The 72,089-nt window shown below is 35.9% G+C and overlaps 2 protein-coding genes across 2 annotated transcripts; one reads left to right on the top strand and one right to left on the bottom strand.

Moving 5' to 3' along the window:
- The first annotated feature begins 36,786 nt into the window (after window positions 1-36,786).
- Window positions 36,787-42,683, top strand: LOC104110396 (digalactosyldiacylglycerol synthase 1, chloroplastic-like). Its single transcript, XM_009619883.3, has 7 exons — window positions 36,787-37,529; window positions 38,700-38,732; window positions 39,432-39,519; window positions 39,855-40,339; window positions 40,435-40,701; window positions 40,888-41,237; window positions 41,862-42,683. Exons 1-7 carry the CDS (start codon window positions 36,900-36,902, stop codon window positions 42,385-42,387), a joined length of 2,379 nt encoding a protein of 792 aa, XP_009618178.1. The 5' UTR covers window positions 36,787-36,899; the 3' UTR covers window positions 42,388-42,683.
- A 22,291-nt stretch (window positions 42,684-64,974) lies between these two features.
- LOC104118534 (aluminum-activated malate transporter 8-like) lies at window positions 64,975-68,587 on the bottom strand. The gene is made up of 6 exons (XM_009629798.4): window positions 68,286-68,587; window positions 67,983-68,123; window positions 67,107-67,379; window positions 66,699-66,823; window positions 66,376-66,519; window positions 64,975-65,749 (listed from the first exon to the last, which is right to left on the bottom strand). Exons 1-6 carry the CDS (start codon window positions 68,536-68,538, stop codon window positions 65,207-65,209), a joined length of 1,479 nt encoding a protein of 492 aa, XP_009628093.1. The 5' UTR covers window positions 68,539-68,587; the 3' UTR covers window positions 64,975-65,206.
- Window positions 68,588-72,089: the final 3,502 nt, after the last annotated feature.

Below are 72,089 nucleotides of genomic sequence, written 5' to 3'. Positions count from 1 at the left end.
TAAAGAGAAAAATATGTGGCTTCGATCTGATGACCTCGAAATGAATCAGCCTAAGACAGCTATCTGTCCAATTATCCTCTGTACGGATTTTACACTATCCACGACGGCGATGTCTTCAATGGCCTTGATTTTATCGGGGTTGATCTCGATACCCTGATTTGATACCATGAAGCCAAGGAACTTGCCCGAACCAACCCCGAAAGCATATTTCTCGGGGTTGAGATTCATGTTGTATTTCCTTAAAATCTCGAACGTTTCTTGCAAATGAGCCAAATGGTCCTCTACGCGCAGGGGCTTAACTAGCATGCCATCAATATAAACCTCCATTGATTTACCTATTTATTCTTTGAACATTTTATTCACTAGGCGTTGGTAAGTAGCTCCTACATGTTTTAGCCTGAATGGCATTACATTATAACAATATGTTCCATACTTGGTGATAAATGAATTCTTTTCTTGGTCTTTCGGGTTCATTTGGATTTGATTGTACCCGGAATAGGCATCGAGAAAAGTAAGGATCTCGTGGCCGGCCGTGGCATCGATCATGCGATCGATGTTAGGCAGTGGAAAAGAATCTTTGGGGCACGCCTTGTTTATATCCTTATAATCTACACACATTCTAAGTTTGTCCCTTTTTTAGGGATTACAACTATATTGGCTAACCATTCAAGATATTTTACTTCCCGAATGGATCCTATTTTGAGAAGTTTAGTTACCTCGTCCTTTATGAATGTGTGCTTCACTTTCGGACCGGGGTCTTCTCTTATGCTTCACCAGTTTGAATCTAGGGTCCAGGGTTAGCCGATGTGTCGTTACCTCCGGTGGAATCCTTGTCATGTCTAAATGGGACCAAGAAAAATAATCTATGTTATCAACAAGAAATGAATAAGTTTTTTCCTGAGTTCGGGGGTTAATCCCGTTCCCAGGTGTACCTTTCGCTCGGGCAGGTACTCGATCAATATAACATGTTCCAGCTCTTCGACCATTTATTTGGTGGCGTCAGTATCTTCGGGAACAACAAAAGTTCGAGGGGTCAGAAAATCCTCCTAATTCGGTCGAGGCTGGTAGCTGTGATTGCTATTTGACTTCATGTTTATCTTTGATGCTCGACCTTTCCGAGGTTGATAGTATCGATATCGGGGTCACCTCATCGACCGCAAACATTTCCTTTGCAGCATTCTACTCCCCGTATACTATTTTTACACCGTCCAACGTCGGGAATTTTATCATTTGGTGGAGACTCGAAGGGACTGCCCTCATATTGTGGATCCAAGGCCTTCCGAGCAGGGAATTGTACCTCATGTCGCCCTCGATTACGTGGAACTTGGTATGTTGAATAGTTCTGACCACGTTAACTGGTAGAATAATCTCCCCTTTAGTTGTTTCACTGGCCATATTGAAGCCATTTACGACTCGAGCTGTGGGTACAATTTGACTTTATAGGCCGAGCTGCTCCACGACCCTCGATCGGATGATATTTTCATAGCTACCTGGATCCACTAAAATACACTTAACTTGTACTTTATTTAATAAGATAGCAATTACTAGAGCATCATTATGGGGCTGAGAAATGCCTTATGTTTCTTCGTTGTTGAATGATAAAGTGCCTTTGGGCACATAATCTCGGGTTCATTTTTCCCTAGTGATTGATACCTTAGTGCGTTTGAGTATGGGTCCCTATGGGATGTCGACCCCACCAACGATCATATGAATGACATGTTGGGGTTCCTCCTGTTCATTTTTCCTGTTGGCGTCCCTTTCTCTGAAATAATTCTTGGCTCGATCGTTGGGGAACTCTCGAAGGTGTCCCTCATTGAATTAGATGGGCTACCTCCTCCCTTAATTGCCTACAATCCTCGGTTTTGTGACCATGCGTGCCATGATACTTGCACATCAAATTTGGGTTTCTTTGGGAATGATCGGTTTGTATGGGTTTGGGCCACCTAGTATCTCTAATCCTTCCGATTGCCGAAACAATGCCCGATGCATCGATGCTAAAGTTATATTCTGATAACCGAGGTGCCTCTATGGGATCGGCATACTTGTCGAAACCACTTTTGCTCATAAGTCCCAGAGAATTCTGTCCTCAATCACTTCTTCGATCGTTCCGAGCGAAATTACATCCTAAACCATTGTTCCTACAATCTGCGGTATATGGTTGATATCGATCCCTATTCGACCTTGGCTCCCTGTCGACGTCCCTCTGGTTTTTAATTGTCGACCTGTTTGGATATACTTAACCGGAAGGGGCACCTAATTGGTCGTCCTCGACCCTGATCTTCTACTGATATCGATTGTGTACATCTGCCCAAGTTATAGCTGAATACTCGATCAAATTTTGTTTCAACTGTCGTGATGCTATCGAACTCCATTCGTTCAACCGTGTGGTGAAAGGTTGAACGGCCCAATCATCTGTGACCGGTGGCAACTCTATGTGTTCCATTTGAAATCGGGACACGAACTCCCTTAGCATTTCATTATCCCTTTGGCTTACCTTGAAAAGGTATGATTTTCTCGTTGCGACCTTTATGGCCCCAGCATGTGCCTTTACGAAAGAATCTGCTAACATGGCAAATGAATCGATGGAATTTGGTGGCAGGTCGTGATACCAAATCATTTCTCCCTTCAAAAGGGTCTCTTCGAATTTTTTCAACCGCACGGATTCGATCTCATCATCCTATAAATTATTACCCTTGATGGTGCATGTATATGAAGTAACATGCTCGTTGGGATCAGTAGTCCCATTGTATTTGGGTATGGATGGCATACAAAACTTCTTTAGAATAGGCTTCGTAGCCGTACTTGGAGGAAATGACTTTTGTACAAACTTCTTCGAATCCATCCCTCTCAAGATTGGCGGTGTCTCTGGTATCTGATCAACTCGAGAGTTGTATGTCTCCATTTTTTTATAGCTGCCTTCGATTCTCTTCTCCCCTGATTTAATTCTTTTGGTGAGTTCCTCAAGTATTTTCATTATTGCAGGATTAGTCTCTGATTTGTTACCACTCGACCTTTCCGGTACTGGCTCGATACGGTAAGTAATTTCCGGCTCGACCCTATTCGGAGTTCTATGTTGATTTTGTAACTGAGCAATAGCGGCTTCCTGAGCCAGAAGCATCTCTAATATCAATTGGAGACTGACTCCTTCGTCTCATCTGCCCTGTGTTCCTTGGTCACTAGATCGGCCTTCTCTGCGTACACTCTCATCGAGATCTACGCCTAGGTCCGCGTTTAGACCAACGTGCGAACTGACATTGACTAGGTTGGAAACCGGTACTACCCCGAGATTAACCTGTGGCACCTGGATTCCTAAAGCAGTCATGAGGCCCCCGTCTGGCGAGGAAGAGACTTCGGCCCTGGTTTCGAAACCGTCTAAGGACAATAAGAGAAAAAGGGCCTCGGCTTTCGAGGATCCAGAACTTAAGACAAGGACGGCTCGTAAGCCGAGAAAGAACACCATCCCTCTGACTGAAGAATTTGTTCGGCGTCTAAGGGATGAAGACGAAGAAGAAGGAAACGATGGGTCCATACTAGTGGCCCGAGTGAAGAAAACCATTGATTCCCCAAAGACAACTGGATCGATAGTGGTTGACGAGGTTCCACCTCGAACTGAGGGGATACCGGAGAAGGACTTGGGCAAAGTCCCCGAGTCATTGGAGGCCGAGGATGTCTCCCACCGAAGTGAACAAATGGTGGGTATATCTGAAGGGACAAGCCCTGAAGCTCTTCGAACATAGAAGAATGCCCCAAGTGACTCACTTGGGGAAATAGTAATCGGAGTCTCGCCCACTCTCCCTGCTTTTTCCGAAGGGGCGATTCGAGAAGCCCGAGCTTTGGGGACCCTCAAGGTAGATGGAGCTCATGAGGGAGAGGATCCTTTCAGTGATTTGTTTACAGGTATCGAGGATGTTGTCATCCCGAGTGACGCATCGGGTCTTATCTTCGAGGCTCAACGAGCCCTGAATCGGGTAAGTCTTGATTCCCTTTGTTGATGTCATATTCTTCCATTTTCTGCCTAACTTTTTCTCTTTTCATATAGGCTTTAGCTCTTCATCAGGAGGCATTTTCCAAGTCTCGGGCAGAGCTGAGCCGATGTGAGGCTGACTTCTGAGGGCTTTCGGAGGAAAGAAAGGCCCCCAAACTTCTTAGTGGGCAGAAAGAAGAAGAGATCAAAGATATTCGAGCCGAGTTGGCTAAGGCTCACCAAGAAAGACAGATTTGATCAAGCAGGTAATGAAAATCTTAAAAACTCACGGGCTTGATTCGGGAACGGTGGCTAACATTTCAATCTCACAGCTACAACAGAAGATCGAGAGGATCGAGCAGTTCCGTGAGGAGGTCTACACGATAAAGGCGGAGTCCTTGGGGTGGAAAGAAGGTATGGGACCACTTTGCTGCAGAAAAGGAGACTGCTCGAGCCCAATTATCATCGGTCGAAAGTTAACTTCAAGTCATGAAGGATAATAGCTCGACTCAAGCAAGGAAAATAGAGGAGCTCGAGGCTCGGTTGACTTCTGAACTTGCCAAGGCCAAATCTGAAGCTGAAAAGGCAAAGGCCGAGGCGGATGCAATTGTGGCCGTCTATCGGGTTGATGCTGAAGCCACTCAAGTCCAAGCGAGAGAGGCATCCGAGTCCGCTCAAACTCGAGCATATTGGATTGCTTAACTCATCAAATGGCAATCTCGGAAGGAAACCCTCGACGAGATTCATGCTCGAGGTTTTGATCTTACCAACGAGATAGCAAAGGATAGAGAGCATGAAGCCGAAGATGGAGCGTTGGCCACCTCCGATGACGACGATGATGATGATGATGGCAGCAAGAGCGGGTCCGAGAATGGAGAGGACCTCGGATAGAAGAAGCTGCCCCCGGAGGAGATCAGGAACCTTAGGATTTTTCACTTTTGATCTTTTGTATAGGATCCTGATCGAACCTTGTAAATATTCATATATATAAAGATCTCTTTCCTTTCCGACTCGTCTTTATTTCCTTTATGCCTTATGAAAGTTTTGTTCATAAGTTCGAGGCTTAGGTATTTTGATCGAAACTGAACTAGTGTAGCTTTTATAATCGAGTGAGTACTTGCTCGAACTCGGAATAGGGTGACCCTTTGTCACGACCCAAATTATCCCTCCGTAAGGGGTCGTGATGGCACCTAGTCTTTACGACTAGGTAAGCCTAATATTTCGAAAAATATAAATAAAACACAACATTTTAAAGATAAACAACATATTATAAATAGCCAAGAGTAGCACCACTCGGCATATACAAAATAGCTTCCCAAGACCCGGAATATCACTAAGTCATAAGCTGTTATAATCTATGTAGCTCTATACAAAAGTCTGAAGATAATAAGGAAAGTCTCTAGACGAGGGAGTAGAAGGGGACTCCGAAGATCTACGGACGCAAGCATAAATACCTTGAAGTTTCCTAGAATCAGCAACACGCACTAACACCAAAGCTGATAGCTCGTACCTGGATGTGCACACGAAAACATGTACGGGAAAGGGTACGAGTACACCACAATAGTACCCAGTGAGTGCCAAACCTAACCTCGGTCGAGTAGTGACGAGGTCAGGTCAAGGCCCTACCAGATTAAATATAATAAATTAAACAGTAAAAGATATAAGTAGAATTTACGGTAACACAGTTAAAGAAATTCTCAAAAATTTAACAGTTAAGGGAGCCCTCGGCTCAAAATAAGGTAAAAATAGTGGGAAATCTCTCGGTATACCGTCCCGTAGTTTCAAATGAATATGCAGTACAGTGGGATCTCCCGGAATACGTCTGTAATCCCAAAGTAAATATGCAGTGTTAGGGGATCTCCCGAAATACGTCTGTAGTCCCAAAGTAAATATGCAGTAATGGGGGATCTTCCGGAATACGTCCGTAGTCCCAAAGTAAATATATAGTGTTGGGGGATCTCCCGGAATACGTCCGTAGTCCCAAAGTAAATATGCAGTGCTGGGGGATCTCCCGGAATACGTCCGTAGTCCCAAAGTAAATATGCAACGCAAGATGAAATGACAGGTATGACATCGAGTTATACAGTTTATACTAGACACAGATAAAGCAAATAAGGACTTAACTAAACATGACGTACATAATGTCAATTAGGCAGTTAAAACACGTAAGCATATTTTTCTAGTCTAAACTACACAATTAAACATATTAGTACAACTTAATAAGAGAAGCAATTTATGATTTAAAAAGGTAAAACAGGATTTTGTTTTTTGCAATAATAGCCCGTATACGTACTCGTCACCTCACGTACACGGTGCCCACACACCAAATAATATCAAGATATCCTAAGGGGGGAGTCCCCAATACAAGGTTAGGCAAGCCACTTACCTCGAGCCGCTCAAATCAACCTGATTTCACGTTCTTTCCACGAGTATCCAACTCCAAATGGCCCGAATCTATTCAAAACAGTACAATACCATCAATACGCGCTAATGGAATGAATCCCATAAGAAAAATACAAAATTAGGCCAAAATCCGAAATTGGCTCAAACCCGGCCCCCGGGCCCACGTCTCAAAACCTGATAAAATTCACGAAACTAGAAAGCTCATTCATACACGAGTCTAACCATATCAAATTTACTAAAATCCGACACCAAATGGTCCTCCAATTCACAATTCAAACTTCCAAATCCCTAGCCTCCAACTTCTAATTTCCACCTTAAATGCACATTAACTAGGTGGGAAAATACATGGAAAGGCAAGATTATTGACCAAAAATAATCACAAGGAACTTACCTCAAGAAATGCCTCGAAAATGCTCTCAAAAATCACCCTAACCCGAGTTTGCAAAGCCAAAAAAGTGAGAAAAATCGCGAAGCCCTTCGGTTTTAATCACTGCCCAGGTATTTCCGCACCTGCGGAACCTGGGCTCGCACTTGCGGGTGCGCTTGTGCGGAAAACGTGCGCATCTGTGCCACTTACTTTCCCCTTCTGCCTTCGTACCTGCGCATTTGTGGGCATCGCAGATGCGGAACTTCCTCTCACCTGCGACCCCAGGCCAACTCTCGACTTTCTCGCATCTGCGCCTGCAAGCCTCGCTTTTGCGAGGCCGCACCTGCGGACTCCCCACCGTAGGTGCGAAAACACCAGAACCAGAAAAAAACCGGGAATTCCTCTAAGTCCAAGCTTTCACCCGTTAAGCATCTGAAACACACCCGAGGCCCCCGGGATCTCAACCAAACATGCCAACCAATCCCAAAACACCATACGAACTTAGTCGAGCCTTCAAACCACATCGAACAATACCAAAATCATGAATTAAGCACGGATTCAAGCCTAAGAATTTAAAATTTTCCAAATTCTACAAACGATGCCGAACCACATCAATTCTAGTCCGAATGACCTCAGATTTTACACACATGTCACAAATGATACTACGAACCTACAGCCACTTTTAGAATTCCATTACGAGCTAGATATCAAAATTTCCACTATTGACCGAAATCGCCGAAAAACTAACTTTCGTCAATTCAAGCCTAAATCTACTACAAACCTCCAAAACACATTCTGGACGCACTCCTAACCCCAAAATCACTCAACGGAGCTAACGGGGTTGACGAAATTCCATTCCGGATCTGCCTTCACACAGTTTTGACTACAGTCTAAACTCTAAGGCTTAAACTCACAACTAGGGACTAAGTGTCCCAAAACTCCCCGAATTCCATAACCAAACACTCCGGCAAATCCCAAAAGTAAAAACAAATATGGGGAAAGCAGATATTAGGGGATCAGGGCTCAAATCCTCAAAACGACCGGTCGGGTCGTTACACCCTTTAGTTTTAATTGAATGAGAATGATTTCTTCGAACTCAAAAATAAACTGGCCATTTAGGCTCTTGAATTAGGCTGATATGGCCATGGCAAAAAGAATGGCTTTCTCCCCTTTTCGGCTTGAAAATTTTATCGTTTAATCATATAAATTCTGTTGTTCCTTAACACGAAATAAAGGATTTGCTCGAGAGTTCGAACGGTTCCGTACCCATTAGGATTTTCAAGGGTCGATGTTATCGAGACCCTTTGTTTCGTAATGCCTTAGCATAAAAGAAAGGATTTGTTCGAGAGTTCGAATGCCTTTGTATCCATTAGGGTTTTCGAGGGTCAATATTATTGAGACCCTTAGAATTTTAGTCGAGTGTAGCCTTTTCAACCGGTTTGTGAAAATATTCAAATGTATGTTTAATAACGAAAATCGGACGTCTCCGAACCATGTTGATTTAGCCGTAGCCTTTAACTTGGGATTCGCCTTTTGGGCTTGTTTACCTATTATACTTAGAACTTGTTCCAAGTATTAGTCCCCGAGTGGGGTGGTCGTGGCTTATAAAATCTAGGATTGCCTTTTTAAGGTCTTACGATCTCGAGGTTTAGTGAATTGATCGTGTCGATTTTTTGGACGACAATCCCCGAGTATCGGGTAAATTATTTGAACTTTAGTTGTGATCATCCCTTGAGCCAGTTTTCACCATAGATCATGTATGAAATTGAAAAGTATAAATTTTTCTTAAGCATGAAGCATCTGGTAAGGAGAAAATACTTCTTCCAATAGATTATACATGCGTACATGTTTTACCATTTAGGGTTTGAGTAATCTACACAGACACGACTCATTTGACTGTTTGGTCCTCTACAAAATTTACCTATCGAGACCCTATCGACACGAAGTATTTTCCTTGTAACTATTCGAGGGTGATGCCCCCAGTATTCAAGGTTGATTGTAAAAGAGCCTCATAAACTGTTGAATTGCTCTAAGTTAGCACGAACAATGGTTGCCTCGTTAAAATCCTTGCCAGAAAAACCCATCTGGGACAAAAATCGGTCGAAGGAAAAAAGAGTGCAACGCATGCTTTCAGACCTAAGGGCTTCATGTTGAAGGATGCTCTGATGTCTCCGATAGAACGTCTGTAATTGGTTAGCATAAAATTTTAATGAAAACGGAGAAGGTCATACCTTAGCAATAATATCGTTTGAGGAGTGACACGTTCCAATTATTTGACAACTGTTCGCCGTTCATCGTGCCGAGTTTGTAAGATCCTTTTTCGATGATATCGAGGATCTGATACAGTCCCTCCCAATTTGGGCCGAGTTTTCATTCGTTTGGGTCTCGAGTATTGAGGGTGATTTTTCTCAGTACTAAGTCCCCGGTTCTAAAATGTCAAAAATTGGCTCTTTGGTTGTAGTACCTTTCAATCCGTTGCTTCTGTACGGCCATTCGAACGAGCGCGCTTTCCCGTTTTTCATCTAGTAATTCGAGACTTGTATTCATAGCCTCGTAATTTGACTCTTCCGGTGCATATTGAAACCTAACGCTAATTTCCCCGACTTCGACTGGATCAGAGCTTCGGCACCATATACTAAAGAGAACGGTGTTGACCCTGTGCTGGATTTTGACGTTATTCGATACGCCCAAAAGACCTCGGGCAACATTTCTCTCCATTTTCCCTTACCATCGTTCAACCTTTTCTTTAGATTTTGAATGATGGTTTTGTTCGTTGATTCTGCATGTCCGTTCCCACTGGGGTGATATGGCGTTGACAAGATCCTTTTGATTTTGTGGTCTTCAAGAAACTTTGTTACTTTGCTGCCAATGAATTGATTTCCATTGTCGCATACGATCTCAGCAAGCATTCCGAATTGACATATAATGTGGTCCCAGATGAAGTCGATAACTTATTTTTCCCTGACGTTTTCGAAGGCTTGTGCTTCAACCCATTTAGAGAAATAGTCAGTCATAAATAAAATGAATTTAGCTTTACCTGGGACCGATGGTAGAGGGCCGACGATATCCATTCCCCATTTCATGAACCGCCATGGGGATAGAACCGAATGAAGTTGCTCCCTGGGTTGGTGGATCATCGGCGCATATCTTTGACACTTGTCGCACTTTCGAACGAATTCCTTCGTATATTTTTTCATATTTCCCCAGTAGTATCCTACTATGATGACTTTGTGAACCAATGATTCGGCACCAGAAAGATTTCAGCAAGTTCCCTCGTGAATTTCTCGTAGGACGTAGTCGGTGTCTTCGGAACCCAAACATATTGCCAATGGTCCATCGAACATCCTTCTATATAGCATTCCATCTTCGGCCAATGTGACTCGTGCGGCCTTCGTACGTAGAGTCCTAGATTCCTTAGGATTCGACGGAAGCTTTTCATTCTTTAGGTACTCGATATATTTATTCCTCCAATCCCATGTCAGACTTGTGGAGCTTATTTCGGCGTGGCCTTCTTCGATCACTGGCCTCGAAAGTTACACGACATCCCCCGTGCTAATTTTTTCGTCCTCGACCGATGACCCCAAATTTGCAAGGGCATCGGCTTCGCTGTTTTGCTCTCAAGGTACATGCCGTAGGGTCCATTCTTGAAACCGATGTAATGTCACCTGTAATTTATCCAAGTATCTTTGCATTCGATCATCTCGAACCTCGAAGGTTCCGTTGACTTGGTTTACCACAAGTAAGGAGTTACATTTGGCTTCGATGACCTCTGCTCCCAAATTCTTAGCTAGCTCGAGACCTGCAATCATGGCCTTATACTCGGCCTCGTTGTTAGTTAACTTGGAAGTTTTGATAGACTGTCAAATTGTATTACCTGTGGGCGGCTTTAAAACGATGCATAGCCCGGACCCCTTCACGTTCGAAGCGTCGTCTGTGAATAGGGTCCATACCCCCGATGTTGTACCCGATTTTAATAATAGTTATTTTTCGACCTCAGGTACGAGGGCTAGCGTAAAGTCAGCCACGAAGTCTGCTAAGATTTGAGACTTGATGGCCGTTCGAGGTTGATACTCGAGATCGTACCCGCTGATTTCAACATCCCATTTGGCCAATCAGCTCGAGAGTTCATGCTTATGCAAAATATTGTGAAGAGGATAAGTGGTCACCACACAAATTGGGCGACATTGAAAATATGGTTTTAATTTCCTAGAGGCGCTTATTAGGGCAAGCGCCAATTTTTCTAAGTGTGGGTACCGGGTCTCGGCCTAGCCTAGAGTTCGACTAACATAGTAAACAGGAAATTGCGTATCTTGCTTTTCTCGAACTAGGACTCCACTTACTGCGATTTCTGAGACTGCTAAGTACAAGTAGAATTGTCATCCGCTTTCGGAGTATGAAGCAGTGGCGGGCTCGAGATGTACCGCTTTAACTCTTCTAATGCATGTTGGCATTCCGGGGTTTATGCAAAATTGTTCTTCTTTTTTAGCAGCGAGAAGAACTTGTGACTTCTATCTGAAGACTTTGAGATGAATCGGCCTAAGGCAGCTATGTGCCCTGTTAATCTTTGTACGGCCTTAACATTATCCATAACTGTGATGTCTTCGATCACCTTGATTTTATCGGGGTTAATTTTGATACCCCGATTTGATACCATAAAGCCGAGGTACTTGCCTGAACCGACCCCGAATGCACATTTCTCCGTGTTGAGTTTCATGTTGTATTTCCTTAGTATATCGAAGGTCTCCTGCAAATGTGTCAAATGGTCCTCTGCTCGCAGGGACTTAACTAGCATATCATCAATATAAACTTTCATTGACTTACCTATTTGTTCTTCGAACATTCGATTTACTAAGCGTTGATAAGTGGCACCAGTATTTTTTAGTCCAAACGATATTACATTATAACAATAGGTACCGTACTTAGTGATGAACGAAGTTATTTCCTGATCCTCCGGGTTCATTTGTATTTGATTGTACCCGGAGTAGGCATCGAGAAAACTAAGGATCTCGTGGGCGGCTGTGGCATCGATCATGCGATCGATATTCGGTAGAGGAAAAGAGTCTTTAGGATATGCTTTGTTTAAATCTTTATAATCCACACATATCCTAAGTTTATTTCCCCTTTTAGGGACTACAACTACGTTTGCTAACCATTCGGGATATTTTACCTCCCGAATGGATCCTATTTTGAGAAGTTTGGTTACCTCGTCCTTGATGAATGCATGTTTTACCTCGGACTGAGGTCTTTTCTTTTGTTTTACCGGGCGGAACTTCGGATCCAAGCTCAGTCGATGTGTGGCGATTTTCGGCGGGATCCCTGTCATATCTAAATGGGACCAAGCAAAATAATCCATATTATTGATAATAAGTTTGATGAGTTTTTCCCTGATCTTGGGGGTTAACCCCGTTCCCATGTATACCTTTTGATCGAGTAGATGCCCGATCAGTATGACTTGCTCCAGCTACTCGATCGTCGATTTAGTGGCATCGGAATCCTTAGGGATTATGAAGGATCGAGGGATCCAATAGTCATCGTCCTCATTCGTTCCCTGCTTCTCCGATTGAGTCGAGGCTGGCAGTTGTGGTTGCTATTTAGCTTCCTATTTTCTTTTGGACTATGATCCTTTTGTTGACGAAAGTGCCGATATTGGTATCACTTCGTCGACCGCGAACATCTCTTTGGCAGCATGTTGTTCCCTGTACATTGTTTTTACTCCATCTGGTGTTGGGAACTTCAACATTTGGTGAAGTGTTGAAGGGACTGCCCTCATATTGTGAATCCAGGGTCTTCCGAATAAGGCGTTGTATCTCATATCGCCTTCGATTACATAGAACTTGGTTTCTTGAATAGTCCCAGCTATATTTACTGGTAAAATGATTTCTCCTTTAGTTGTTTCACTTGCCATGTTGAAACCATTGAGAATTCGAGCTGCAAGCACGATCTGATCTTGTAGGCCGAGCTGCTCCATAATCCTCGATCAAATAATATTGGCTGAGCTTCCTGGATCAATTAAAACATGTTTAACTTGAATTTTATTCACAAGGATAGAGATTACCAATGCATCATTGTGGGGTTGTGAGATCCCTTAAACTTCCTCCTCGTTGAATGATAAAGTGCCTTCTGGTACATAGTCTCGAGTTCGTTTTTCCCTGCTGATTGATACCTTAGTGCGTTTGAAAACGGGCCCTTGTGGAATATTGATCCCACCAACGATCATGTGAATCACGTGTTATGGTTCTTCCTGCTCGTTTTTCCTGTTTGCATCCATGTCTCTAAAATGAGTTTTAGCTCGGTCGCTCAAGAACTCTCGAAGGTGACCTTCGTTGAATAGACGGGCCACTTCCTCCCTTAGTTGTCTGCAGTCTTCGGTCCTATGAGCATGCGTACCATGGTATTTACATATTTTATTGGGGTTCCTTTGGGATGGATCGGTCTGTAGAGGCCTGGGTCATCTAGTATCTTTGATTCTCCCAATGGCTGACACAATTCCTAATGTGTCGATGTTGAAGTTGTATTCTAATAATCGTGGTGCCTCTGTGGGATCGGCACGTTTATCGAAATATTTTTTGCTCATTAGCCCTCGAGAGTTGTGTCCTTGATCGTTCCTTCGATCATTTCAGATGGGATTGCGTTCTGGGCCGTTGTTTCTACGATTTGCATTGTATGATTGATATCGGTCTCTGTTCGACCGAGGTTCTCTGTCGATATCTCTCTGAGTTCTTCCAACGGGCCTTATCGGATAAGCGGAACCGGAAGGGGTCCCTAATTGATCATCCTCGACCTTGATCTTTGACTGGTATCAATTATGTACATCGGCCCAGGTTACCATTGGGTATTCAATTACATTCTGCTTTAGCTATCGTGAGCGACCGAACTCCGATCGTTCAAACCTTGAGTAAAAGCTTGAATAGCCCAATCGTCTGTGACTGGTGGTAGTTCCATCTGGAACTGAGATACGAACTCCCTCAATATTTCGTTGTCTTTCTGTTTTACCTTGAATAGGTCTGACTTCCTAGTCGCAGCCTTTATCGCTCTGACGTGTTCCTTTACGAAAGAGTTTGCAAGCATGGCGAAGGAATCGATGGAATTAGGTGGCACATTGTGATGCCATATCATTGCCCCGTTCGATAGAGTTTCTCCAGATTTCTTTAGTAGAACTAATTCAATCTCATCATCTTCTAAATCATTTCCTTTTATCGCACATGTATAGGAGGTGACATGCTCATTTAGATCGGTGGTTCCATTGTACTTGTGGATTTCCGGCATGCGAAATTTCTTCGAAATGGGCTTCGGAGCCGCACTTGGGGAGAATGACTTCTGCATGAACTTCTTCGAGTCCATACCTTTTAAAATTGGTGGTGCCCCCGGTATTTGGTCAACCCGGGAGTTATATGTCTCTACTTTCTTGTCATTTGCCTCGATTCTCTTTTCTCCCATTTCAATTCGTTTAGTGAGCTCCTCGAGCATTTTCATAAAGGCGGGGTCGGCCCTCGATTCATTGGCATTCGACATTTCCAGCACTGGCTTGGTCCTGTGGACAACTTCTGGTTCTACCCCACTCGGTGCTCGATGTTAATTTTATAGTTGCCTTATAGCGGCTTGTTTAGCCTGTAATATTTCAAATATCAATTGGAGGCTGACTCCACCATCTCCTCCACCCTGCGTACTTCGACCACCAGATCGACCTTCCCTGCGTACGCTACCTTCGGGATTAGCGCCCAAATTTATATTTAGGGCGATATGGAGATATGTGAACTGGCGTCGATGGGATTTGCAATTGGCACTCCCTCGAGATCAGCTTGAGGCACCTCGATTCCTGCGGAGGCTATATTGTCGTTCTCCCCGTGAAATCTGAAACCGTTGTCACCATGTGCGGGTGTTGTTTGTGAGTTTGACATGTTTTTTTCTGAAAACAAAAACACTTACAAGAACAAGCGTAAAGTAGTGTGTGTTATCGGAATCAGTATTAAGCAATCACTATTATCCTTAACCCCACAGTGGGCGCTAAACTGTTTACCCTCAAAATTGGATAACAATTAAACTTATAATGTGGATTTAAGGACACGTGATTTCACTTAATACCGATTGATAAATATGAAGATTAAAGATAGAATTATACAATAAAGTAAATCAAACCAGTATTTGAGTAGAACTCAACCCCTGAGTTAGAGTACCCTGGAACTGATTGATGCAATGACAACAAAAACACAACAAGTTGAAGAACAAGAGTGTGAGCGAGAAAGAAAATTATATTGCTTTTGTATCAGTTCTGCGTTCCTATAAATGGTTAGAACTCCCCTTTATATAGTAGAGGAATTCTATATACTGTATAATTCTGATTACATAAGGGAATCCCATGATTAACTAAACAATCGTTCTTGATTCGATCCGTTCCGAGATTTCCGCCATGATCTTCGACCAGTCGCGAATATCTCACTTTTCCGTTATTACGCTATCTTCGGTATTGCTCGATGTCTGTCTCGTTTGGTCTCGATCATTGTCGGCCTCGATCTTGGCAGGTTCCCCGAATCCCGATTTCGGTACCCTGTTTTCGTGCCTCAATCCGATCCATTTCGGAGTCGTCCTTCGATGCAAACTCTCGGTTTCGATCAAATAGTAAAATCGGGTGGGGCCGGTTTTAACCGTATACATAGCCTATAAAGGCTTGAACCTCGGTAATTATTGCTGGGGTTTGAACTTAAAAAAAATATTTTGACCAATAATATCTCTTTTGAACTCAAGGATAATATCCTAGAGTTTTAACTTGTAGAAGTTCGAACTCCATGATCATGTCATAGAATTCAAAATAAGGAACCATTGTTGGATTTTAGACCTATAAATATTTGAACTCCAGTATAGTATGCTGAAATTTTACCTTTAAAAGCTTTAAAGTTCAGTATCGTGTATTTTAAATTTTACCTGAGAGTTTTTCGGACTCCGGTGAAGCTTCACTTGTAGAATATTTGAAATCCTGTAGCTATTGATGTAGTTGTTTAAGTGTTGTTGGGGTACTTCTATCCAAAATATACACGCGTTAAAATGGACCGGCGAAAGTCTAATAGCTTTTAAAATTGTGGCTAAGCGCTAATAGCAGAAGTAAAAAGTGGATAATTACTAATATTACACTAATAATTGTGGTCTCACATTTATATATTGGGCTCGTGCGCAACACAGGCTTTACCTCCTCCGGTTCTTGGTTATATCTGAAACTGAGAGTAGCTATAAATTTTAGAAACATACAAAAATTGTTATAATTCTGCAAAACCCCTCTATCTTCTACTTATCCGAGAAGTACTAACCTTCAAACTTTTTTTTCTTCTCAAGATTTAACTCACAACCTTAAAGTACATGAACCTCAACTTTTTCGACAATTATTCATTTAAAAAATATAAGGGAAAAATATATTGTATACATATATATATATATATATATATATATATATATATATATATATATAATATGTATATTGGCTAGATTATATAATTATTTTTGATCGAACGGCTAAATATGTAACTTTTTCAAAATATAATGCCCTAGCGACCACGTGTCTTGTATCTAAAAGGCAACTAGGAATCAACTCAGTACCAAAAAAAAAAAAAAAGGAAAGGAAAAGAAAACATTGTCAATCATCAATTATGTGCTTCTTTCGTCCTTCCAAGAAAGCATCTGTTGGATGACATTGCGATTCTCTTTTAATAGTTTTTTGTTTATGACGAGGTTCAAGCGCGTTTATCCAACTATTTCTTGTTGTCATTTAAATTTGTTGACACTTTTTTTTTCAATTAACTTAGAAATCAACAATGACCCCTCATTACAATTTCCATTGATAACAAGAATAGAACTATATATATATATATATATATATATACTTTTGATGAATTCAAAAATATAATTTATTAAAAATATATTACATTATTTAAATTTTCAGTAAAATATAAATAAGAAAAAACTAATAAAATATTACAGTAGAAAAGAAAGTACAAAAAGAGGGGAATAAATATAATTTTAGGATATTTATACTTTAAATTAATTTAAAAAATTAAAAAAATAAAATAACACTCAAAACAATTATTAATAAATTTAGACGATTCAATAATTTTGATCAGTGTAACACAAGTTAAGAAGAAAAAATGTTCCCAGAGTGAAAATATATATTCATGTTATATTAAAAGAAAAAAAGTATCAAAATATTAAGCCAATTGACAAGTTAATAGAAAGTCACATTAGTAAATGCATAGTAATAAGTACATGCTAATTTAATAAAGAATAAGTAAGAAAGTAATACTTTATTTGATTATTATATGATGTGTATCCTTTGATTTGTATAGATTTTGTTATATTTCTACACGTTGCATTAAAAAATAAAACAAACAACTTATATTTATTACAACAATATGATATATCAGATCATAATTTTATAAGATTCATATTCTATTAAATTATCTGTGCATCGCGCGGGTTCTAACATTAGTTGGAAAAAAAGAGCTTTCATTTCAACGACATTGATGCGAGTCTATCACACAAGAAGAGTACTAGTTCTTTTAGTATTTAATTAAATAACTTCAGTGTAGAGATATATAAAAGGATAAGACTATTTATTTTTTGAGATGAGAAGGTTTTTTAATAATAATTCATATGGTCATGTTATATGGATAGTTCATGTAACTAAAAATATTATAATAGATAAAAATAAGGACAAATACATAAACAATAATTCCAAAAATTAAATAAAACATATATAGATATAATTTAAATTCTTATGTAGTAATTATAAAAAAAATAAACTTTCATATTAAATACAAATGGGAAGGAGAATTTAATTTAATTGCTTATTGAAAATAATACAAAAATAATAATTGTTATAATTATTAGTAGATTTATGACATATAATAAAAGAACTTCTATGTTTAACCTTTTAATTAATTCAACACCATCCATTTAGAAAAATAATACAATAATATTCATATTTTAGATAAAGAGTGAATGTAAAAAAAATTAAAATATTGTAGAATAAAAACTAATGTATAAAGAGGAGAACATATATAATGTGATTCTATGAGAAAATTACACAGGATAAAGTCAAGTTAAATTTAAATAATAATAAAAATTATATTCATTATATTATATTAAACCGGTAATTTAATTAAAATTTATATGAAAATTAAATAATATTAAGTAATGGATAATACAATTAGATAAGCAAGGAACAAAAAAATCATATAAATTTGTGGATAAATATAAGACTTATAATTAAAATTATCATGAGAAATGTCGTACATATACACATAACTAATATAATAATAAACAAAGAGTCATAAAGAAAGAATACCCAAAAAAATAAATAAGTGATAGCGTGAAAACGTATATACTAATTAAATTACTCATGTAGAAAAAATTTGTTAATAAATAGAACTCAATTCATAATAAAATACAAAATATAAAGATATTATTATGATATTTATACATAAGATAAGCATATTAAATTTATAACACAAAATAATGATTGTTAACAATATTGTTAGATTTTAAAAAATAATAAAAAAAAGTTTATCTCTTTATGCTTTTGATGAATTCAAAAATATAATTTATTTAAAATATATTACATTATTTAAATTTTTAATAAAATATAAATAAGAAAAAATTAATCAAATATTACAGTAGAAAAGAAAGTCCAAAAAGAGGGGAATAAATATAATTTTAGGATATTTATACTTTAAATTAATTAAAAAATATTAAAAATAATTAAATAACACTCAAAACAATTATTGATAAATTTAGACATTTCAATAATTTTGATCAGTATAACACAAGTTAAGAAGAAAAAAATGTTCCCAGAGTGAAAATATATATATTCATGTTATATTAAAAGAAAAGAAGTACCAAATATTAAGTCAATTGACAAGTTAATAGAAAGTCGCATTAGTAAATGCATAGTAATAAGTACATGCTAATTTAATAAAGAATAAGTAAGAAATTAATATTTTATTTGATTATTATATGATGTGTATCCCGTGATTTGTATAGATTTCGTTATATTTCTACACGTTGCATTAAAAAATAAAACAAACAACTTATATTTATTACAACAATATGATATATCAAACCATAATTTTATAAGATTGATATTCTGTTAAATTATCCACACATCAGGTTCTAACATTAGTTGAAAAAAAAGAGCTTTCATTTCAACTATGTTGGTGCGAGTCTATCACACAAGAAGAGTACTAGTTCTTTTAGTATTTATTCTCCATTTCACGGTGGTTTCTTCCGCACCACGTGTAAGTTTTTGCATATCCGTGTCCATTAAAAAACAAACTTACTCTTATTTGAAGGGGGGAAAAAGAGAGCAAAGGACAGATGGGGTCAAATCTTTGTGAACTGCAAAAATGAAAGTGATTTAACAAAATTGATCATCATCTCAAATAAGTGACACAGATAAACTCCAAAGTAATGTTAAGGATAATAAATGAAACTAATACCAACCAAATGGTCTGTTTTGGATGGTAGTTATGAAATCTTGAAAAGCTTGTAGATGGAGACACGAATGGCTAAGCCCATATTTGACAAAGAATTGTGGGTTCACTTTTAGTAGCCCACAAAGTTGTTCAAGAAGCATAGGCCACTTACCTTTCAGAATTCCTGTGACTCACCTAAGTTTGTAGTTAGACCACAAGACCATGATATATTTGTTGTTATTCCGACGAAAACACCTTTCAAGAGTATCAATACGAATCGTAAATGCATGAATGTCAGTGACGGACCTAAGATTTTATGCAAGCGGGTTCAATCTTAAAAGTACATAATTTTAGTCGTAAAATAATAGTTGTCAAGTGAATTAAAATAAAATATTTATACAAAATTTATGCAGTTTTAATCCTAATTTATATATATATATAATATTAATTTTTTATGAAACGGATTCAGCTGAACACGCTTGCCATTACATGCTTCCGCCACCGAAGAATGTGAAGTATCAAGAAATCTGCGATTCCTAATGGAATAGGCAACAAAGTCACCCTCACACTAAATCACCACCCCCAAGTTAAAGTGGTACTTGTTGTTGCACCAGGTGCGAATCTCCTTTTCGTTTTCATGCAAAAGTTTTAATTTTTTTCCCCTTATATGTTGAAATTTTAAAAGATTTTGGTCCAACAAAGAGGAAACAATGGGGATTTTACTCTTTAGACAGGCAAGTTAAATAGTTCGAATCCAAATACACCAGTTTATTTCCTTTAAGGGACAAGAATTTCCTTTTTGTAGGAGTAGTTAAGGTATTAAGTGTCAAATATACAAGTGATACTACAAGTATCACGACCCAAAATCCAAAAGGTCGTGATGGCGCCGGATACCACTGTCAGGTAAGCCAATCATAATCAATTAACTTAATTATCCATTTTAGTATTTTTAAAATAAAAATTTCTTTAATAAAATTGTAGAGATAAAAACTCATAGAGTAAATGATAAATATTTTTGCAGCTAAATTTCTAAATAATTCACAACCGTTCCCAAAACCCGGTGTCACAAGTGCATGAGCATTTACTAGGGAATTAAAATAAAACTGTCCAGAATACAAATTAGACAGGAAAATATAATAACTCTGAAGAAAATTCTGTTAGCTGCGGATCGTATGCAGCTCACTTATGTCCCCACAATTTTTATAACATCTCTGCGCCCACAAGGCCGCTATACATATATGTACCTGCACAATAAAATATGCAGCAAGTGCAGTATGAGTACGAAAACAACGTGTACCCAGTAAGTATCAAACCTAATCTCGAAGAGATAGAGACGAGATGGCCGACTTTGACACTCACTATGGGTCAACAATATTAAATAATCATGAAAATAGAAATATCTATATCAACGTGATTCACAGAGTTAACACTAATTTATTGAACCAGTAGAAATAATTAAATTCCTTCAATTCTAATAATTCTCAGTATAATAATTAAATTCCTTAAATTCAAATAATAAATTCCAGTTTATCAAATAGCCTTACAAGCTACAATTTAATTTCAATAAATTTCCAATTTATCAAATAACTTTACAAGCTGTAATGAACTGTCCAAATATCGTGTAATTATTATTATTATTAAGCATGATTTCTGCCGAGGACGTACGACCCGATCCAGAGTGTCGTGTACACTGCCGAGGGACGTACGGCGTGATCCATAGATGCATCTATCCTGCCGAGGCGTTCGGCCCGCTTCACAAGAAAGGAGGACATTTTCTTATGTGCCTCCGGAAGGACAGTATGTTTATTATAAGATAAATTTGGGAGGAGAACAATTTCTTTTAATAATTAATTGATTTAAATAGAAAATCAAGCCTATGAGATTTTCATCCTTTAATATCTTTATCAAACAATTCACAATATATATATATATATATATCAATTAATATTAATTAATCAAAGAATATAATTTACACAAGTAATACATGCTTTGAGTCCTAAACTACCCGGACTTTAGCATTTGTAGTAGCTACGCACGGACTCTCGTCACCTCGTGCGTACGTAGCCCCCACAATTAGCAACAATTATTTAATCTTAATCACCTATGAGGTAATTTCCCCTCACAAGATTAGACAAGAGACTTACCTCGTCTTGCTCCAATTTAATCCACTATAAGGCCTTTTCCACGATTATCCAACTCCGTCTGGCTCGAATCTAGCCAAAATAATTCGATACAATCACTAAATATTATAGGAATAAACTCTATAAGAAAATACTATATTTAAAAGAAAAGATCCGAAATTAATTAAAAATTCGCCTACGGGGCCCACATCTCGAAATCTGGCGAAAGTTATGGAATCGGACAACCCATTCAATTACGAGTCCAACCATACCAGTTTCACTCAAATCCGACTCTGAATCGATACCGAAATCTCAAAATTTCGTTTCTATGCAATTTCTAGACTTTTTTAAATTTCAATCTCAAAACACTAATTAAATTGTGAAAACAATGATATATTCGTGTATATTGATCAAATCCGAGTTAGAATCACTTACCCCAAATGTCTTTCCTTGAAAATCTATCAAAAGTCGCCTTTGTTCAAGCTCAAGTTTGTCAAAAATGGCAAATAGGTTGAATGCCTCTGTTTTTATAACTTACAGATCTGCCCAGTTCGATCTTGGGAGTTCGATCTGTCCAGTTCGATCTGTCGAGTTCGATCTTGGGAGCTCGATCTCGGGAGCTCGATCTCGGGAGCTCGTTCTTGGGAGCTCGTTCTCGGGAGCTCGATCTCGGGAGCTCGTTCTCGGAAGCTCGATCTCGGAAGCTCGATCTCGGGAGCTCGTTCTTGACAGGGGTTCGATTTTTTTGTCAGGCAGTTCGATTTTGACAGGCAGCCCGATTTTGACAGCATTTCCAGCAAAAAAAATTACAGCAGCTTTTGCAACAGCTAAGTCCTACTTTTGATCCGTTAACCATCTGAAACTCACCCAAGGCCCTCGGGGACCTTAACCCAAAATACCAACAAGTCCTAAAACATCATACAAACTTATTTGAAACCTCAAATCACATCAAACAACGCTAACATCACGAATCATGCTCCAATTCAAGCTTAATGAAACTTAGAACTTTCAACTTTTACATTCGATGTCGGAACCTATCAAATCAACTCCGATTGACCTCAAATTTTACACATAAGTCATAAATTATATAATGGAGCTATGAAAATTTTTGGAACTGGATTCCGACTCCGGTATCAAAAAGTCAACTCCCTGGTCAAACTTTCAAACTCTAAAATCCTATTTTAGTCATTTCAAACCTAATTTCACTATGGACTTCCAAATAAAATTCCGATCACGCTCCTAACTCCAAAATCATCATACGGAGCTGTTGGAATCATCATAATTTTATTCCGGGGTCATTTTCTTAAAATGTTGACCGAAGTCAAACATAGCACTTTAAGGCCAACTTGAGGAACCAAGTGTTCCGGTTTCACCTCAAACACTTCCAAATCCCGAACCAACCATCCCCGCAAGTCATAAATTATTACAAGCACATACGAAAAGTTTTATTTTAGGGAACGGGGTTCTAAAAGTTAAAATGACCGATTGGGTCATTACATTCTCTCCCATTTAAATATAAGTTCGTCCTCGAACGTGCTAAGGAGTGTTCTGGAGTTATCCAAAATTATTGTTTAACACCTCGTGGACCTACCCGTGCTACCACACCCAGTTGAGCATATTAACTCGAGCCAATCTTAGAATTCTCTCATTCATTTAAGCAAATAAGCCTTAGAGTACAATTCTAACATCCAGAATTCTCCACCATGCCTGTCTTCAACCTATGAATGTCGTAACAATCACTACACAATGCACTAATACAGGATTGCATACCTTTATTGAATTTAGACCATGCACCGCATCATTCACATGACTATAATAACATCCTCCGATAACAATAGCCAAAATTCGATGAATCTGATGTTCACAACACACCTCATGATACATATAAGTCATGTTCCAACTCTTGAAATGCTTACACGATGGAAGAAATGTGTAGAAATTCATAATCAACTGCCGAGTCAACAATTATTGAGTTTCTCCTTCTGACAAGAACCATTGCCTCATTATAACCAAATAATGGTATTTTCTATTTATTACACTTCATATAATCCGATCGCACTGATCCTGAATCCAATAATCTCGTCTCACCAAGTATAAGTTGCTCATGCAATAAACCACCTCAGACGCGATAAAAAAGCCTCATATGTCGCCATGATGAGCTAATAAGCTACAGACTCGATTACGATACATAAGAAAAACGAACTCTGTAAAGGATTTCTCAACCCACATGACTAATTAGACAACTGAAAAGGTGTCATGAACCTTCCTTAGAAAAAAAGACACAAACACACAAAATAGAATATAGGAGACTGTACTCAACATCACATTATTGCGACGTGCAACCCGATCCACACATGATACCGTTGCTGTGTGCAATCCGATCCAAACAACATACTCGTGGCGGCGTGCCACCCGATCCGCACAAAAAGAATCTATAAGAAAATACTTACCGAGCTAAAATGCTCATTACTACAAAATATCCGAATATCGGACACAAGCACGCTCAATGCATAATATCATCCCCGGAAGGACCGACAGCGCCATACGCTACAAAACTCAAGCACAACTATGGTACGATATATGATCTGAATCTCGAGAGCCATCCTGCTCACATAACACCATCGCTACGCGGAACCTCATCACATAAGAAATTTATCAAGCCGTTTCATAACTCACACGACACAATATAGTATTACATGAAATAACCGACGAAAAATGACATCCAACGTCCGAATACTCCAACATAGGGAGTTGTTGTGCTAAAATGAACACATCCGACCTGATATAAAGCCCGTATTCATATTTAAATCCATCCACATACCTCAAGACGATTCTGAGGTATAGGCTAATAACCTTTCAAGGATCCATAATAACCTTTTTTCCCATAACACACAAGAATAGCCGTCATAATTGGAACAAACTTTCACAGTCCACAACCAAACGAACCAAGCGCCCTCCAGGCATAAATTCTCGAATCAGCGATATTACCACAATATTCATATTTGGTTTCAATATTCACTCAATCAAGTGACTACACGTTACTCTTACACAATATTTCCGTGAGACATGCTCCCACGATCTTCCACACCAGGTAACAAGCTGCACATTCATGCTACCGGTTACACAAAATGTTGTAAAGCATATCAAGAATCCACAAATCAATACACAAGGTCCCTTACACCTGACATCGACCTTAGATGATGCCAAAAACAATACCATCTTACTTTAAACATCTAAATTCCTTTCCTGCTCATCCGAGCTCATAACATCCTTGTCAACACCGAACCGAAATCTTAAATCCTCAACTTTCAAATCCCATGCTACTTAGTGCACTTAACCACGCCAATGCGCAGGAGTACAAAAATTCCACCATAACTCCCGAACCACTAATAGAGTAAACACTTCATCATAGAGAAACCTTCTTCTTAACTCATTTCAAGAGAAGCTTTGCAACACATGACTGAATTCCCATATCCGTAGAAAATACCGACCTCAAGTAGTGGTCTAAGCCACCATAACTTTTCCGGGATCCCTCTACACATAACATGCTATAATAATTGAAATCCTCCAGATAAAATCAATTACGGCGGCCGCCAAACCTCGCACGTACCGCCACAAATTACATGCATAACTCTATGCGCTGAAGGAACTGGTCATTGCCACCATTATGCCGATTCAACCGTTGTTAGCCGACCCGTCTTTTTCTCAATTTATTCTCAACTTGCCTTAGAAATAATAATAGCTTCATTCATTATATCACGAACTCAAATCCGCACTCATCCCGAGTGACCTTATTTCACGAGACCACGCTGTTTCAAAATCCACAAATCATCTCATACCCCTCCTTGTGCGCACTTTTTTCATCTTCAACTATTACACCCATTCTGATACTTCTTTTATGAATCCGAAGTTATTTTCTTCCGTTTCTCAAATGCTACACCACAACCTAAAGATAACGCAGAGTACTACAAGCCCTGTTTCATAATCTGCTGTAAAAGCTCGATACTCAACCATACTACGAACTCGAGATCCTTAGACACCGCACTTTAAATTTTTGAACCCGCTAAGACCATTATTGAGAGTCACTTGCTCTGACTTGTTCCCAGACATGATCAATTTCAAGGCTCTGCTAGCACATGGACACTTTATCAAGGAAACATCCGACTGTCTCACTTTCCTGTGCATTACATCTACACGAAGCATAAACTCAGAATCTTCCAAAAACCTGAATATGAATTGATAAGACCAAATATGGCACGCATTCCCCAAATCCTTTGCTTAAATTAGCACTGATGTTTTCTTTCCTTAGTTGCAATGACCCACCAATACACCGATAACCAGAAAATCGCATAACTTGACTCTACGCAATCCAATCATAGGCGATGGGGCTCTCCCACTTAGCTTGAAGCTACAATTACAAAATTTTGGAATCCACCGAGAGTCTTTCTTGATCGTTGACATGATCCTGCACATGCAACTCGCCAAAATTTCTCGAAATCCTTTTATTAACCTTTAATAAACACTCTGAACCACTAGCCACATTTACATATTAAATCTCTTACCGGGTAGCCAGTAGAATTCTTCGCAGAAGCTTCGTCAACACCACGCGACCGCTAACCTGCTCACAGGAGATAACACACCTGTGGAAATTACATGCCGACATATTCCAACGTCGCTGCACTAGGTGAAATTACTACGAAATCAATAGATCATCCTGAGTCCGAGCTCATTCACCAGCTGCACCAGTCCGTTCACTCCTCATTGACGTCAACTAAAGGTGCGACAATACATTCCAATCCAAAGTCATGTTGTATCCTTCTTCATATCAAGCAACTCCCTCATGTTTTATCCAATCTTCCTCAATATAGCAACTAATATTCTAAATTAAGTCTGTAGACCTAGTTAATATCCATTTTACATCCCAAATCACTCAAAATGTTCCTCAAGACATGTAATCATCCTACCACATAACCCATGTGCTACCTTGCCACTCTCTCACTTTGGTCAACCATCTCCTTTAAGCAACTACTCTGCTTATGTTTTCTTACACTTGGACTTTTCGGAACCTAACCACCGTAAGGCACCTTCCACATGTCCTTCCTCATCCTTCGCTGCCCAGATGTTTCCTTAACTCAAAATCCATCTCTGTAGCATTTGAACCAATAACTCGTTACCAGCTTTAAACCTTTCTGAAGATCATCCTTCTCGAGACATCAATACTAGAAATGCTGCTTCGATCCTGAATTACTGCACACCACGATCTCTAACGACTGCTTCCCCTATACCAATTCCTAACACCCGGTCGTGAAGGCGAGTTGAAGAAAACCATAACACTGGCTAACCTTAACGCATTTTACAAGGCGATGACACCACATCAAAATTGAGAACTCTACCACACTCAAAAATATCAAGCTTCGTTACTCCATCAAACCCCAACATGAACATTCATAGTCCGGTTGCCTTTTCTCCGCTGGAATTAAAACATGGAACCTCTGAATCATGTACTGAGAAAACCTTCTTTCAAGTCGTTTACTGCCCTGACACATAGACAAGCATTTTTCCATTTCATAAACACTGTGCGATAACAACACACGAATCGTCATAACAATCAATGCCAAAACTCAAACCTTAGGTAGTATTGATATTTAATTTGAAATGACAGAGCGGCCTTTCGCAAGGCGATGACAATAGCCCAATTAATTACACAAGGAGAAGTATCTTGTAATACATCTGTAGTACCATTAAAATTTTTCCTCGATCCTCAATGTATAACAAGCGCTTCACGTCGCATAAGATTGAATAGGTAGGAAATGTAGGCATAAGCCTCAAAGGAATTGAATCACACGATGAAGAATCAAAAAGGGAAGTATTCCTAACAGCCTTGTAGCCTCTCGAAGATAAGCACAGATGTCTCTGTACCGATCCGTAAGACTCTACTAGACTTGCTCATGACTCGTGAGACCTAAGTAAACCTAATGCTCTGATACCATGTTGTCACAACCCAAACTCCAAAAGGTCGTGATGGCGCCGGACACCACTGTCAGGCAAGCCAACCATAATCAATTAACTTAATTACCCATTTTAGTATTTTTGAAATAAAAATTTCTTTAATAAAATTGTAGAGATAAAAACTCATAGAGTAAATGATAAATGTTTTTGCAGCTAAATTTCTAAACAATTCACAACCGTTCCCAAAACCCGGTGTCACAAGTGCATGAGCATTTACTAGGGAATTAAAATAAAATACAGCATCTTTCCAGAATACAAATTAGACAGAAAAATATAATAACCCTGAAGGAGATTTTGTTAGCTGCGGATCGTATGCAGCTCACCTATGTCCCCACAATTTTTATAACATCTCTGCGCCCACAAGGCCGCTATACATATATGTACATGCACAATAAAATGTGCAGCAAGTGCAGTATGAGTACGAAAATAACGTGTACCCAGTAAGTATCAAGCCTAATCTCGAAGAGGTAGAGACGAGATGGCCGACTATGACACTCACTATGGGTCAATAATAATAAATAATCATGAAAATAGAAATATCTATATCAACGATGATTCACATAATTAACAATAATTTATTGAACCAGTAGAAGTAATTAAATTCCTTCAATTCCAATAATTCTCAGTATAATAATTAAATTCCTTCAATTCAAACAAGAAATTCAAGTTTATCAAATAGCCTTACAAGCTACAATTTAATTTCAATAAATTTCCAATTTATCAAATAACTTTACAAGCTGTAATGAACTGTCCAAGTATCGTGTAATTATTATTATTATTAAGCACGATTTCTGCCGAGGACGTACAGCCCGATCCAGAGTGTCGTGTACACTGTCGAGGGACGTGCGGCGCGATCCATAGATGCATCTATCCTGCCGAGGTGTTCGGCTCGCTCCACAAGAAATGAGGACATTTTCTTATGTGCCTCCGGAAGGAGGATATGTTTATTATAAGATAAATTTGGGAGGAGAACAATTTCTTTTAATAATTAATTGATTTAAATAGAAAATCAAGCCTATGGGATTTTCATCCTTTAATATCTTTATCAAAAAATTCACAATATATCAATTAATATTAATTAATCAAAGAATATAATTTACACAAGTAATACATGCTTTGAGTCCTAAACTACCCGGACTTTATCATTTATAGTAGCTACGCACGGACTCTCGTCACCTCGTGCGTACGTAGCCCCCACAATTAGCAATAATTATTTAATCTTAATCACCTATGAGGTAATTTCCCCCTCACAAGATTAGACAAGAAACTTATCTCGTCTTGCTCTAATTTAATCCACTATAAGGCCTTTTCCACGATTATCCAACTCCTTCTGGCTCGAATCTAGCCAAAATAATTTGATACAATCACTAAATATTATAGGAATCAATTCTATAAGAAAATACTACATTTTAAAGAAAAGATCCGAAATTAATTAAAAATTTTCCCACGGGGCCCACATCTCGGAATCCGGTGAAAGTTATGAAATCGGATAACCCATTCAATTACGAGTACAACCATACCAGTTTCACTCAAATCCGACTCTGAATCGATACCGAAATCTCAAAATTTCGTTTCTATGAGATTTCTAAACTTTTCCAAATTTTAATCTCAAAACACTAATTAAATTGTGAAAATAATGATATATTCGTGTATATTGATCAAATCCGAGTTAGAAACACTTACCCCAAATGTCTTTCCTTGAAAATCTATCAAAAGTCGCCTCTGTTCAAGCTCAAGTTTGTCAAAAATGGCAAATGGGTTGAATGCCTTTGTTTTTATAACTTACAGATCTGCCCAGTTCGATCTTGGGAGTTCGATCTGTCCAGTTCGATCTTGGAAGTTCGATCTCGGGAGCTCGTTCTTGGGAGTTCGATCTTGGGAGCTCGTTCTTGGGAGTTCGTTCTCGGGAGCTTGATCTCGGGAGCTCGTTCTCGGGAGCTCGATCTCGGAAGCTCGATCTCGGGAGCTCGATCTCGGGAGCTCGTTCTTGGGAGCTCGATCTCGGGAGCTCGTTCTTTACAGGGGTTCGATTTTGACAGGCAACCCGATTTTGACAGCATTTCCAGCAAAAATAATTGCACCAACTAAGTCCTACTTTTGATCCGTTTACCATCCGAAACTCACCCGAGGCCCTCGGGACCTTAACCCAAAATACCAACAAGTCCTAAAACATCATACAAACTTATTTGAAACCTCAAATCACATCAAACAATGCTAACATCACGAATCATGCTCCAATTCAAGCTTAATGAAACTTAGAACTTTCAACTTCTACATTCGATGTCGGAACCTATCAAATCAACTCCGATTGACCTCAAATTTTACACACAAGTCATAAATTATATAATGGAGCTATGAAAACTTTTGGAACTGGATTCCGACTCCGGTATCAAAAAGTCAACTCTCCGGTCAAACTTTCAAACTCTAAATTCCTATTTTAGCCATTTCAAGCCTAATTTCACTACGGACTTCCAAAAAAAATTCCGATCACGTTCCTAACTCCAAAATCACCATACGGAGCTATTAGAATCATCAAAATTTATTTCGGAGTTCCGGTTTGATGATTCCAACAGCTCCATATGGTGATTTTGGACTTAGGAGCGTGCTCGAAATTTTATTTGGAAGTCCGTAGTTAAATTAGGTTTGAAATGGATAAAAACAAGAATTTAAGTTTGGAAGTTTGACCAGGGAGTTGACCTTTTGATACCGGAGTTGGAATACAGTTTTGAAAATTTTCATAGCTCCGTTATGTCATTTATGACTTGCGTGCAAAATTTGAGGTCAATCGGAGTTGATTTGATAGGTTTCGACATCGAATGTAGAAGTTAGAAATTTTAAATTTCATTAAGCTTGAATGGGAGCATAATTCATGGTTTTAGTATTGTTCTATGTGATTTGAGATTTCAAATAAGTTCGTATGATGTTTTAGAATTTGTTGGTATATTTGGTTAAGATCCCGAGGGCCTCAGGTGAGTTTCGGATGGTTAACGGATCAAAAGTTGGACTTAAAACAACTGCTGTAATTTTTCCTTTCTGCTAGAAATTCTGGGCCAAGATCGAGCCCAAGATCGAGACCCATGATCTAAGCCACGATCGAGGCCGAGGATCGAGGCCATGATCGAGGGCTGCCTGGACAGAATTATAAAAGAGAGCATCACATTCGCCATTTTTAACAAATTGAAGCTTGAGCAAAGACGATTTTTGATAGATTTTCAAGGAAAAGACATTGGGGTAAGTGATTCTAACTTGGATTTGGTCTATAAACACAAATATATCATTGTTCTCATCATTTAATTAGTGTTTTGAGATTGAAATTTGGGAAATTTTTAGAAATCTCATAAAAATGATTTTATGAGATTTCGGTATCGATTCAGAGTCGGATTTGAGTGAAACTGGTATGGTTGGACTCGTAATTGAATGAGTTATCGAATTTTGTAACTTTCGCCGGATTTCGAGATGTGGCCCCCACAAACGAATTTTTAATTAATTTCTGAAATTTTATTTAAAATGTAGTATTTTCTTATGGAATTGATTCCTATAATTTTTAGTGATTGTATCGAATTATTTTGGCTAGATTCGAGCCAGACAAAGTTGGATAATCGTGGAAAAGACCTTCTAGTAAATTAAATTAGAGCAAGACGAGGTAAGTCTCTTGTCTAATCTTGTGAGGGGGAAATTACCTCATAGGTGATTAAAATTAAATAATTATTGCTAATTGTGGGGGCTACGTACGCACAAGGTGATGAGAGTCCGTGCGTAGCTACTATTAATGCTAAAGTCCTGATAGTTTAGGACTCAAAATCATGAATTACTTGTGTAAATTGTATTCTTTATTTAATTAATATTATTTGGTATATATATATATATATATATATATATATATATATATATATATATAGAGTGAATTGTTAGATAAAAATATTAAAGGATGGAACACTCATATACTTGATTTTTCTGTTTAAATTAATTAATTATTAAGAGAAATTGTTCTTCCTGCTGAATTTATCTTATAACAAATATACTCTCATTCCGAAGGTACATAAGAAAATGTCCTTATTTCTTGTGGAGCGGGCCGAACACCTCAGCAGGATAGATGAATTTATGGATCGTGTCGCACGTCCCTCGGCATTGTACACGAAACTCTGGATCGGGCCGTACGACCTCAGCAGAAATCGTGCTTGATAATAATAAAAAAATATTTCACGATACTTGGACAGTTTATTGCAACTTGTAAAATTATTTGATAAATTGAAAATTTATTGAAATTGAATTGCAGCTTGTATAGCTATTTGATAAATTGAAATTTTTATTGAAATTGAAGGATTTAATTAATAGATTGGAAATTGTTGCATTTGAAGGATTTTTATTATTTCTGCTAAATGAATAAAATTATTGATTACTCTGTGAATCATGCTGATTTGAATAATTATAATTTATTTCATTTATTATTGTTGACCCTTAGTGAGTGTCAAAGTCGGTCATCTCGTCTCTACCACTTCGAGATTAGGCTTGATACTTACTGGGTACACGTTGTTTACGTGCTCATGCTACACTTTTTGTGCAGGATCTGAGACAAATACTAGTGGAGGACCTATCATAGCACATCCTCGTTATCCTGGGGCGTAGTGGTGAGCTGCCTTTCTAAGCCGTCCTGCAGCTACCAGTGCCTCTTCTTGTATTTTTAATTCTGTCTATTTCATTTCAGATAGTATTTGGATTTTTGTATAATCTACTAGATGCTCATACACTTGTGACACCAGGTCTTGGCACACACATTGGTAGAATTTGGTGTCTTATTATTTTTTTTGGATTTAAATTTTATCGATATATGTTTAATTTATTAGTTGGCTTGCCTAGCTATAGTGTTGGGCGCCATCATGACCTATAGGTGAAATTGGGTCGTGACACTTTTATTATTATTTTATTTAATTAAAATATAAAATATAAAGTAAACAAACATATTACAGATTTAAATCATTTTTACATATATAGTTATACCAACGCATATGATATTATCTAGTATAATTACTTATTGTTATATGATGATTTGAATAACTAAAATACATCATTTAGTATAAATTAGAAGTCTATCCACAAATTACTATATATTTATAATCCATCATGAAATAATAAGTAAAGTCACTCACACATGATAATATTTCTCAACAATTTCATCTCTACTTCTATCATACAATACCCCCATATTAGTAGAAGACTTACCTCGCATTTCTAAAGGAATATCAGAAGGCTCATCTCGTTCATCAATCTCTGCAGTAATGTCTTTATTAGCATAATAGTTGAATTCTTTATCGGTAGAAGAATGTCGTCAGATGAAATTATGTATAGCCATGGTAGTTGTAACCTCTGTTTTAAAATGTGTTTCTGGGGCGAGCCCTGGGGCGAGGCGTACCAAAAATGTCCCGGGGCAATGGTGTGGGGCGAAAGTCCCAAGAGGCGTACGCCCCGTTGAGGCATATGTAAAACGCCTCGCCTTACGCCCACGCCTTTTAAAACACTGGTTGTAACTAGATAATTCCGAGTGTCAAACTTGAAAGATGGCATTGAGCATAAAATAGAAATAATTTTAAATATATAAAATAAATAGTTAAGTATGTTTAAACTAATTCAAAAAGAGTAACTAATTATTAACAACACATAATGTATAGTTTAATTTTTAAAATTTAAATTTAAAAAGAAACTAATTATTACTTAACCTTATTAACTTTGTCCTAATTTGCCAATTGGCGTATTGTGAGTTTGTCACTTGATTTAGCGTGGATACATTTTCTTCTTCTTTTAATAATATATAGATAGATTATGCAATGCAATTGTAAATTTAATACCTATTTGTAGGTCATTTTCACAAATTAGATTTGATAATTGTTTTAAAGATTCGGGAACTAATAGCATATAATAGAAGAAATTATAAATAATTATTTGTAGGAAGAGAATTGATAATCCAAAGAAGAATGTAGATAATTTGCTTTAGTGTGAAAAAAGAAGAAAATAATTTGGAAAGTTAAAAGACATTACACAAAGAAAAAAAATCAAAAATAAGAAAAGTCAATAAAGAATTTGAAAAGTTACAATATGATTCATATATATAATATCTTTAATCTTAATAGAATGGTAAAAACTAGAAACAAAAATGAAAAGAAAAAACCTAAATTAGTAAGGGATAATTTGAAAAATATAAATTTATGGTGAGAATAATTTTGTCATGAATAAATTAATTTTCTACTTGTACTTATGCTTCTCGGAAGAAGCTAGAATTTTTTGTTTCTTTCCAAAAGCAGAAAAACTACTTCTTTTGCTGTCCAAAAGTACTTTTCTATATTGAGTAAGGGATAATTTGAAAAATATAAATTTATGGTGAGGATAATTTTGTCATGAATAAATTAATTTTCTACTTGTACTTATACTTCTCGGAAGAAGTTAGAATTTTTTGCTTCTTTCCAAAAGCAGAAAAACTACTTCTTTTGCTGTCCAAAAGTACTTTTCTATATTGGCCAAACAACTCAATTTTTTTTAAAAGTGCTTTTTTTGTGGGGGGGGTTACTTTTGGCCTCCCAAAAGCTTGGCCAAACACGCTCTTAAACAGCAAATTGACTGTTATTAAGTATTTTTTTTTTTGGCGTTAATTAGTTAATTAATACACAGTTTATCCCAAAAATAAACATGCGAAAATGTCAAAAGAGTGTAAAACCACCCAACCTTTCGTCCTAAAATAACTATCAATAGTACTGTTGAACAAGCCAGCTGAAACCTGGTGGAAATGTCAAAAAAATGTACAACCAGACTTTATTTCACCCAATCTTTATTTCACCTGTAAGTAGAGACGGATTTGGATTTAAATCTAATGGGTTCAGCTTTTAAAAAAATTAGTACTGAACCCATTATATTTTTAAAGTTATGGGTTTATATCTATTATTTTTGTAATTTTAATGAATTTTTACATATAAATTTTTACTCTGCGCGAAAATTATGGGTTCAATTGATCCCGTCGGTTAACGCTATATTCGCCCTTGCTGGTAAGATGATTGAGATCTTTTTACTGTTCTTACCCATAGATATCGAGTCGAGTGCTTAGAATATAGGAGAATTTGGTATGAAACGCATTATATCTTAAGTGAACCTAATGGATATGAATCTGAATTGATAGGACTAGTAAATGCGAATGTAAATGTCTAAAACAAAAGACAAAAAAATCATTCTTGCTGAAACGACTTTCAGTAACAATGTTCAACAAGGCAACTGAAACTTCCCATTCAACTTAAAATGACAGCTGAAGAAAGTAAAGCCAGAGAAATTTCTTGAATATTCTAATTCAGAAAGCAACATAAAAACAAATCATGTCTGGACTACAGCATAAAATTTATCTCAAGTTAGGCATATGTAAGAATATCCTTTCCATCTTATATAAACTTCTACTAGAAAATTTGAGATGAAAATTTTGAAAAGAACTATATATACACATTCTTCATGTAATGTCTAATTTTTCACTTGAACAAATTAAATCCATGGAAAATAATGGAAAAATAAATAAAAAAATAAGAAAAAGACAAAGGATAGTTGAAAAATAAGATTATTATATTGGGATTGCAGCGTAATATTTGTATATTTACCTTCATAACTAATAATCCACCAATTAGGAATAGATTCTAATTTTGGTACGATTTTTGTTTACCCGTAAAATAGTACAGTTGGATTTGTAACGTGGTTTATAGATACGCGAATTAAATTGATCCGGATATATAAAGTAACAAAGAGCAAAAGTAAATTAACCGAGAAAACTTGAAGAAAATACAAGTCTGACTTTGAGTTGAGCTTATCTCAGAGCAAGAATAAGAACAAGAACAAAGTATTTAGCAAAATGATATTAACACAATAAGAGAGTAGGGTAAGCCTTTTTTCGTACAAAATATTTCGTGTCCCTACAATGAGTACTATACAAACTTATCTATTTATAGCTAAATTAACAGAGACCCTCAAATCATGCTCCTCTTTAAGGTGAATAAAGACCCATCTTGATAGCTCCATAATGGTTGAGCGTAAATGCTAAGATTCTTTATAACGACTGCTCATTTAATGCTGCCTTTTCCAACCGGTATCTTTCAAATTCTTCTATTCGGTCTTGATATCTTCGGGACTCATACAACACCGGTCACATACTTGGATCCGGTGTCAGTTAATTTCAGACTCATCTCCTATGTGCCTTTACTGCATGTGCTCACTTGTCGAACATCCACTTGTCATCTGTTAATTTTCCCCTATATAAGTTCTCATTTATATCTTTCTTTTCTCTAATTTTTATCAATTTATTTATTTAAAATTATAAGTTATATCTCAATCTCTAACAAGATGAATTTAATAGATCTATTCTACCACCAAAAAATATTTTGGAATACATGAAATTCCTTCGCCTTAATCCGAATCGCAAAAAATTGAGCTTTATAAAAGTAGACAAAAACCTTGCTATATGCGTTGCCTTTTCAAATGCCCTAAGCGGTAAATTAAAAGCCCCACCCCCACCCCGCATCGTGCTATTTGTACATGGACAAATTTAAAAATAGCCAGATTTATAAGTGGTCATTCAAAAATAGTCACACTTTCAAAAGTAATCGAATTTTAGTCATTTTTCATGTAAAGATAAATCTGAACGAAAACACTGTTCAAAATCCAAAAAATACTCCAGTATATTATACTGGAGTTTCAGTATAAGTATACTGGAACTCCAACATATTATACTAGAGTTCCAAACTTCCAGCATAAGTATACTGGAACTCTAGTATAATATAATGGAGTTACAGCATAAGTATACCAGAACTTCAATATAATATACTAGAGTTCCAACAAAGTATACCAGTCCAGTATAATATGCTGGAAGTTCATACACAAGTGTTCAAATTTTCAGTATATTATGCTAGAACTTTCTACGTGTTGGAGTTCCAGCATAATATGCTGGAAGTTCATACACAGGTGCACCGAACTTCAGTATATTATGCTGGACCGGTCTATGTTGCAGTAAAATAGTGTCTATTTTTTATTGACTTGGCAAACGCTAATTATTTTTGAATGATCAGTCCGAAAACTGGCTAGTCCGTGCTATTTTTATATTTGTACATCATGCCCATTTATAATTTTGAATTTAAAAAAATAATATTTTTAGATCTCCTATGTGTAAAATACAGATCTCTTACGTGTAAAAGTAAATCTCTCGTATATAAAAAAAAAGTCATAAAATTAAAATCAAATTTGTAAAGAGCCAAAAAATCAATTGACCCCGATAATATGCTACTCCATATAAATTCCGTTATCTACTCACGTGAGGAAATCCACATCAGTGAACTCCATACCTCCACCTCATTTCCCGCGAATCCAATCAACACGGTTTCATCCTTACGTGTTCCTCCACGTGTCATCTCTCACATGCAAAGCAAAATATTTTTTTTAATCCCCAAATCCTAAGCCGTTAATTCTCAGCCGCCCTCTCCTTTTTGATTTCCTCATTTCTTCCCCCATTGGAGAACACTCCAATTTCTTCTCGAAACCCTAGAAATTATCAAAATCCGACAGGAAAAATGATCAATTTCAGGCCGCCGGAGACGAGGACGAGGTCGTCTGTAGGTGCGAGTTCGTCGGTCGTGACGGCGGAGAAAGCTTTGTCATTCATCTCGAAAGGATGGCAAGAGGTAAGATCATCAGCGGACGCGGATCTTCAGCTCATTAAAAACCGAGCGAACTCGTTTAAGAATTTAGCGGACCGAGAACTGGAGAATTTCATAAATTCTGCATCGAAATCGCCCTTTCCTGTTTCATCAATTACGGCATCTGCCACTACGATCCCAGCGGAGATCGATTTCGTGAAAAAGCTCCGTCCGAAGCTCTCAGAGATTCGTAGGGCTTATTCCTCGCCGGAATTCAAGTGGCCGACGCAGGGGAAGCTCCGGATTGATTTATCGGCGATAAAGAATGTGATTGTGGCGGAAGAGGAGGAGGAAGATGAGAGAGAGAGGTGGAGGAAGTGGAGGAGAGAGAGGTTTAAGGAAGAAGGGCAATTTGGGGAATTTAATTGGGAGCCGATTAAGGCTTTCAAGACTCGGTTAAGGGAGCTAGAGGTGGATCTAAAGGGCGGCTCGAGTTCGTCGCCGGTGGATATTTTTGAAGGGATAAAGAATAGTGAATTCGTGGTGAAAGTAAAATCAAGCTTGGTAATTTTATTTACTCGTATTACCATGCTTTATTATGGAAACTTATTTATGGTGTTCATTCATGGACTAAAAGCATAATTGCTTGTAGAAAGTGTAATTTTGCTCGTAGTATTTTAGCTTCGACTTACAATCATTGATGAAATGATTTGCTATTTAAAAAAAAAGAAAGAATCTTGGATGAATATAGTCCTCTTCTTCTGTTTTGATTTGTCAAATGATCTGTTGTACTTTTAAATATGGTAGGTGTTTGGTTTTGATGAATGATCTGTTTAGGCTAGCTGTTATGAGCTGCTACTCTGTGACAGTAACAAAGTATTTCAATAACAAGCAAGTCACCTCTTCTCCCTAAACAATAAATCATAAGAAATCTCTAATTCATCAGAGGAATGGAGTTGAATTTCGTTCTTCAATTTTTTGACACAAGTAATCTTAACAAGATTGTATATGTTTTAAGGCGGTGCTAGTATTCAGCTTTGCATTTGAGATTCCATTTGTTCCTCGAGTACTAAAGATGCATTTTTTATCAAGTAAAATAGAGCATTAAAGACCACCCTTCTGTGATTCTTTTTCCTCAACCCTTCTATTACTGTACGATTCATTATTATCTGCTATGCCTTCTCCAGGTAAAGTTTTAAAAGTATTAATTGGATGGTAGGATCACTTAGTAGGTTAGGTTTTGCAATCCTATCTCCTTTTCAGGATAAGCGCCTCTGCCTCGTCATGCGGTACTTATGTTTCTCATATGTGCTAGATATTTTCTTGATACTTTATTTCTCTTTTTGAAACTTCCGTTTTTGTGGTGCTAATGGTGGGGTTGGTTTTTCCATAGGTTGTAGCATCTTCATGCTAGTAATTTCTGGAAATTTTCTTGGGTTACAGGATTTAATCAAATGGTTGGTGGTTTTTTTTCTATATGCAACTTAGTGTTTAATGTTATACATGAGTAGTTTGGGTTGCAATGAGGACAAGCTTGGATTTTTCCAACTTGTTAGGCATGGACAATGGGTTTCCTTATTTTAGATCTTTTAGTTCTTTCCTTCTGTCTCTCGATTCCTTTACCATTATGTGTTTTTGTGTTACTTATTAGTTTTGTCTATTCACATTTATATTAATTGATGTTGATCCATGTGATTAATATATTGTTTTTCTGTTTTTCCAATGGGTTTCCAGAAATCAATTTGCAAGGAACCAGAAGAAACAAAGGTTGGTGTCTTATCTTTTAATATTTGATGAGGTTATATTATATATGGTTTTATGCATTTGATTTGGATTGTGCCCATTGGTTAATACTTTGCTTCAAAAGTTGACAAAGGAAGCGAATTGAAGAGACAAGTAGAGAAAATCAATGCATTTCCGTGCCTAGTTTTGTTGTAATCTATGAGGCGATGGGAAGTATAGGAAGAAACCACAGGGAGGAGATAACATTTTCTTTTGACGTCTTTTCACGATAAAAAAGAGACCATTTTCCTTTGATAAGCGAGAGGAGGAATCTTTTTCCTTTCACTCTCTCTTATTTTTCACTATTCCAAACAAGAGAAAGCATAAGCATTTCTCTTATTTTTCTCTTCATTTCCTTCTACTAATATTTTCTCTTCCTATCCTGTAGCCTCTTTTTCCAAATATCTTCACTGTTGCGAATTTAATTGGGAATTGATGAAATGGATATTCTAAACGAACTATTCTTTCTTTTCATGTATACAAGTTGGACTACATGTCAACAGCACAAAATGTCTGTTCTTGGATTTTAACCTTTATTAATTCATAAGTTTTTAACTAGGAACTAGTCTCTGAGGGTTAAATTGTTGGTGAAGTTAAACTAGGATGAAATTCATTTCTAGTAGATTGAAAGCAATCAGACTAGAAACATTTTCTTCCTCTTATTTCCATTCTTCATCTATGCAGGGAGTGCCACCACTTGATGTGCCAGAATTGTTAGCATATTTAGTTAGACAGTCGAGCCCATTTTTGGATCAAATCGGAATAAGAAGAGGTAATAGTTCATTTTTCATTTACAAATTAATTAGTGTGATCTTGGATTGTCTTTGTTTTCTATGTTCTGTTTGCAATACTTTTTCTTTGGAATGCTAAATGTTAAATATTTGTTCTGTTTGCTGTACTCAAGCTGAACATATAGTCTACATGAATGCTCTTTATTTTTCTTTTCCTTTTTTGACGCTTAGTCTATTTAATCTGTTGAAGGTCTCCAAGCATAAACTGAGCTTTGCTTTCTTTTTTATTTTGTTCTAATTGTTAAATTAATTTTAAATGTCTGTCTGTGTGTAGACACTATAAGCCATCTTCTCTGGGTCTTTAAATTGTTTGCAGATATATCAGAAAAGATTGTGGATAGTCTATGCAGCAAAGGACGAAGCAAACTTTTGCTACATTCCTTACCCGAAGAAGGGTCCTCACTGACTGAAGGTGAAATTATGAATGATGAACTAGATTTAAGAATTGCCAGTGTTCTTCAGAGTACTGGTCATTGTTATGAAGGTGGATTTTGGGGAGACTCTACCAAGCAGAACCTATCAGGTGATAAAAGGCATGTAGCAATAGTCACAACTGCTAGCCTTCCTTGGATGACAGGAACTGCTGTAAATCCTCTATTCCGAGCAGCTTACTTAGCCAAATCAGAAAAGCAGAATGTTACATTGCTGGTTCCATGGCTATGTAAATCCGACCAAGAGCTAGTTTATCCAAACCAGCTCACTTTTAGTTCTCCTGAAGATCAGGAGCTTTATATACGCAATTGGCTTGAGGAGCGAATTGGTTTCAAGGCAAACTTCAAGATTTCATTTTACCCTGGGAAGGTAATTCGTGATTAACTATCTAAATAAATTATACTATGATAGGCGAAGATGTTGAGATGGATGTGATTATTTGACGCATGTTTTTTTCCTTCCAGTTCTCCAAAGAAAGGCGGAGTATAATGCCAGCTGGAGACACTTCTCAGTTTATCCCTTCAAGAGATGCCGATATTGCAATTTTAGAGGAGCCAGAACATCTCAATTGGTACCACCATGGCAAACGTTGGACTGATAAATTTAACCATGTTGTTGGCATCGTCCACACAAACTATTTGGAATATATCAAGAGGGAAAAGAATGGGGCTCTTCAGGCATTTTTTGTGAAACACGTTAATAATTTGGTCACTAGAGCATATTGTGACAAGGTATGTTAGTCTATGGACTAAATTTTCCATGGTAAAAAGAGATAAAGAGAAACAGTTGGTACATACATTACGCATTGGAAGATGCTTTAACTCTGCATTTTAAGCATCATGTCCTCTTATAATCTCAAAGCACCCTGCGTGTTATTTCTTGTTGGTCCTAATTGAGATGTCAATTTTGCTGTTTAGGTTCTTCGCCTTTCTGCTGCTACACAGGATTTACCCAAGTCTTTGGTCTGCAATGTTCATGGTGTCAATCCAAAGTTTCTGAAAATAGGAGAAAAAGCAGCTGCAGATAGACAAAGCGGCCAGCAAGTGTTCTCTAAAGGAGCATATTTTTTAGGCAAAATGGTTTGGGCGAAGGGATACCGGGAGTTGATAGATCTGTTAGCAAACCACAAAACTGACCTTGATGGTTTTAATTTGGATGTATATGGCAATGGGGAAGATGCTCATGAAGTACAAAGTACAGCAAAGAGGTTAAATCTCAATGTCAACTTCATGAAAGGTAGAGACCATGCAGATGATTCTCTTCATGGGTAAGAATCCTTCAGTAGGACTTTTTACTAATGAAGAATGTAAAAGTTGTTGCAACAAATAGACATTATTTAGTACATCTTTTTCCATTTTGGTGCGATCATCTAAAGCATCATTAAGGAACTTTAATGGAACTGACAATATTAGCATTCTGTTTCCCTGTGGCACAATGATTAGAAATACTGTTAATTTATCAATGACTTAGATGGTACAGATATTTGTATGATCAGCTATGCGCTAACCTGAAGAGTTATTGAGCACATGTTCTACCTGATTTTTGTTAAGATGTAGAGTATGTGACAGATATACTCATCCGTGGGATTTCAATTTTACTTGGCCGAAAATTTTCTTCTTCTTTTAGAGGGTTAGATACCTAATGAACAAGGTTATTTGTATAAAGCCTTCAACTTTTTTCTCTGCATCTCCTATTAATACTGAATGCATTTTTTTTGTTTTGAGGATTTTTCATTGACGTGATACTATTGCTAGATCTTAAGATTAATTAACGATGTTGAGTGCAGACCACTTGCTGCCTTTTGTTTGATGCTAGTAGTTGAGTTTTCCGATTTTCTTGTTCCCTGTTTGATTTGTGTTCAGCTTCTTAATGTACATATTTTCGCTTGCAGTTACAAGGTTTTCATAAATCCTAGTATCAGTGATGTGCTTTGTACTGCCACGGCCGAGGCTCTTGCAATGGGGAAATTTGTAGTGTGTGCTGATCACCCATCAAATGAGTTTTTCCAGGCATTCCCGAATTGCTTGACTTATAGGACACCTGATGACTTTGTCGCAAAAGTTCAAGAGGCAATGTCCAGCGAGCCTCAACCTCTCACTCCCGAGGAGCAATACAAGCTTTCATGGGAAGCTGCTACCCAGAGATTCATGGAATATTCCGACCTTGATAAGGTTTTGGCTAGTGAAACAAGTCTGGACAGGAGGCGTCAGAAGGTCATAGGAAAATCAGTTTCCTTGCCAAACCTAGAAGAGATGGTTGATGGGGGTCTGGCATTTACTCACAATTGTTTCACAGGGAATGAGTTCTTGAGGTTGTGTACTGGCGCAATACCTAGATCTCGGGATTATGACAAGGAGCATTGCAAAGATCTCCATCTCTTGCCTCCTCAGGTAGAAAACCCAATATATGGCTGGTAAATAGATACGTAACTAACATGTATATCATTATTTCTAAAATGTATAATAGGATGTCATGCAAACCGGATGATAATTCTTAGCTCCAATTCTAAAGGTCTAGGTTTTGATGCTTTCTAGCTATTGATGCAGTTAAACCTGCAGGGGCAGTTTATAGGGTCATACTTAAAGTTTGTAACCTGTAATAGTCATACCTCTTCTGTTTCTCAATAGCTATATGCTTGAGTTTCAGGTAAATTGTACTGGAGGTACTCCAGATTTAGAATTAATAGTCAAAATTCGTTTACAAAGTTGGAAAACTTTGTACTATGCTTGTGCGACTATAATTATATTGTAGTTTCAGTCTTTTAGACTGTAGCAGCACGAAAGTGACTCTAATTTACTTGCCACTTTTTGCATAATGTATTGATTATATCTGTAGGCTGCTTTGGTTGAGAATTTGTGGTTCTTTCGTTATATAAGAAAGTGTGTGTAACCCCGTGCAAAGGAACTAAATGAACTCAATTACTACTAAAAATGACAGTTCGGTGCACAAAACATTGAACATTCACGCAAGGTCCAGGGAAAGGCCGCACCTTTGGGGGTGTGATGTGGGCAACTTACTCTAATGCAAGCATTAATGGCTGCTTCCATAGTTCGAATCTGTGATCTATAACTCAATAGCTACTATCTAAGTCAAATTGTACATTTTGCTATTTGGCAAAGAGTTTGATGCAGCTCCCAGGATAAAATAGTAGAATTTGCACAGGCTATCCACCTTTGCAGGTGCTTTTTAAAACGTAGCCAGTTTTTTCTAGTCATCTGTTTAGCTTGAAGAAGGCAAACGAATTAGAGTATCAGACCCTTAGGGGTAAGTCAGAAGTTTTGTGCACTTCGCCCGATAAAATAGATTTGTTGGATGAATGGGGGGGCCCATATTTATGATTTGAAGGGTTCAATCTTAAGCTACGAGGTATAATACCATCTTTTTGTGCTTCTTTGACATATACCTTCTGAAGTACTGATTAAGGATCAATAAAAATAGGGAATCTTAGGGGAATGTACCAAAGAAAGACACTATTTACCAATATTAGCCATTTTAGTCATGCTATCAAAAATAACCAAAACAATTACCAATGATATACAACATTAAAAAAGCATAGGCAAAAAAAGATTTTTTTCGATGGGTATTGTTGTGATACATTAAAAACACATAGATGAAGCAATATACAAAATTTGATTAAGTTTAAACGCGAGTTAGACTAGTTTGGAGTCAAAAGTCATTACCAATGATATAAAATATTTATTAAAAAAATAGGGCAAAATCAATGAGTATTGGCCGGAATTCGTTGATAACATACAGGTGAGACAATATACAAAATTTGATCAAGATTGAAAGTAATTTGGATTGGTTTGATATCAAAATTCGTAGTTAAAAACGAGTTTAAAAGATTCTTCTAAGACACAAGTATCACATATATATTTTACACACAAGTATATATGGATATACATATGATACATATGTGATACTCAAATTATACACAGTGTAATACACATTATTTATTTTCATGTTTATCTTTAAGATATGCCAAATCATCCCAAAACTGAGATTCAAATTTCAAACTCCTTAGATATGCCCAATCTATTCTAATAACATCCACTCAATAGAAAGTAAATAGTTGACCTTGTTTTGACTACAAATAACTAATTGACTAATATTTGTAACATTTGACTAATATTTTATGAATTTATCAATTTTTGTCATAAGCTACTTATGTACGAACATACTTGGTAGTTTCCCTAGAAAAAATATATATTTTGAAAATCTCCAGGTAGACTCTAGTTTCTCAAGTGTCAACTTTTAGCATTTACTCACTAATTTACTTAATCAACCCAAGAAAGAGGCTGACTAGTTTCTGGTGATTGACATACAATATGAAATATACAAAATTATTAGGGGAGTACTAAGTGTAGACAATAAATTTGCATCGAGAAAATAAAATCAAGATAAAAAATATTGCAACAATCGTAGTATTTTATTTCAAACAATATGAGCGTTACAATTTCTATGAATCCTCTAATTCTTCTTTCCAATAGTAAATAAATTCAAGGGCCCTTGAGATTGATCTTGAATCAATATTTGTTGCCATGAACGATGATCTTGAATTCAATTAGCACGAACTTTGATTTGAACTCGTACTCCTTGAACCTTGATTTGTTCTTTGTTCTTGAGCTTGAACTTGATTTCTTGGACTTGAACTTGATTGCTTGAAGTCTTGAACTTGATTTCTTGAAGTTTGAAACTTGTAGAGAAATTTGCGGCGTTTGATCCACGAGCTCTCTCTTGCTTCTTGTTATAACTTCTGGTGTCCTTTCTGGGTTATGAAGACCCCTATTTATAGTTGTGGGAGAGAAGAGTTATGATAAGAATAAACTCTTTCCGACCAATCAAATTGAAGTGTGACAAGGCCGCATTTGATTGGCCATAACATATCACTTGCACACGTGGCGCGTTTTCATTAGCCTTTTAATGTGACTTGACATGCCTTGTCATTTTGACACATAGCATGATCCTATTGGCTCTTCCGCTTGACATGGTGTACCACGTCATATGACACGCAGTACCAAACTAGGCCTCTAGGAAGATGACATCTTGGGCTTACTGAAGTAGGCTTATCACTTTAGCCCAATTAAATGGGATAGCTCAATAATATTGGACCTTTATTTAAATCAATTTAATTAAATTTAAATAATTAAGTCAATATATATTAGCCCATAATATTGATTTAGGCCAAAATATATTTAATTTGAGATTAAATCCAAATTTTTATGGATTTAAATTTAATAAAATTTTAATTGCCTACACTAAGTAATCGTGAAACTTTAGGATCAAAATGTTAAATTAGAAAAGAAACGGACCCAATTTGTTAGGAACGAATACTTTTATTTTCATATTTTTCATTCCTTACCTAATACTTACTAATTTCTTTCGTCTCGAATTGTGTTTCCACAATAGGAATGGTGAAGTTGAAAACCTATTCTTTCAAATCTTTGAAAACAAATAAACAATGAGCAAAATAGTATAATTCACATTACGGAAAAGGGCTTAAAGTACCCCTATCGTATGGTAAATAATTTAGAACCCCCCTCCCGTCCATCTATGCGTCTAAAAATGTATGGAACGTTAATTCTATTATCAAAAGTGCCCTCGCGACTAACGACAATACATGTGGGCCTCTCATTAAATGATATGGCAACCTTTCATTTGGGCATGTGGCTCTGTGGGGCTGAAATTATAATTGGGTATTTTTAGACCCATTTAACCGATCCGATCCACTTTTTGTACCTTATACCCCCATTTTATTTACCTTTTACCCACCTATTTCAGTCGCTTTCTTCCCCAATTTAGTTCTAGGTCACCAGGTTGCTCATGTAAACTTCTTCCCCAAAATTTCTCTTTTTCAACTAATTAATTTTTGCTTTTTCTTTTGAATCTTGCGTTTGGTTGTAAAAGTTGAGAACTTCAAGATGTCTACAAATTTTATCTCTTCTGTTTCGTCGCGTCATTGTGGTTTAATTGTAAATTATTTTGTGGCTAAGACTCATTTGAACGATGGTCGTAGATTTTATAAATGCCCTCGTTTTGACGAGGAAACTTCATGTGGTTTGTGGTAATGGCGGGATGAAGAGATGCCACCACATGTGACGATATTAATCAACAACTTGAATGCTTCACTAAAGTCCGTGGAAGTTGGAAGAAATTATCTGAAGAAGATGGTGGCCGTGGAAGAGTTTGTTTCTGTTGAAAGACTAAAAATGGAGAAAATAATGAAAAATATAGAGGGAATTAATTCAGAAAACTTAGAGAATGTGGCTAGGATGGAGGATAACTACAAATGATGAAGCGGTTTATTATTTTTTCTTGGGTTGTCTTTGTGTTGGTGCTAGTTTTCAAGATGATGTAGTGTAGTTAGGCTATTTGGTTCAAATGTTGTAATTATGTAGATTTTGTTGAAGTTTTTTTTTTTTATGTTTATCAATCTGGGATGTTGTAGTTGTTGATGCGTTTAGTGATGCTGCACTTGTAATGGTCCTTTGTTGGTATTAAATGAAGTTTTTTGTTGATAGTATAAGTCTCATACAAATGTTTGCATATAAGAAAAATCATTAAGCCCAACAACATTATCTCTTATAGATAGATAAGAAGAACGATGCCATTAATCGAGTAGCAAACATACGTTGTTTCAAGATTTAAGCCCAACAAAATATTGCTATTAGATAACTAAATATGTGATCCAAAAACTTGTACCACTGTCACAATATTTAATTGTCTAAAAACCTAGAACATGAACAAACGTCATGTAGTCAAAAAGTCATGCAAAAAAGAAAGAAAATGTATATTACATTCATCATTACTTGTTACACTACTCCCCATTTCCCCTCCCGTTGCCTCTTCTAGCTTTAAGTTTACCAATCTTTTTCTCTTTCACATCCAATAGTTGAGCTGTTGTCATTGCCTCCTTTATCTTCGAGGTAGTTCTCTTTGGGGAGTATGTCAGTTGTGTTGATTGTGAGCTACTGGTGTGATCCCCTGTGAATTGTACCTTCCTAGCCCCAGAATTTTGTTGATTTTTATGCTGAAGTCTAGTCTTAATGTCAGAGACAACTTTAGGCCTCAAAACTGGATCAGCTTCTACACCAAAGTCTGCTTGAGTAAGCCTTCTTCTAGTTTGAATATGCTGACTTAGCATATGAGTTGTCTGGGTGTATTGACTGGATTGTTGACTTGGCATCTGAGTAGTCTGGGTGTATTGACTGGATTACTGACTTGGCATCTGAGTGTACTGACTAGATTGATGACTGGACAACTCACTTGGTTGACTAGCCTGACTTGGCATTTCTTTGGTCTTGTACAGTAAAACCAAGATTAAGGGCCATGAAAAATTCTAATTCTTGGTCTTGAGTTGTTTGAGTGTGGTCTTGCACATTTTGGGACAGTATCAGTAAAAAGTGGATTGTAAGTATAAATAATTTAGTGAAATTTAAATTAAGAAAGTTAGGTATACCTTATTGGATAATGGACATTTTCTTTTATTATGGTTTGGCTTGCCACAAAAACTACAAGTTATTTGAAGACCCTTTCTAGAAGTTGACCATTCTCCTTGTATTTTCCTAACCTCATCCTTTTCTCTTGGCCTTTTCACTTTAGGTCTACCAACCATCTTTGTTAATGGTGGTGGTTCCATGGCTTGGTTTAGCTCAACTTTCCAGAATTTTTACCTCTAACAGGTTAAAGTTTGTGCTCATACTATACCTGTTAATCGAACCGGGCTGGTCCATTTACAACCCAGTTCGATCCGGTTCAGTCCGGTTCAGCCTGGTACTATAGCGTTTGGGGGCGGGGTAGGACGGGTTGGGCAGAGAGCGGGTTTTAGACGAAAAGTTTTTGGATACCAGTGCACCGAAACCCGTTTAGCCTGGTAACCGTTAACGGGCTACAGCCCGGTCCAACCCGGTTTCCGTTACAATTTTTTTTTAAAATTTTCTGGACCGCTGCCAACGGTCAAATTCAAAAATGACTGTTGGCCAACGACCCTTTTTTGCAGAAATGGCCATTTCGGCCTATCCCATTAAGAAAATAGCCCCCACTCCTAATATTTTGATAAATTACAATTTTAACCTTTTAAAAATTATAAATAATCCCCCTTCTTCTTCATTTTTTCTTACAAATTACTCTCTTACTACTCTAATTCTCTCTTGATAATATTGATTATTGTTCTTAAATTTCCAATTACTTATTATTTCAAGTTTCATCAAATATTTAGTTTAGCCATTAGAAAATTATTGTTATCAAATATCAAGTATTCAAGTGAAGTGTGGTATCAAGTATCAACTATCAAGTATCGGTCTATGAATTGAAGTTTGATTTTTGATATCAAATTTAGTGCGGCATCCGGAATCCCGGTACACTCGTTCCATCTCTTTCTCTTCTTTGGTGTACACTTATTTTATTATTTAGAATTATTAATTTAATTTCTTAATTTTATTTACATAATGGATATATTTAGAGTAGCTAAAATAGTGTGCACTAGTAGAGGTGGTAGTAAGAAAACTTTCAAAAGATCAAGATGTGATGCTGGTTCTTCTAGTAGCTTTACACATATTTCTGAAAGTTCACCTGAAAATTTAAATGTAGATTATGAGCGACTTCAATAAAATTATGGTATAGATGATGATTTAGATGATAATTTAGATGATATTCAATCACCTGATAATCTTGAAACACCACCAGCTACACCTGATAATGCTAGTCAAATTTAAAATATTAGGGGTGGAGGTCGTGGTAATACAAGTAGGCCTCCCCTCCATATTAAGAAGAATCGAAGATTAAGAAAAAAGTGTTGAAATTTTTTTAACAGACTAGAAGAAGATAAAAATTATGTATGATGTTGAATTTGTAAGGATATTTATAAACATGAGACCGGTAAGGGAGGGGGAACGGATCAACTTCGTAGGCACATGGTAGAGCACCACCCTCTTGATTGGGGAGTAGATGAGGAAGATGGGCTACAAAAACTTAATGGTGTTGAAGTTATTTGATTTGGTCTACACTAGGATAACACCAACAAACTAGTAGCGGGAATATTGATGAACTCCAATTTTACTTGCAAAAGTGAGCAGAGCCCCGCACAAAGGAATTTTTACCACTGGGTTGGTGGAGGAGAAACTCAAATCAATTTCCTATTCTTTCGGCCATGGCTCGAGACGTGCTAAATGTGTCGATTTCAACAGTCGCATCATAGAGCGGATTTATCCAAGCAAGGCAGCAACTAGGAGATACCCGTCATTCATTGGGCAACAACACTTTGAAAATTCTAGTGTGCTTCAGAGATTGGATAAGATCAGAACGGCGAAATCAAGGGCGTGACGAGGTAGATGAAGCGGATGATCAAGAAATTGGAGATATAATGGCTTATGGTTCCGATTCAACCAATGCCGGAAACCAAGAACCTCATGTTGATATGGATGAACTTACAAAAATGATACAAAGCATGTGATGTACTATTTCTTATTTTTTTATAATTATTGTAAACTTTTAATTTGCAAGTTCAAAAATAAAAAAATAAAAAAGAACTTGCTAATTAATTTGAAGTATTATATATTATTCAATAAAAATATCAAATGAAAGCATTCAGAGCTTGATCCTTACATATGCCTATTGGTCTTATTAAATAATTTTTTGTAGCTACTTACTTTCAAATTTCAATTTTAAAATTCAAATTTCAAATTTAAAATTTTAAACTTCAAAGTTTAATTCTAAGCCTTAAAAGTTTGAAAACACTTAAGTATCAATAACATTGAATAAGAAAAATAAAATTTACTTAAAAAAAAAATAGCCCGGCCCGGTCCGGACCCGTTAATCCCGAACTCGGACGGGCCCAAATAAACCCGAAAATGTACAACTCGCTAACAGCCCGGTAACCAGCATAGAACGTTAAACGGACGGGCTGAATTTTTGTGTGTACAACCCGTCCCAGCTCGCCCGTTAACCACCCATAGCTGATACACCAACTGCCAAGCTTATTTGGAATACCACCAATGAATCCCAAGTGTTGGGTCAAGCTTCTTATAGTTGAATGCCTTGATAGCATGAGCACATGGAATTCCAAATAAGTCCCAAATCCTACATGTTCACCTTTGTTGCTCCAGAATAACTGTGTGCCTGTCTTCACCTTCACTTATTTCGAAACCCCTATTTTCATTGAAATTTTCCTTGCACTTTGAAGTCATCTCTCTGTAATAATCGTACAGCTCTATTGCATATGGGTGATATTCACCTCTCCAACTGCTAACTTCAATTGCTCTATCCTTTAGTTGATTCATAACCTTCAATTATCAACCAGTAAACATGAAGAATAGTTAGTCAACAGTAAGCAAATTAACAAGAAGTAAACATAAAAAGGTAGAAAGATTTAACCTTCACTCTTATATCCTCATGCATCTTCACAATTAGCTTATGTCTAGCTTCACAAATCCAAGAGTTGAAAGACTCTTTAAAGTTGTTGTCCACCATTGAGTTTTTACATTGGGTATCAAAGTAAGCTCTACACCAGATTACTGGTGAATATTTCAACAAGGCCCTGACAACATCCTCAGACACTTCGCCTAATTGTTTCAACATATCCTTAAATTCTTCCTCATATGTTCTCCAAGAACACCACCACATTAATTTTTTCATCTCATCAGTCTTCCAATCTCTGCTCCAGTTTGCTTCAATATGCCCTGCACAATATCTGTGATATTATTGTGGACATACATTCCTTACAACATCTAATAGACCTTACACATGAAGAAACATTACATTAGCAAACTAAATAACATAATCTTGAACAAAAGAATTCTGAAATTATGGTAACATACATTTTGCATATGTGACATAAATGTATACTTCATCATCTTTCAAGTTCAAAGAAGCCTTCAAGTTCTCCATGAACTACTGCCATATTCTTTTTGTTTTCTTATTCACCAAAGTCCAAGCCAGTGGATACACATGCTTGCAAGAATCTTGAGCAACAACAACTAACAACATCCCTTGCATTTACCTTTTAAAAAGATTCCATCCAGACCTATAAAATGTCTCAAACCTGCTTTAAATCCACTATTGAGGGCTTAGAAGTAGACATACATCTTCAAAAATCTTCTCTTACCTTCCTCCATTGCATCCTTGGATATCTATATCACCACATCAGTCCCAAGGTTGATTTTTCTCAACTCATGAGCATATGCCTCCAGCTTGTTGTACTCATCCAAGTAGATGCCCTCCAATTTCTCTAAAGCCATTTTCTTCACCCTTTTAAACTTTGAATCACTTGCATTCAAACTAAATCTATTCTCTAAATCAACCTCCATCTCTTTAACCTTAAACTTAGGATTATTCGGAATCTTTCTATTAAAATAATGTGCTAAAGCAGCAGGAGTAGCTCTTCTATTCTCAAATACTTCACCACAATTATTTTAATCCCTCCAAGTTTTTATCTTTACCCCTTGATCTCTGCCATTCTTAGAAATAAGACATTTAAAGGGACACCCAATCTGACACTTGTATCTAAATCTTCTCCTATCACTCTTATCTACCTGAAGGCCCCTATTATTAGAAACAACATAAAAACTAATAATTTCCTTAGCTTCAGCAAGATCTTTGAATGTCATACCCTTTTCCAATGTTTTATACCTATCAAGTTGGATAATTATCTTGAACTTCTTCTGCCTCTCAAATAAACCTAGGGCATCACTATCATAATCATTATCAACACTTTCTATATCTATATCATCTTCACTACTATCACAGTCAGTAGCTACTGCAACATGTACACTATTTGTATCAGTTTGCTAGATAAATACAGGAACATTTAGAGTATTATCCAGAAGGTCAATGCCAAATAAATTTACATCATTGAAACCATCATTAGTTAGGGCTTGAAGCTTCCTAATCTCTTCATCCTCATCCAACAAAAAATACCTCACAGATAAGTCAATAAATACTAGTTGTTGTACCTCAACAAATCCTAGTACCTCAGTGTATTCTTTACACAAATCAATATAAGAGAGGTGTTTACTTCATAACAACTCAACATGGTTAACGTCCCATACATTTTCAGACGCATAGATGAACATGGTTTTTTATAAACCATTTACCATACGGTAGGGATATTTTTGGCCCTTTTCCGTTCACATTATAGCAGACTATCTTAATTTCTTTATCTATTCCTTCTCTTCTCTTCTTATAAAAATTCCTTCTAACCACTCAGCCTAAATTTTCTTTTAATGTATTCCTAGTTCCAAAGAGCACACAGATTCTTGTCTATCAAATTTTGGTGACCCTTAATACTTTTGGGATTGTTAATCAAATAGCCGGCCAAATTTAATGTTTATTTTTTAATCGGTATACATAGATTATTCATTAATTATACACAGTTATATATATATATATGCCGACTATTTCTAATTTAAGAGATTAGGTGGAGAGCGATTTTGGTTAACTCTTCTATTTTTTACCTTAAAGATAAGTAAAGAATAACAACCATACAAGGCACAAAGATCGTGCAGTGTAACCCAAGCCATTGCCTCCATAATTTTGTTGTTTTCTTAGAGATATCACTCTAATTTTCGTGTGACCTTTTTATTTTATATTATTTTATGAATTTTTATTTAGTCTTCAGTACTATTTTTTTTCTTCTAGTTGTGGGATCCCAGGTGCGGCAGGTAGGGGGAATAAAAATAAATAAAAATGCAAAACATGAAGAAGCTGATGTTGAGAAGCACTTAATTGACTGTCATACATTCTTGTTGTTGCCCACCTATTATTCTTTTTGCATGGATGTGGATTTAATGTATTAATAAATTCAGTCCTTAAAAATTAAAGTTAAAAGTGGTATAATCATGTGACAACCATTTTAGTTTCTTGGAGTAATTTGCAGTGACCCTTCAATACGTAGAGGAGCTTTTACATGCAATATCAATATAGAGTAATTCTTCCTAGCTAGGAATTAGTCCAAGTTAAGCGAAAATGTAAGATTTTATTTAATAAATTGAAACAGGAATGTTGATATACAAATTCCAATAGCCTATGACTCAATACAAATAAATAAGTGTAGTTTTGTACACTAATCTCCGGTTATGCGTGTATCCGAGGGAGGACCGGTCGATATAGTAGCACAAAAAGTTATGGCTACATGAAAAACAATATTGGTAATACATGAGAATGATTTTGATCTAGGTGTTGAATTGATGTTTATTATACCACAAATGATATCCTAAGATGATTTTAAAAGAAGAAATACTATCAATATAAATTTATATAGTTGATTCCAATTTGTTTAGAATAGAGGCATACATAATTGTTAGTATTTGTTATGTTAAATGTTGTATCAGAAGTGACATAGCCACATACATGCTATTAATATTGGTTGACAATATAATCTTGATATTTCTGGTTATCTCTAGTTAGATTTTTCAAATGCTAATGGATTTGATTTCACTTTCAGTTCTCTTTTGTAGAGTTCCATTTTGTCCGCATCTTTCCTCTTCTATGTGAATCTTTGGATTCCAGAGTTAGGCGGAAACAAAATGAAAATTACGTATATTATTCCTTACGGTTAGGGGTGTACATAGGCCGGGTTGGTTCGGATTTTCTAATTATCAAATCAAACTAATTGTATCGGGTTATTAAATCTAAATACCAAACCAAACCAAACCAATAAAAGTCGGATTTTTTAATCTCGATTTTTCTCGGGTTTTCGGATATTTTCGGGGGGTTTTCATAAAGTCTTCATAGCACAAAACGTAAAATTTGTGCTCCAAATATTTCTTTAATCCTAGTAAGATAGAACTATATAAGGTGTTTTTTAAAATAACATAAATATGAGATGAGTCATGGCATTGTACTAAAATATTCAACAATAAAGATAATACAATTGCATAAAATAAATATTATTAATTAATAAGACATAATGAAAACAAACATAATTTAATATTACGACTAATAAGTACTATTATTTACCTGACTAACCATTAAAAGAAAAATAAGTTATAAATTTTATGTAAACCATGAAAAAACTAAAAAATAGATATCCAACACTATTTTCATTCGTAGTACAATTGAATTGAATGTTTTATTAGCATTAGTATTGATTTGACTTTGGTTTAGGATTTATTTGACTTACTAACATTTATGACTATAAAACTTATTGGTGCATCCACAAATTATAAGCTCAAGTTTGAAATAATACGTTAAAAGATAAAACTATAAAAACGTTTAAGAAATATTTATAAACTACACTACAATAAATATTGTTATGTACTAAATATATTTAAAATTTCAATACATATAATGTCAGGTTAGTTTGGTTTCGGTTTGACTTTTTTTAGTTAAACCAAACCAAACCAAATATGGTCGGGTTTTATTTTCCAACACCAAACTAAATCAAATCAAACTATAGTCGAATTTTTTTCCCTCGATTTGACTCGAATTATCTGGTTGATGCGATTTATAGGTTTTATTTGTACTTATTATTCCAAATGACATCAGAATATACTAACTTTCTTTATCATTCATGAACTTGGCCCAAATCTAGTCCTAAATTGATATTTTTCTGAAGATACATACAGTGAATAGAAAGCTTAACATAAAGTGGTTATGCAGTGGGATTGCAGCCTCCACTTCTCGCTCACCTCTGTTTCTCCTTTTCTTCTTTTTTTTTACACAGTAAAATGTAAGCTTTCAGTACAAGTTGGAGTACAATATTTTTCCAGCTTTCTTGGCACTTATTAGAGTTTGCACTCGATCCCTCCTTTCTTTTTATATGCTCAAAAAAAAAAAAAAAAAAACTAACGAATTCTTGATCTTCATTATCCTTTCACACCTCTTCATTATCCGCTATGGTACTGAAATCTAATTAAATTTAAATTCATGCCGGAAAAGTTTACATTGAGGATAAAATATTTTCTAACAAAGATAACTATATGCTTAGGACTCTATCCAAATTTAATTAAACCCCAATATGCGTAGATGTAAACCAAAAAAGAAAAAAAGAGGCGGGGATGGACGAAGAAGAATTCCATCAATCAACACCTCCTACCTAAGGAGTAGGGGTGTACATGGACCGGGTTAGTTCAATTTTTATCAAAATCAAACCAAACCAACTATATCGGGTTGGAACGGTTCAGTTTAGTTGAATTTTTTGGGTTTTTTGTTACATAAATATTATTTCTATCTTATTTTGTTAAAGTTGTAGATAAAGTGTTGATAAGTAAATATATATATTTAGAAAAAATAAAAACTGACAAATATATGATCTATTAAAATATTTCTGGAGAATTTTTTTAGTAACACATGATAGTTATTTTCTTAGTCGTCTAACAATAATTTTTCATTGATGTACGCTTTCAAGGTTAACCAAATTTAATAACTAAACATAAAAATCAATATGATACCTAAATAATGATATGTTCTATTTAATTTTAAATTATCGAAATATCATTTCAAATTCGAAAAAGATACAAGAATTTAATAAACTTGACATACGAATATGAAAGAACAAAGAGATTGACACATTTCAATATTACATAATAAGAAAGTGATGATATAACCTTTATTTAAAGTAAATAAAAAATGAATGCACTTCATAGTTATTAAATATTACATCCCATGAGAGGATCCCAAATATTTTTAGATATTATTTAAAGAAAATTATATACAAACTCTTAAAAATATCTATAAAAATTATATATTTATATGCCGGTTTGGTTCGGGTTTTTTTACTCAATACCAAACCTAATCGAATTTTTTAATCAGTTTAGTTTGACTTTTCGATTTGGTGCAGTTTTTCGGTTCGGTTTGAACACCCCTACTAAGGAGATAGGCTTTGCCCTAAATAATGGAAATCTATATTAGTCTAAAGATTCATCTTAATCAATATCCCATTTTATGGTGGCATTAATCAATGACGTTGGATAAATCTCTTTCTAAACGTATATGTATAAAAGAAAAAAGAAATATTTTATTTTGTTATGAAAATAATTATATTGTGGATGTCTATTTATTACTCCGCTATAGATAATCTTCCTGAATAAGATTATCTATTTAGTACTCTGTTGAAGTTTATTTACAAGCAGCTGATGCAGGCAGGTTGCAAGCAACTCAATGAAATGATTTGCAGCAGCTTCTTATTAAACAGGCAGGTTGCAAGCAGCTCATACAGACAGTTTACAAGCAGCTAAAGAAAAGCCTTACAGCTGTTTCCTGAAAAGCCTTGCAGCTGCTTCCTTTCTTCTATAAATAGATGAGTTTTCAGTTCATTATGTACATAAGTTTAAAGTTTGAATAATATCAGTTTCTCTCTATACTTGTCTTTACTTTACTGTCTTTATTTTATAACACGTTATCAGCACGAGAGTCTGCCATCTCGAGCAAATACTTTGAAAGCATCACAGATACGAACTTTCTTTTTCTAAATAATGTCAAATATTTCTAAACTTGAATTTGTAGCCCTGGATATATCGGGCAAAAGCTACATGTCTTGGGTGCTTGATGCCGAAATTCATCTTGATGCGATGGGTCTAGCCGATACCATCAAGGACAAAAATCAGGCATCAAACCAAGACCGTGCCAAAGCAATGATATTCCTACGCCATCACCTTGATGAGAGCCTGAAAATGGAATATCTTACTGTTAAAGATCCAGTCATACTGTGGAATAATTTAAAAGATATATATGACCACCTGAAGATGGTCGTTCTTCCACATGCACATTATGATTGGACTCAACTAAGGCTACAAGATTTTAAATCTATCAATGAGTATAATTCTGCTATGTTCAGAATTATTTTTCAATTGAAACTATGTGGTGATAATATTACTGATCATGATATGTTGGAGAAAACTTTCACCACTTTTCATGCCTCGATTATGCTCCTGCAGCAATATCGAGAGATGGAATTCAAAAAGTATTCTGAACTTATCTCACATCTTCTTATAGCCAAGCAACATAATGGGTTATTAATGAAAAATCATGAAAGCCGACCTACTGGTTCTTGTCCATTCCCTGAAGTGAATGAGACGAACTTCCACCAAGCTAAGCGTGGAAGAGGACATGGCCCCAGTCGTGGTCATGACCGTGGTCGGGGAGGAAACTCCAATCGTGGTAATAATAATGCACCAAAGAGCCCTCCTCACCACCAGCAGTGGAAAAGGAAGGAACAAAGCATGAAGTGGTGCAAGCAGCAAAGCCAGAAAATGCATGCTATAGATGTGGAGGAAAAGGGCACTGGTCACGTACATGTCGTACGCCAAAGCACTGGTCACCTCCCTGAAGAAGACAGAGAAAAATGCTGAAGCAAATTTTATTTCTGAAGATAATTTAGACTTCATGCATTTGGATGTAGCTAATTATTTTGCACTCCCAGAAGGAGAAACAAGTCATGTGATCGGTAGTGAATCTGTAGAGATGTAAATATTTTAATTTTTGTTGTTTGTAGTAGATAGTATGGTTATGTAATAGTTGTACATAAATAAAAGTTATGCGTTGATAATGATGTTTACTATCATATTTATTTTGTTTATGTCATTTTGAAGAATATAGATAATACTCAAATTATGTATGGATCAAAGACCAATCATGAAGATATTTGTGTAATTGATAGTGGAACAACTCATGCCATATTCAAAGATCAGAAATACTTTTCTTATTTGCATAAAGAAAAAACAAATGTTTCAACAATTTCTAGTAATATAAGTTTTATTGAAGGCTCCGGAAGAGCTACTGTATTTCTGTCTAAGGGAACAAAACTTATTATCGACAATGCATTGTTCTCCTCCAAATTCCGAAGAAACTTGTTGAGTTTTATAGATATCCGCCGAAATTGGTATCATGTTGAGACAATAGATGAAATGAACGTGGAATATCTTTGTATTACAAAGAATATTTCTGGCCAGAAATGCATTGTAGAAAAGTTACGAACTTTATCTTCTGGCTTATACTATTCAAAGATTAGTACAGTTGAAGCACACTCTATCGTAAACCAGAAGTTTACTGATTCAAATACTTTTGTACTTTGGCATGGCCGTTTGGGCCATCTTGGATCAATAATGATGAGATGAATTACTGAAAATTCGAGTGGTCATCCATTAAAGAACCTGAAGATTCTTACAAATGATGAATTTTTTTGTGATGCTTGTTATCAAGGCAAAATGATCACTAGACCATCACCAATGAAGGTTAGCATTGAGTCACCTGCCTTTTTAGAACGTATACATGAGGATATATGTGGACCTATTCACCCACAAAGTGGGCTGTTTAGATATTTTATGGTCCTAATAGATGCATCTTCAAGATGGTCTTATGTTTGCCTACTATCATCTCGCAACCTGGCGTTTGCAAAGTTATTAACCCAAATAATTCGATTAAGGGCACAATTCCCAGATTATCCTATAAAGGCTATTCGCCTTGATAATGCTGGAGAATTCTCATCTCAAGCTTTTGATAATTACTGTCTATCAGTTGGAATAAAAGTTAAACATCATGTAGCTTATGTTCATACTCAAAATGGCCTTGCAGAGTTATTTATTAAACGACTGCAATTGATAACAAGACCACTACTTATGAAAACAAAATTGCCCACTACTGTTTGGGGCCATGCTATCTTGCATGCAACATCACTTTTCCGTCTCAGAATGACACATTATAATAAATATTCTCCATCACAATTGGTTTTTGGTCATGAACCAAATATTATCCATCTACGAATTTTTGGATGTGCTATATATGTGCGAGTAGCACCACCACAGCGCAGTAAGATGGGCCCCAAAGAAGGTTAGGAATATATATTGGGTTTGAATCACCCTCTATTATTCGCTATCTTGAACCATTGATGGGAGATTTATTTACTGCTCAATTTGTAGATTATTTGATGAAACAAATTTCCCACAATTAGTGGGAGAGAAAAAGAAAATCAAAAGAGAAATTATGTGAAAAGTTTCATCATTATCTCACTTTGATCCACGTAGCCCTATATGTAATCAGGAGGTCCAGAAGATCATCCATTTACAAAATATAGCAAATCAAATGCCAGACGCATTTACTGATTTGAAAAGGATAACTAAATCGCATATCCCTGCAGAGAATGTACCTATCCGAATTGATGTCCCGGCAGGACCATCTACTAGCATGAGAGTTAGTGAACCTAAAGCACACCTGAAGCATGGTAGACCTTTGGGTTCTAAGGATCGAAATCCTAGAAAAAAAAAATCGACAAATGATTAAAATGATATTATGAAGGGATCTCCTGAAGAGACCCAAGATCTGATTAATTCTGAGATTCCTGAAGAAATCAATGAACCCGAGACTCAAGTGAGTGAGAAACTTTTAATAAGTTCTACTGGTGATGAGATTAATTTAAATCGATCTGAAATAGTGATAGATAATATTTTTGCATATAATGTTGCATTTAACATTATGCAAGATAGCGAGAATCTTGAACCCCGATCTGTCGAAGAATGTCGACAAAGATCTGATTGGCCAAAATGGCAAGAGTCAATTCAATCGGAATTGAAGTCACTTGCTAAAAGAGAGGTCTTTGGACCAGTAGTCCAAACACGTGCTGGTATAGAGTTAGTTGGTCATAAGTGGGTTTTTGTGCGAAAAAAGAATGATAAAAATGAAGTTGAAAGATACAAGGCCCGCCTTGTTGCACAAGGATTCTCACAACGACCTGGAGTCGATTATGAAGAAACTTATTCACCAGTTATGGATGCCATAACATTTCGATATCTCATCAGTTTAGCCTTACGTGAAAGGCTTGAAATACATCTAATGGATGTGGTTACAACTTATCTCTACGGGTCACTTGATAATGAAATTTATATGAAAATCCCTGAAGGATTTAAAATGCCTGAAGCATATTCAAAATCTCGGGAAATGTACTCAATCAGATTACAAAGATCTTTGTACGGTTTAAAGCAATCTGGGCGCATGTGGTATAATCGCCTCAGTGAATATTTGCTGAAAGAGGGTTACATAAATGATGTTATTTGTCCATGTATTTTTATAAAGAAAATGGCTTCAGAATTTGTTATACTTGCTGTTTATGTAGATGACATAAATCTTGTTGGAACTCCAGAAGAGCTCCAAAAGGCAATTGAATATCTTAAGAAAGAATTTGAGATGAAAGATCTTGGAAAGATAAAACTTTGTCTTGGTCTGCAAATTGAACATTTAGCAGACGAGATCTTTATCCATCAATCTGCCTATACAGAAAGGGTCTTAAAATACTTTTACATGGACAAAGCGCACCCATTGAGTACACCAATGGTTGTTCGATCACTTGAAGTGAATAAAGATTTGTTCCGACCTCCACAAGAGGATGAGGAACTCCTTGGTCCCGAAGTACCCTATCTCAGTGCAATTGGTGCATTAATGTATCTTGCTAATGCTACAAGGCCTGACATAGCATTTTCTGTTAATTTACTAGCAAGATATAGTTCTTCTCCTACACGGAGATATTGGAACGGGATTAAGCATATATTGCGATATTTAAAGGGAACTCTTGATATGGGTTTGTTTTATGCTAACAAAGATAGTGCAGATCTTGTTGGTTATGCAGATGCAGGTTATTTATCTGATCCCCATAAAGCTAAATCTCAAACCGGGTACGTGTTTACATGTGGAGGTACTATCATATCATGGCACTCCACAAAGCAATCTATTGTTGCTACTTCTTCAAATCATGCTGAAATAATAGCTATTCATGAAGCAAGTAGGGAATGCGTATGGTTGAGATCAATAATTCATTTTATTCGAGAAAAATGTGATTTGGAATGTGAGAAAAGACCCACAATTTTATACGAAGACAACGCTACATGCATATCTCAATTGAAGGGAGGATTTATAAAAGGAGATAGAACGAAGCACATTTTACCAAACTTATTCTACACGCATGATCTTCAGAAAAATGATGACATTGATGTGCAACAAATCCGTTCAAGTGACAATCCGGCAGATTTATTCACTAAATCTTTACCAACTTCAACTTTTGAGAAGATGATATACAAGATTGGAATGCGGAGACTCAAATATTTGAAACAAGGTTTTCATCAGGGGGAGTAAAATACGTGATGTACTCTTTTTTTCTTACTAAGGTTTTTCCCACAGGGTTTTTCTTATAAGGTTTTTAATGAGGCAGCTAGCAATGCGTATTACTAAATATGTGTAATCTTTTTCCTTCACTAGGATTTTTTCCCACTGGGTTTTTTACTAGTAAGGTTTTAACGAGGCACAATACCTTTTTAATGAACATCCAAGGGGGAGTGTTATGAAAATAATTATATTGTGGATGTCCATTTATTACTCCGCTATAGATAATCTTTCTGAAAAAGATTATCCATTTAGTACTCTGTTGAAATTTATCTACAAGCAGCTGATGCAGGCAGGTTGCAAGCATCTCAATGAAATGATTTGCAGCAGCTTCTTATTAAACAGGCAGGTTACAAGCAGCTCATGCAGACAACTTACAAGCAGCTAAAGAAAAGCCTTGCAGCTGCTTCCTGAAAAGTCTCGCAGGTGCTTCCTTTCTTCTATAAATAGATGAGTTTTCAGTTCATTATGTACATAAGTTTTAAGTTTGAATAATATCAGTTTCTCTCTATACTTGTCTTTACTTTACTGTCTTTATTTTATAACACATTTAATATATATAGTCCTTTTAGTTTACTGTAACTAGTTACGTTACCTCTATTTGCTATATTTTAAAATAGCAATTTTAACCATAACTTCAACTACATTCTTTTGATTTCTTGATAGCTGGAAGTTCTCCAAGACTTTGAAAAATTAATCAAACAAATTGTAGAAGAAAATAAAACATATCAATTCAGAATAATTTTCTTGAAAATATATACGTGTAATGACATGAACTACTGCAGATGGATGGCGGCTAAATGACTAACACAACCAAGTTAATTTGATATTAATGGATATCCTAATTAATTCTACACACGTGAAGCATAGCAAATTAGCCTAATTTTATGCATCACTTAAATTCCTTTGACTACCACAACAGATAATAATCCTGACCTTATGGAAACACACGACAGAAACGAAAAGGGTCGCAATGAACACAACTAACTAACTAACTCTATATATATATATATATATATATATATATATTGGACGAACTATAATAGCCCACACACAAAAATGTTGTTAATCCGGAGTAGAACCAAAAAGATTCATGATTACTGATGTGTAAAAAATGAAATAATTGTCAATAATTACGAGTAAATCTCTATAAAAAACGTTAATCGATAACTTGATAAAAATAATAAGTCACCAGCTATGATCCGTTAAACCACATTGATAGTTCAAAAATCTTTTGAGAGCCAGATATATGTAACTAAAACAAATATGTTACATGCATATATTAGAAGCTACAGCTGTAAGTAGTTTCTGGTTTCTGGTAAACTAGGGAATCGTAGTCCCTACCTTTTGGGTAAGTTGTGGGTAAATTCCGCACTAGTATAATAACTTTACAAATTACACTGGAAAAGTAAATCATAAAGGTTCGTGCGATGAGTTCGACCGAGAAAGCATATGGGATTTCGAACTTACGATCAATTGGGATCTCCTGCTCAACCAACTCGGCTAACCTCCCGGATGCTGCTGCTTGAAAATTAAACAAAGTAAATTAGCAACCACTTGACATTTTTTTTTACCTAACTTAGAGCATGTTGAAATGCATAATGAGATCATGTGCTCGAGCCAAGACAAAACCCACGTCTCTTACATTCCTTTTGCATTTCACATGACTCAATGATTCTTAATTGTATGTGCATCCAAATAAGCCTGCATCTATAAGATTCTAAAAAGGGTACCTACACTTAAAAATGGTAAATAATTGCTAGCTGGATTAAATTTGAAGCATGCTAATTTGAAGGGTGGAGCTTCGTTTGTAAACCAACACAAAGGCATAAGTAAACTTGCTTTTCAGCATTTTTGAAAAGGAGAGGTGCTGATCATGCCAACAGATTATAGTGGATTTCTTTAATTTCTTTAGTTTTCAATATTTAGATTCTAGTCAAATAAGTACACGCCATAATGTCAAAAAGTACAATTATTAGATCAGTCTACATTATTTGAAAAAAGCTGGGGTGTTCTTTATGTTATTAACTTATTATATCTAGATATTTGAACTATTTATTGAATTTTTATTTTAAATAATATATTTTCATAATCATCATGTTTTTAAATATATCTTTTCATTTTTTTTTCTTCTTTTAAATAGTAAAAATAAAAGCTCATCGAGCTCTTGTTCCATGATGTCGATATTGTCCACTATAAGTAAAACACCTTGCTTTGTGCCCTCCGTCTATTAAAAAAAATATCATACGTTTGACCTTAAAGTATCTTATAAAAACTGACCACCAAAAGGTTTAATAATGGGTCCCCATCATAATAACAAAGTGGCCAAGAGGTCATTAACTCGAACAAAATATATAATGTCTGAAGTTGAAATTTTTAGTGGCATCTTGATTCTTTTAGTAATCTAATTTGATTTTTCCTAACCCCCATAGGGTGAAATTAAAATAAGAAACAAAAAGAAAGGGAAAAACTTTTAACAGTACTGCTGTACGTAAAAGGTTTTGTACTATACTACTTAATTAGTACTTAATAATGAATTTAGCCCCAGCATGTATTTATGGGTAGGTGCAATCTGGAAAAAGATCGACTGAACACCGAAAGGCTTTTAAGTACTGTCATTTCCTAGTGAACAATTAACTTTGAACTGATCCCTAGGATGATTCCTAGAATTTCCAAATAAAAGCATATACTATATTCGTCTTCGTACCCACTTGAATTTTTGACTGGCATTTCAGTGGGAAACAACTCAAAGTCCAGACGAAGAATTGCTCTCTTCCTTGTTAAGTTTACTCAATTTGGGTCTAAACTTGTAAGTGCCTAAGATGATGTCTATTTAACCTATTGTATATTTAAAAATTCTACAGGTTGGAACTCAGTTAATTAGCACTAATTCTGGTCCCATAAACACCAAACTAAAGCAAGTTAATAGTGAAAAAAAGAATGCAATTTTAAATTGTAACATGGTATAGAGTAAAACGTTAAATTTTGCACGCAACATGAAATGTTGAAAACCGGACAACCTAGTTAAAAAGTAGATTTAGAATTTAAATCAGTGGACCACTGCACTCACTTTTCCGGGAAGAGATGATTTGACAATAAATAACTTAATACAGTCACTTTTCTATAACCGTCATACTTTATATATAATGATACTTTATTATAATAGCCAAATTTTTTTTGGACCCAATTTTTCATGTTTATTTATAATATATGTTTTTTACTATATATAGCACTTCACATAACAGTAAAACAATACCGGAACATGCAAAACTATTATAAAGAAATCTGACCGTGTTATATTTGTTTAGTTTGCGAAGTAAGGTCATTATCAATAGGTGATATGATTATGAGTTTAGCCCGTAATGTTGACAACCTATTCTAGCCAGTAGTTTAACTTCACTTCTACTCCTATACTGTTTTACAAAAATGAAGTTGCAATCCCTCTTAGATGTCCTTCACTTATGAGCATCACTAGTGTTGCCAAAAGGAAAAATAAGGCGGCTACTTTTACTTTACAGTTTTTTGGTACAGTCGTACGGAATATGAGTTTACGCGCCTTTAATCTGTTCAAAGGTCTATCAATATTATATACGTTGTGGGATTATAATTTTTTTCTCAAAAGAAAATCATTTGATGCATTTCCTGATCTGCTTCAATTTCTCAAAGAAAGATCATCTAATGAAACATCGTACATATCATTTTCTATTACAAAATGCTGTTTTCTCATTGTTTTTGCTTATAATATTGAATTTATTCATTGTTTTTTCCTTTAATTTATCCCTTAATTAAGTTAACGCTTATATAGTAGAAAAATAGAAATCTGAATACGTGTACAAGTTTATGGAGCAGGTTAAAATACTGAACGCAAAACTGATTAATTATATAGGGAAGAACACTAAAAATACATAAAAAGCTTACTCATATATACAACTGTTGCAGAAAGAAACAGATAAATAACAAACTGCGTAAAAGAAAAACAACAAAAATTGCTCCTATAAAGAAGCTACGACTCATATATACAACTGTAAAACAACTTACGTAGAAGGGAAAGTTTTACACTTAAAAAGTCTGTTTTACTTTCCCTCCTATACTAGTACTCTAATTTCTTAACTCTCCTACGCTAACAGACTGTTAAATACTAGTAGTAAGAAATATTTACACTCTGTCTTTTTGCGCCTCTCCTTTTGTTCCTCCCGGCGAATTCACCTCCACCGCTGCCGCCACCGTGCCACCACATATCTCAATCACAACAGAGTCATCACCACCCTCAACGTCGTCAACGACAGGCTTCACGATTCCACGGTGGAGCAGCTGCTGCTGCGGCTGTTTCTCCGGCGATGGCGAAGATTCCTTATTTTTCACTTTCTTGAAATGTGCTTTGACCGAAAGCTCCTCGACTGCCTCTGAGATTCTTTCGACGCAATTTATGACGTCAATGAGTATAGATGCCACCGTTATTGCCGGAAAGATTTCCAATAGGTCTAATTTGTTGGACAGTAATGGGGTTTTGGTGGTGGCGAGTATGGCTTTAAAGTCATCAATGGCGGTTTTAGAATTCTTTAGGTGGGTTTCTGCGGCGGAGGACGGCGGTTGTGTCATAGTTTTGATGGAAGATGCCAATTGTTTTAAGGCCTTACTTGATTCCATGCTCATTCTTGTGCATGCTTCTTCTATTCTTTTATGAAACTCGGTTGGTGCCTGAAAATAAAGCTTAAGAATTAGAGATTGAGATAAAAGTAAGAATTTAAGCTTTAACATGTAAGAAAAAAAATTACATTATCAAATCACTTAAAAAGTAATTTTCTATCCAATAACTTATGACTAATTATGAAACTTCTAGTATGAAATTAAGTCACGGACACTTGTATGGTTATAAATTATCTATGTTCAAGAAAATATGACAGATAAATTGATAACAGAAAAAGTATGAGAAACATGTTATTCACTTGTCATTCGCTTTTTCAGATAACTAATTTTGTAAAAATCTTTTTAACCATGACCATCACCAGATAGAAGTATTAATCTCACTATGCTGCAGCGTAAATATAATGAAATAATGATACAAAATAATATGGTACGAAAATGTTCTTGCAAATGAGAGAAATCGGAATATTCTTCACTAACTCCTTTGATATGGACAAAATTGACCTTAAAAAGTAGTAAAAGGAGAGCAGCCTTCTATTTCGGGGAAGGAATCGTGTTTCATCACTAATCAGAGATCATTTTAAAAGTAAGTCAGCAGTTGAGGAATGTGCAAGACTTTTTGGCATTTTTTTTTTAGTGAAAAGATTACTTTTATATGAATATGAATATATATATATTACCTGAGGATTGGAATTAAAGTAGGAAGTAAGTGCTTGAAGATGGCAGGCACATTCCCTAGCAAGGACACCAATCTTCAAGTATTGCTTCCATGGATGACGAAGCCTGAACGATCCATGACCTGGTTCCCACCATGCAAAGTTTGCCTATTAACATTTATTTTTAAATGAGTCAGTAATTAATATATATGAAGTGGTTCTCATAAACTAGAAAAAAAAACAAAAAATGGCATTTAACAGAGAAATATTTAATGATGGGATTATCAAAAAAAATTGTTAACATGATTGAAAATGAAATAGAAGGAAATCAAATCTTTTTAACTCACCAAAGTTTCCTCAGTGGCCTTAGAATTAAGGACGATTTTATAGGCTTGAAGGAATCCCTTATCTTCCTTAGAAGCCTTTCCACTTTCTTCAATCTCTGAAAAGCTGAAATATTCACTTCCAAAACCTGCATAAAATGTTTTTCATTCTTTCAGTTCTTTTTTGCCCCACATGAATTATATATCCGGACATTCTAATTTTCTTTCACATATTAGTGGTGTATTTAACATGTTGTAACATGCGACGTGTCTTATTCTCCGGTGACTAATCTCACTTTTTATGACAGTGTAAAAATTATTTACCACTATCAGTGAGTTTTAACCAGCGATAGTATGTTAGTAACCATCTTTAATTATCATATCAGTGCATAAGATAAAACGAAACAAATGAAAAAGCAAGTTTGTACTGACCTTCTAAGAAGGTTGCAAGCTTATCAAGATTACCACAAACAAGCTTATGAAGATCTTCACCAGCCCAAACTGGACAAACAACCAAAGAGATGATCATGCAGGTGGCGGCGCCGACAAGAATGGTGGTCAGCCGTTGATGAGCCAGTTCTAATATCTCGTCGACACGGTAACCGGAAACGGTGACCAAACTGAAGGTTAAGACGAAGATCAAGATTCCATAGTCATATTTCCTCTTCATGTGGGGAAAAAATCTCGTAAATGTACCTACAGCACCTGCATATATATTTGCCACAACGAACGTGATTAAACTTGTCATTTGTCCGTTTTTAAAGGGTATGAAAATTAGAATTGAATTATGGCAAAGATACAATTAAGTAAATAAATTTTAACCTGAAAATTGGAAGTGAATTACGTCGAAGATTAATTAGTTCTATAATTCTTTCTTATTTTAGTATTTGAAAAAATAAAAGACCAGAGGTGATATTTATGTCGCTCGTATTTTTCACAAACGCTGCCTGGTGCGTGTCCGATCGTAAAAAATAATGCATTTTTAAAGGACCCTACACGTATGAGTGCAACATCACTTTTGAAAAGTCCGAGCAATATCATCTCACATCTTTCAAATGACAATGCACTGGGATATGATTCATTCACTTGCATATCTTGTAACTACTACCAATTCTGCTAGAAAGTTTTTTATGTCATTTCAGCTGTAATAACTTTAGCAATTTGTGCACGTAAATTATTGTTTTGTAAACCATCATCCTCCTACTTTTTTCTTTTTCTGGTAAAATGAGAAATTGAACTTACCTTTTAAGTTCTCATTTTTTTCACGAAGAGGGATTTAAATATGCTTTGACTTGCATAATATCCTACCTAGTGTAAAGATCAAAAACCCCAGAACTATGGGCTCCCCTTCTTTTCCAAACAAATCAGCAAAATATTTTGCTCCAATACCTAACGCCCCAGCCAGCAATGTGGCAAATCCTCTGTTTAGACACTTTGATAAAGTTGCACCTGAAAGGAAAAAAAGGAATAATTAATATCTCTAAAACTGAATATACACAAAAAAAAAATTATAGCAAAGAAAATTATGACAAGAACCATGAATTAAAATTATACTGACAATTCACAATTGTATATAACTTAAACTCAGAGATAAAATACAAAAGAACTTACCAGCAGTAAATTCAAAAACAACCACCACAGTTAAAACAGCCCAAATTGCAGATTGTCCAAAGCCATCATAGAGAGGCCTAAAATAGTAGAACAATGAGACTAAAGTGAGAGCTAATCCCACTTTAGCTGCATGCCAAATTTTTCTGGGATCATCTTTCCCAATTTTCATTGTTTTCTTTACAATTTCCATAACTTTATCCTTCAACTTTCCTGGAAAACCCATGAAATGGGCAATGACATTAGTTTTTTCCATGAAAATGGAAGGTTAATTTTGAAAAAATGGCTAAGTTTGTAAAGGTGGTATTATGGGGAAGAAAGGAGCTAGAATGCACAATGGAAGTAATACGTCAACCAGATGAATTATATAGTTGGCAAGAAAAGTTGGGGTGAAGTTATTTTATTCATTTACACATGAATATCTGTCTCTTCTTCGATCTTTCATGAGAAAGGACAAATATTTTTATTTAATTATATATACTTCTGTATTTGTTTAATTAGAATATTTCTCTGGATCAAAAAGGAGTGGATTTTCAGAAGTGGCTGACTGGGATTTTACTTGGATCTGGAGTATATTTAATTGCAATAATATTGAGCTAAACAGTTATTTCTCCTCCACAAGTTTTAAGAAAATGTTTTGGGGACATTCTTTACTTTTCTGTTGTATAATGTTGCTTGTGTAAGTGATCTCTATTTTAAAGAAGCAACGGCGAGTTCAAGATTTTAATGTGATGAGTTGAATATTCAAAATTATGAGTTCAGAATTTAATATTTGTTGAAATTTTAGGAAAGTCTCTGTTTTTTGCTTTCTTTTTTTTCTGAACTTGCTTCATCTGGTTTGTTATAACTTAGAAATAATTAAGCAAGTGTTCCAGAAGCTTATATGGTTAATCCATTCATCTAATAATCAAATTACTCGTGACTACAAGGAACTTGCCCTTTAGCAACTATCCCAGTCAAAGTTAATCACAACTTGTATTTAATTGGGTATATTTATATAAAGTACGAAATTTAGGTTTCGTATATAGTCAATAGTGAGAACACGGTTGCAAAAGCATTTGTAGGTTAAAACCACTGGTATACTAGCTCCTTATATTTATATGACACTCCCCATTTCTTTTTTGTTTGTTCAAAAATTAATTAAAGAAACGACAGTAATTTCTTATATTTGAAATCTGTATCATTTTATACTTCTCATCTTACCACTTAATTGCTCTTATACATGTTTAAAACTACAAGTTCTAAATATACTTTTGATATGTGTCAAAAACCTTCATTTCTTTATTAAACGATCATGTCTGTGCAACATCGTCATATAAAGCGAAATAGAGGTAGTAGTTATTTTGTACCATAATCTATCTAAAAGTTGTCCGTTGCCAATTGAAAAGCACATAAATATAGATTAATATAAATGTTATAGCTAATTTATAAATATTGATAACATAATTAAGCAATTAAAATTAAAATCTCTCTAATGACTTGAGCTCTTTTTTTTGGTAAGTAAAGTACATTATTTACCAAGGGAAATATGTACAAGTATAATCAGATCCTTTGTTGGACAGATGGCCCCAACCTTGGTTCTGGACCAGCTGTGATACTACTAAACCTATTATCAATCGCCTCTAAGCAGGCATGCAACTAGAGCCGTCAAAATGGGCTTAGCCCATGAGGCCAGCCCAATTTAACCCGCTACTAGGGTAGGGTTAGGTTAAGATACTTTAAGCCCATTTTACAACTGAGGCTAAGAAGCCCCACCCAAGTTAGCCCGCGACCCTTAAGGCTTGACCGAGGCTGGACCGCGGACCAATAATTTATTTAATTCGAATTAAAATTAAAAAAAGGAAGTAAGATATAGAATGGGCTAAAGACGTAAGTCTTGAACCCTAATCATAAACGTTTCTTCCTCAACAGTCAACATACTAACGCAACTCTCTGCTTCCCTCCCCTCAGTCCTCAATTATTTATCGCTACCTCTCTCTTGATCTTCGGCATCGACGATTTACTACAAGGTAATTAGCTTTTTTTTTTTGAGTTTACTAATCTTTCTTTCTTACAAATAAATAAGTTTAATATTTGGACTATTCAATCCATTATGTACATGACTAATGCTCTGTTTGCTTCATATTTTATTCCCATACATATGTATTTCTCCATTTTATTTTGAATTTATGTCTATTCTGTATGCATCTGTATATGTACATGGATCATATTTAGGCTTTTATTTTTGTTTATTTACATCGTGAATGCAAGATTTGGGATACATTTGGTTCAAAAGTTAAGTAAACATTTTAATAATTATTTTCTTACAGAAGTTTTACTAACTTGTCGTGGCAGTGTTTACTTTATAAACTTAACACTTCTTTTTTATTTTGTTATAGGAAGACCAATGGATGATTTAAATAGCACACATGAACATATTGATGACGTTGTGGAGGTAAATAATTCTGCAGAACCAAGTCAGAAAAAAATTAAGTTAACATCAGATGTGTGGCTTTACTTCAAAAAGATTGGCAGAGCTAAAGATGGAATTGAAAGGGCTACATGTAAAAGGTATAAGAAACCATTTAAGGTTGGTTCAACTCCGGGACCCAAAGGTAAAAACTATAGAACATCACATTTGCATCGTCATAAATCTCAGTGTCCAATGCTTAAAGTTCATGATTTGGGTCAAATGTTCTTGAATCAAGAAGGTAATATGCAATCTAGAAAAATAGATCAATGGACACACCGTAGCATACTTGCTGAAGCTGTCACTAAGCATAATTTACCATATTCTTTCGTCGAATATGATAGAATTAAGTCTTGGGTGAATTATATAAGTCCAGATATTACGATGCCTTCTAGGAACACTTGTGTTGCAGATGTCAGGAAAGTGTATATCCGAGAGAAGGAGAAACTAAAACAAATCTTAGCAAAAATTTCTAATAAGGTATGCTTGACTTCTGATTGTTGGACATCATCTAACTCGGAGGAATATATTTATTTAACCACCCAATTTGTTGATGAAAATTGGAGGTTGGTTTGTAAAATTCTTAATTTCTGTCGTATGTATCCTCCTCACACTGGAGTTGAATTGGCTACTGCTATATATGACTGTTTGAAAGAATAGGTCATAGATAAGAAGGTATTTTCAATCACTTTAGATAATGCCATTGCCAATGATAACTTACAAAATATTTTGAAAGGCCATCTTAGGTTGCAAAAAAAATTTGTTGTGTGATGGTGAGTTCTTTCATGTGCGTTGTTCTGCTCATATTTTGAATTTAATTGTTCAAGAGGGTTTAAAAGCAGCTAGTCATTCTTTGTATTCAATAAGGGAAAGTGTTAAGTATGTTAAAGAATCGGATGGGAGAAAACAAAGGTTTGAGCAATATGTTAAGGAAGATGGAATTGAAACAAATCTTGATTTACGTTTGAATGTATCAACTAGATGGAACTCCACATATATGATACTTGATAGTGCATTTCAGTATGAAAAGGCTTTTGCTAGTCTACATTTAATAGATAGAAATTATACTTATTGTCCTACATTGGATCAATGGAGAAGGGCAGAGAAAATATTTCAATTCTTGGAGCCTTTTTATGAGACAACTAACTTGATTTCTGGTTCAAGTTATATAACATCCAACTTGTATTTTATGCAAGTTTGGAGAATTGAGTGCATGCTTGATGAGAATTTGAATAATGAAGATGAAGTTATTAAGGAAATGGCTTCAAGAATGCACGAAAAGTTTTAAAAATACTGGAAGTTATATAGCGCAATGCTTGCTTTTGGAGCAATCCTTGATCCTCGCATGAAGTTACAAT

Source organism: Nicotiana tomentosiformis, chromosome 2 (assembly GCF_000390325.3).
Source record: "Nicotiana tomentosiformis chromosome 2, ASM39032v3, whole genome shotgun sequence".
NCBI lineage: Eukaryota > Viridiplantae > Streptophyta > Magnoliopsida > Solanales > Solanaceae > Nicotiana > Nicotiana tomentosiformis.
The sequence above is the reverse complement of the archived record's forward strand: the minus strand, read 5'-3'. Positions and strand labels throughout refer to the sequence as shown.

What these genes read in the sequence shown, in the direction of transcription:
- LOC104110396 (XM_009619883.3), top strand. Translation starts at nt 36,900, where the DNA reads ATGATCAATTTCAGGCCGCCGGAGACGAGGACGAGGTCGTCTGTAGGT. An exon ending in TTTCATTTTACCCTGGGAAG is followed by an intron (nt 40,340 to 40,434) that starts GTAATTCGTGAT and finishes TTTTCCTTCCAG; the next exon opens with TTCTCCAAAGAAAGGCGGAG. An exon ending in CTAGAGCATATTGTGACAAG is followed by an intron (nt 40,702 to 40,887) that starts GTATGTTAGTCT and finishes TTTGCTGTTTAG; the next exon opens with GTTCTTCGCCTTTCTGCTGC.
- LOC104118534 (XM_009629798.4), bottom strand. Translation starts at nt 68,538, where the DNA reads ATGGAAAAAACTAATGTCATTGCCCATTTCATGGGTTTTCCAGGAAAG. An exon ending in TGTTTTTGAATTTACTGCTG is followed by an intron (nt 68,124 to 68,285) that starts GTAAGTTCTTTT and finishes TTTTCCTTTCAG; the next exon opens with GTGCAACTTTATCAAAGTGT. An exon ending in GCTTGCAACCTTCTTAGAAG is followed by an intron (nt 66,824 to 67,106) that starts GTCAGTACAAAC and finishes CATTTTATGCAG; the next exon opens with GTTTTGGAAGTGAATATTTC.